Source organism: Corvus brachyrhynchos, unplaced genomic scaffold (assembly GCF_000691975.1).
Source record: "Corvus brachyrhynchos isolate BGI_N302 unplaced genomic scaffold, ASM69197v1 scaffold83, whole genome shotgun sequence".
Taxonomy (NCBI): Eukaryota; Metazoa; Chordata; class Aves; order Passeriformes; family Corvidae; genus Corvus; species Corvus brachyrhynchos.
In genome coordinates this window covers 3,406,787-3,478,875 of record NW_008238464.1, presented here as the reverse complement: position 1 = coordinate 3,478,875, position 72,089 = coordinate 3,406,787, and positions in this window count along the sequence as shown.

Here is a 72,089-nt window from a genome sequence, read left to right as displayed (position 1 = left end):
AAAATAAAATACAACAAAAATGTGCTGAGGATTGACCAAGCATTGGCTCAGGCTTAAGCACAATTTCTTAGGTAAAATAAACGAAATGAAGAAAAAGAATTATATGCATTGCAACACTTCAGCAGTTTTTCTGAAGCACTGTGACATGACACATGATGCTCTAAAGTGGTTTTTAACTCTTTCAGTGTAACTTTGCCTCAGGACAAAACATCCTTTTAACAGCATGTGTGAGGAAAACGTGAATGGCCTGTAGACGTGCCTGTAGGCTATGTGCTCTCTGTCACCTGCTGTATTGCCCTGACTTTGAGAAACCTTTACTTCCTCACACTTTAAGGAATAGAACATTCTCTTTCACTTTGTCCACTAAGGAAAACTGACTAGCCTTATTCTGATGTCCCAGGTTTTAAAAGGGCCTTTATTTTTTTGTCAGTTTCTTTGTTCTCAGATTATTGAGTAGATAAAAACTAAAAGGCAGTATCAATAAAAAATCCCACTATGTTTTGCATTGGTTGGATTAAATTGTGCTACCTTTTAGCACTGCCTTAGGTTTGAAACCAATACCAATAAAACTACCCTCACAGGCCTGTTCAGATGGTGTTATGATGGATCCCTGCCCGGCTGTCTATGTGTCAACTAAAATAAATGTAAAATTAGTGAGGCTTATCATTTCCAGAAAAAGGGATTTTCAGATGTTAATCTCTCCTAAAAGTTGTTATACTTATAGCTTCTAACTGACCTGATTAATCAAAATTAGGATGTCTTATTTATTAGTAGGTTTCTAAAGACAGCACTGTTTTGTCATAATATTCTTTCATTTATTCACTACTTAAGAAGCTGTTCCCAAAACACTTACCACTGGCTTAATTGTGATCCCAGAGAAGTAAGGAGAGCCTTGCCAATTGTTTTCAAGAAAACCTCACTGTATTATTAAAGACCGAATATGTTTCCCATTTGATATTGGCAATAAGCTAGTAAATATAATCTGCACAAATATGTGTGTTTATATACAAATAAATGCATATATATGTGTATATGTGTATATAGAGAAGGTCATTTTATATACAAAATGGAGAGGGAGGGAAGGAAGGAGAAAATTACTCTCTGTCCTTTAAAACTATCACGTTATGTGGCTTAGTTTACAACAAATCAAATACTAAAAAGAGAAATACAGGAATAAGCCCTACTCACTCTCACAAGGATTCCATACAAAAATCACCTTTCCCAGAGAATCAGGTTTGTAAAGTCTACTAATTAATTCCTTGTTTTTCTAGTGTCTAACATAACAAAGTATACGTTCCTACATTACCCTTTTAGTGCTGTTTTAGTACATAGACTATAATGTCTTTGTATACTAAGCTGCCGACTTTCCAGTTGTATACCCTTTTTCTTATTCACTTGTCCTCATGTATCTGTACAGAACCCTCCAGTTACATTATAAATTCTTTGGAATGTGAGATGCTTGCCTTTTACTGTCATCTCATGCTTGAAAAAGAATTGCTTCCAAAAAATTCTGTGAAATTTCTGGGTTTAGGCACAAAAACATTGCTAATTTCAGCTGGTAAAATTTCACTCAAACAAAACAGAAGTCACAGAAAGAAAAGTTTGTTTTCAAAACACACTTCTTCACAGAAATTCTGTGCTCTCTTCTCTAGATTTAATTTTTCTGTTAAAACCAGTAGATTGAAAATCTGCTTTCAAGACTCCTGTTTTTTCTTGAAGATAAAATCTCTTAAATCTTTATACTTAGTGATTAATGTCACACAAAAATTTTACTGAAATACCCCCCTCTACACTTTTAAAAAAAATCTATATAAATCTCCTATTGATGCATTTACTCCTCTGCAGAGCCCTAGCCCCTCGAGTGATGTAATTTGCTAGACGTTTCCTTCAAGCTATTAACATACCAGCATGCAAACGACCAGACAGGAAATGGAAGAGTGAAATTGCAGAGAAGAAAAAGAGGAAGAAATCTGAAGAGGGCTGAGCAATAAGTTTATTTCACATCTTCATTACTCAGGAATGACCTCAGCCAGAAAAATACAAAGGAATAAACTCCTGCAATGTCAGTTTGGTAGTCATCTGCACAATCCATTATTGTTAAAATCTCTCAAGCTGTAGTGCCATGTTTAATGTAACACAGACATTTTATCTAGGACTGCCAAGGCACCATGAGATATACGAGCAACATGCAATGAGCTTTGAAAACCAAAGGTTTGCCTGGTGAATTGACTTCTACACAATAATTGATGGAAAATTCTTTGAGGACAGATGGAAAGAATAAAGGACTTGAGTACAAGCTATCTCAACTTATAAAATCCATCTCTAAATCACCTCATTCAGAAAAGCTAGATTTTCAACAGCATGTTAAAGTTCAAAGATACATTGCATCTGAAACCCACAAAACAACCCAGTAATTTAGAAGTTCAATTTTGATTTTCATGATTGTCAGCCCTAAATACATCGGCTATAAACATGGGTCATAATGTGACTAAAATTAGCAGGAATCAAACCTGTCCAAAAGTGCTGTAGTTGCACATTAGTTCTAGATCTCAGCTCCCAAACATGTAAAAGAATTCCTGTCCAGGTTCTACCATTACCTTACTGGAGACATAAGAACGAGGCATGAAATTTGTCTATGGAATTTATAATTTTCAATGTTAGGACAGGTCTGTGTTCTAATCTAAGTTTTAAGTTGAAGTTCAGATTCTCTTGCATCCTTGCCAACATTAATAATGCTGCCTCTTCAGGAGCTCCTCACTCCAGGTAGTATTGTTTTACTCACAAAAATTATTCATACCTGCATATGTATTTCTCATATTGAAAGCATTTTACAAACACGTACTGAGTTAGAATCATAGACTGAGCCTTGTAAGGCTTATCATCCTCATTTTAAAGTAGTAGAGGTGAAACGACTTGCTCAAGGCCATAACATAATTTGGCGGGCAGAACTGGGATTAGAGCACAGGCTTTCATGCCTCACACCTCATTACTGCACATCGTTCTGTCTCTCAGGTTGAGAAACCAGGAAGGTTTTGGTAATAGATTTCCCGTGTACTTCATGTTTTCATGGTTTAGATGAGGTGTCAGAATGAAAGCTGGTCCACACTCTGTGAGCATTATTGATGCCTGTTCACTCTTCAGCAGAGTTTGAACTCAGCTCCCAATTTGCCCCCTCTTGGGCTATCTTTCCTGTCTCAGCAATAGCCGCACTTGTACTGACGCCACTATGCTAGGGCTTGATGAAGATCTTCATCATATGGACAAGATATGCTATGTAAATCTAAAAATAATGCCACTTCTAGTGCTGATCCCTTTTCATTCTGGACTCTTTGATATTACTGTGATTGTAATGATTATTACTATAGGTGTATCCATGGATATTTTCCATTGTTACCAGTTCTGTTCTCTGTCAAATAGATTGTTTACTCAAATAGATTGCTTACTAAATGAACCTATCCCTATAGAAAGACAAAACAGAAGTAAATCTATCCTGCTGCTGTTATTAATATGCTATTAAAAACCTATTTGAATCAATGTTACCTCTTTGCTGCAAATCTCCACACACAAACAAAAAATATTTGCAGAATCTTAAGGCGTGTGGGAGATGCACCTGTGTTGCTAATTCCCAAACAGTCAAATTGCTCAGTAATAAAGTGTTTCTGTAATGTAGCTTTTCTTTTTTTAATGGTGATTTTGAACAAATGCATTTTCATTATGTCTGAATTTCATTTAATGTGTTTTTACAATACATGTTTGTGGTGTATCATTCCAGAAAGAAAGTAAGCTCCATCTAAAATCGCATTTGATTATGAGTATGTACCCTCATACATATCTAATAAACAAATAAACAAATCAGTTTGATCTGTTATGCAGATAACACTGATATGTAAAATATGTTCAGGAACTAAAAATGCTTTTTCTGTGTGCAAGTTTTCCTTGTAGAATGCACAGTGAATTTATGTGAACTGTATACAGCACTGAGACTCTTTTATGTAGCCTGTTTCCCTGGCTGATAGCTAAAAGAGGTTAAGCTGAATCTCAGTGGATCAATTAACAGAGGGACCTGTCCTTCAACAGAAGAAGATCTATTTCAGGATTTGCATATCACTGAAAAAAATTACAAAGCTGAGATAAATACAAGCCCGATAATAACTCACTGCAGGCTTGGCTTCATTCCTAGATTTCCTTGGCTGTTTGTCCTAATAAAGTGTCTCCATGGCACTTAGGGCAGGAAGGTTATTAGTAGCTGTCAATCAAAAGAAGGAGTATGCATCGACAGGAGGAGAAAGGGAAGAGAGGTGACATTCATCCTCTTTTCTCACTTATACTGGGTATAAAAGTCATTCAGAGCAAGTGGTTAAAAAGGGACAGGTCCCTCTTCATCCCCCATGGAAAAGAAGAAGAAGGTAAAAAATCCTAACCAACATACCTGCCTTGGTTACCAACAATTTAATAATAATGTGGAATACATCAGTCACTTCTCTTTAGCTTATTAATGCTGGGATGTTTATTAATACCAAGGGATATGAAGGACATATACACAAAGAGCAGGATAAAGACTCCTGACAAAACACTTCATGTTGATGTTTTAGTATGAAAAAATGATAACTTTAAGCATCTCCAGTTTATGATAAAACTTAGGTACTGTATAGGGAAGTGGTACATTTATTTCATCTTTAAGCTAACGTGGTTGTGGCAACAAACACCTTTAAAAAGCTAGTAACAACACAGAATGCACATTTATTCCTTATCTCATTTAAATCAGATACAGTTATCTAACTTTACCAAGTTGAAACTCAGAACTGATCTATACACCAATTAATTAATACTTTAAAGGTCTTTAATTTACTGTACCACTTTCTTAATTAAAGTATATCTGCTGCTAGAGCACATCATCTCTATATATGCATATTTTCATAAGTAACAGAGTCCATAGAGTGCTAATTGATATCCTGGTCTCCAGACAATACTTTACTAAATGAAATGACAATTATAACCAATTAAAATTCACTTTACATACCACTTCACCTATTTTGTATGTATTATGCATGAAGACAGAGAGTACATTGCCTCGTTGCTCAGGATTTGTGTGCGTCTGTGCAACTGATGGACAGCTCGAAGGTATTCCTTTTAGCAAGCTCTTTACCAAGGGTCATTTTTGAGGCTCATCTAAAACCTATACTTTGCTTTTACATAGATACATCAGTTAATAAAAGCTATTAATTGCTTTGTGAGGATTTTATTATTATTATTATTATTTCCTTTGACAAATGTGTGTCAAATTTGCACTTACACCTTCAACTTGCTATGAAAAAAAGGTTTTTAAAATAGCACGGTGCCTAATTAGAAAAGCTAAACTTCTCTCAGACACATTGTATGCAACATATAAATGGCACAGCACTGCACACCTACTGAGGGGAGTGTGGGAGTAACGCAGAGGAATGAAGTCAGTGGGAGATGAGAGTGTTTGGAACAAGCACCTCAAGCTTGAGAGCACACGGCTAAAAAGAGACATTACACATTTCATGCAAGAAGGAGCTGATCCCAGTTTTCCACTGAAAGTCTACGTTTTGCAACCCACCGCTGCAGAGCAAGGACTGTCTCAGCTGGGGTTGTCACTCTCTGACCTCATTTCATGCCTGAGGTGGGGAGCAGACATTTCTCCACTAGCTGTGGTGGGACCTGCCCGTTGATGTGCACCTTCTGCAACAAGGGCAGGTCCCAGTAGCACTTAGATGTAACCTGCTGCACAGGGAGGTCTCGCAGACCTGCCCTCCAGGCAGTGCTTACAGCTTCAGTGCAGCCTCACTTTACCAAAACGATCCTGGAGCAGCATGTGGAACTCACTGCATTGGTGCCACTGCCAGGAAACCCAACTACTTTTGTAAGCAAGGAGTGAATTTACACTTTGGGACTTTCTTAACTAAAACCCACAATTCATATAAAAAGTGGTGAAAAACATCAAAGCTTATAAACTCCACAAGTCTCTTACCTCTCTATTCCCTTTATTCCATGTCTTCTTTTGCACAGATACATTCAGGAGAATCCAGGCTCTCAACAGGCTATCACACTCAGGTGTGATAAGGGGAAAAGCAAAATAAATGGAGACATGAGCCTTAAAAAAGCAAAAAAATTCTAAATAGAGTATGGGCATTTTTCTTGAGGTGGTTTTCAAAAAAACCACAGACCTTAATTTATCTTTCATCTCTCCAGATCAGTCGTGTGAGCCTATAGGGACTTCCCAGGCTGACTTGTGTTATCTCCCTCCATCCAACCAGCTGAGGAAACTTTCACATTTTCATGCAGTGCATACCAGCAAGTAAAGAAACCTTTATCCTACCTTTTAAATCTTCCGTGTTCACTCAATGAATCATTCTGAATGCTGGATGAGGTAAAAACCACAGAGCCAGATCACCTCCTCCTGTTATCACAAGCAGAGGAGAAGGCTTAAGGAATGGTGTGGGTCGTTCCCATGTTTTTTTGAAGACATATGTGATTGCTACCCTGTCAAAGGGATGGGGTTTGTTTTCTGAGGGGGAGGTCATGAAGCCTTTTAAGCGTGTTGTTTATTCATGTAAAAAGAGGCATTCAACCTGTAACTATCAACTTCAACCACAGACTCCCCGAAAGTGTTGATCTAGGAGCTGTACATCTGGGCTACATTTTCTAAGTCCCTTGGGACCAAGAGAGAGAAAATTACTTGCTCTTCTCCCTTTTTCTCTGTTCTGTTTACCCAATCCACCTCAATCCCCTTCAAATTACTATAACTCCCCATCAATTTTCTCCCATGGCAAATCACCCATGGGAAGCACCTCTAGACTCAGGACCAGTGCAGGACTGGTGGTGCAGGAGTTAGTGAGACATTGCTATCTGATAGCCAGGGCAAATTCATTTGTGGAGAAGGATCCTTCTGGATTCAAGGTCAAGATCTCTGAAGAAGAAACAAAATATGAGAGAAAAAAACTTGCAGCAAAGGGTCTTGGGGCGTTGGGACTTTTTTTTTTTTGAGGGGGTGGAAGATTGGGGGTCTTTGTTTACAGGTTTGTTTTTTTGCAGATCTTTTTTATGCTTATCTATGCAATTGCAAAAACTGAAATTAGGGTACTGACATTATCTTGAACTACCTACTTTTTCATTACAGGGAAGGCTAAAGTCAACAAAAGTGCAAAATACAACTCCAAGTGCTTTTTGTAAGAACAGTTTTGTGGCAGTAGGACAAATCTAAGTGTATCTGCAATAGGAGGCATTTAAAAGTTGAGGCACATTGTCTTCATACTGAACAGTCGATGAATTCCCTGACAGTATTTGTTTTCATTCTTGTCAGAGATTAAAATACAGTTACAAGCAATAATTAAGAGTTTCTCATTTTAATATATGACACTAATTTACAACAACTCTAACTTACAGTTGTACACAAAGTGGGGGAGATGGGATGTGCATCTACCACTATTTTTATTTTTATTTAATATGTTATAAAATGTTCTTACTTTTTTAGATGGACAAAGGATCATTGGTATTTCTGGAAGTTAAAGCAAAATATGCAGTTCACTGGAGTCTGAGTGCCTTAGACTAGTATCTCCCTACTGAAACTCTAGTATTCTTACGCCAGCTGGGGAGGCAGCCTATTGACTGAAGGGGCAGCACAGCAAAACTCAGTTTACTTTATCCACTAGTAGGCCCAACTTAGTTATGGTATTTGCAAATAAAATTTTTTCTTCTCTTTAGAACAGAGTTCAAAATTAGGCTTTAGAAAGATTCAGATTATAGATCTGAGTAGCTCAAATATGTTACTCAATATGGAGTACTGAAATATATGAAAGGTGCATTCAATTCACTGCATTGTGAATGTATGATTTTATGAAAACTGAAAGTGTCTTTGACTTTCTATTCTAAATGGAAGAAAGATATTCACGTAAAAATATATGAACTGTTAAGGGACAGTCAATCTACAGCTATTCATGGCAGAATTTTTTTCTCATCTATTTAAGCATAGTTTAGGGGAAGAACAATTTTTTAAAGTCTGTTTAATGTGATTCACTTGGAGACAGGAATCTTTCATTTAAAGGAGAGAGGAGGGGAAGACAGAAATGACAGCCAAGGGCTCAGGTTCTCATTTTAACATTGGCAATAATATGAATCATGTTACTGTTTCAGAATTACTTCAGACAGTGGCTTTACACCGATATATTATCTTTGAAGGCAACTCCTTTATGTTTTGCTATCAAACAATATAAATGTTATAATTTGTTTTGCTAATATTAAATGTAATGTTGATCTAGACTGAAACATTAAATAGGATGAGATTTGTGTTTCCTCATAGAAATAATTTCAAATCTTATTTCTGAATTTCAAGAGTATCTACTTTTTTCAATTTGTTTCACATGAACCATGGTGGACATTTCTCAGATGCAAAAATAATTCCTGTATAACTTTATTTTGCAATTACCAAGATTGATTTTTCATTAAGTGCTTTTTTGTTGTTGGGTTTTTTTATTTTTTCATTTACAAAAGTTGTTTTGTGCAGTAAATGAAGTGCCAACGCAGACAAATGTAACCAACATTAAGCTAGCCAATAGAGTTCAACAAACTGCTCAGGTCATTAATATAATTTGTTTTGGCACTGTTACATTTCCTAGTGCTACTCTGTGTAGTTTGCTGGGCACATCAATTTGTTTTCAGCTATTGTGAAATTGGATATCCTGGCTTTCATCCAAAGCACCCTCTCAATTTGCATATCTTTGTTATCATTTCAGGTTCTCAGAACATACTGTGGACTATCACACCATCTGCACCAAGATCCTCACATCCAAACACAAATTAAAAATGAAACTGTAAAATTTGCAAGGAAACAATACAGACCTTTTATCTCATTCTCCCTCTGTTCATTTTCAAAAGAGAAACTTGCTTGTAGCCAAGCATAGCAAAAAAGGCTTTTATTAATTGGACTGGCATCAAGCATGCATACATAAAATTGTTTATTTTTTCCCTATAAAGGGGTTGCCTGACATAAAAGGGTCTTTGAAGATGACATTCAGATTTTGACATTTGCATGATATTGTATAAATATCAGAGGTAGGAGACTTTTCTGACAAACCAGATGGGTCAAAAAAAGCACTTCCACAGATAGATATTAGTCTTTTACTTAAAGGATATTAGCTTCTCCTCAAAGCTGTGAATTATTAGGCAGCAAAAACAAACATATTTTTCTCAAACCATGGCTTATTTAATTCTTTTCAATCCAAGTAAACCGGGCTTGGGGAAAATTTAAAATAATGTCATTACTTTTGAGGGGGGTTTTGTAATTCAATTAAGATCACAGAATATAATTGAATCTTGTCTTTTGAGTGTCACAGAGATTAAATCTTATTGCTGAATTTACTGCTTCTTGACGGAGCTAATCTCAATTTTAAGCATGGACTCTGAGTGTTTTTTGAAATACAAAAAGGCATTTTAGGCCTTAATTCATCAATATTGGAATTATGCAGAGAAAGATTCTTCCTTTCAGCTACATTCCTTCATGAGCTTTGATAGAAATCCACAGTTTCTGTTTTTATCAAGGGTGGCAGAGGTGAGTGAGGAAAGAAAAAAATCTGCAAACCTGTAATAATTGTAGAGGCACTTAGTAGGGAGGTTTGCTGACTGTGTACTTCAGCAAAGATTTCAAATGAGGGAAGATGGAACCTCTTCCTTTTGATCATGGGAAGGAATAGCACAAATCTGATTGTATATGTTGACCCTTCTTTATCAACAAAGAATCAGCTACAATCAGCCAGCAGTGCACAGGAACTAGCTGGTTTCATGGAGCAGGTTGGGAGAATGACCTGAGCACTGTCTCTGAGCTTCCTGCTCTTGATGTGTTGCCATGCTGTTCAAAAACTCTACGGTGTGAACCTATAGTGAGAGGAAGAGAAAGAAAACAAGGAAGACAAGAAGGGAAGAGGGAGGAAGGGGGAGAAAGGGAAGAATGGAAATGAAGAGAGAGGAGAGGAAAAGGAAGCAGAAAGCAACCACTTAAACCCCAGCTTCCATTTGACATCTTCAGAGAGTCATCTTGCCCATATATTCTTAAAATTCTCATATATAGCTCGTGACTGACAGCTGAAAAAAACAAGCAGATCCTCAGAAAATAGATCCAATCCTCAGAAATTCCTTTTCTTTCTCCTTTGTCATTGATATAAAATCCTCCTTTGAAATGAATGCATTGCCTTCATTCAGACATTTGACTTGTGGCAAGAGAGGTCCACTCTCAGGTATTTTGCCATGAAATGTAAGAACGTGCTTGTTGGGGTCTCCTGCTGGTCTAAAGAATAAGTTATAGCTGACCTGTCTTTATGTGCCTTTTTCTTTTCATTCCATCAATCTTACATAACTCTAAACACATGGTTAGGAACTTCTTCCTTCTCTGATGGTTCCCCATGTCCCCTTTAATTATACAAATCAGTAGTGGCTTTTCTCTTCTTTGCAATTCTAAATTGGTCACTTGTACTTTCCATCTCCCAGTCTTCTGCATCCATCCTTCAGTTGCTGGCCTTAATGCCAGGGCAATACCTGTTTCTGCACACTCCTTTGGCCTCCAGACCCCTACAAATTCCAGTCATGCTCCGTATAATTCTTCCATTTCCACATTTTATTAGATACACTGCTCCAAATTCATGATAGGTACCTGGATAATCAGTGACTATGGTGAAGCTGTCTCTCAGTTCCTGCACTGATCTATATTCAACATTTGCTTTTGTGTCTGTCTTTCAGGTTGTTCAGATTTTTGCAGAGAAATTCATCTTGTGTTAGGCGGTTGCTTTCAGAAGATGCAAATAAAAAAGCAATAATTAGTTCAGAGCTAGATTAATCTGATCAATGATGAGGACTGGTGAGAATTCTACATTCGAATACCATCAGTAATGGCATGCAATAGCAGTAATACATGTACACTCAAGGAAATAATAAGGACTTTCATTCCCAATGATGAAACTTATTTGTATGTTCAGCTCCTGGGGACAGAGAAGTGGGGATGGAGCATTTGTGCATTCCTTAGCATTGGCTTTTTCAGTCATTCAGAAAGTTCATGAAAGTAAAAGCATCCCTGAGCTTTGAATTAGGTCCATGAAAAGCCAGAGGAAGGTAGGGTTCACCTGAGGCTGTTGAAACATTAGGGTTTAAAGTAGTAGTTGTAAAAACACAGGCATTGAGTTGTTTCTCCCCAAACTGGGTCCTTTAGAAGCCTAGAGAAGAGGTCAACTTCAGTCCAGCTCTAAGCTGCCAATTACACTCAAATACTTAAGGCATTCTGACTTAACTAGCCAGTGACACAGAAAGGAAGATAGAAAGGAAGTAGCAACACTTACTCCCAGCCTCAGTAAACTGCTACTCATTCGGCATCACTTGTCTGGTGGAGATTCCACACAAACCTAAAGCAAGGCTTAATCCTGGGTGCCTGAGCCCATGGGAAGACTAAGAGCTGCACCACAACACCATGAGAGCAGAAAGTTCACCATCACTCAATACAACTGAAGCACTCTATAATAATGGCTTATCCTAATGAAAACATGAGACTGGTTGGCGTCAGGTCATATTATTTGTCTTGTAAGCACCAGTTGCATGAGGTAAAACAGCCTGGGATTAATTGAAGCACTGCAGAACACTGTTTCAATACACTTTTAGGTGTTTTATTTCTGATTAGAATTCTTTACTGTTGCTCCCTGTTTTCACTTCCTCAACTCCTCTGAAAATACACTCGGTCTTTGATTGTGGCCTGCTACTTTAAATAAACAAATCTTCATTAGAAGGAGGTCAAACCACATGTACTGGACAAATGCCAATTCAGGAAATTACATTCTCCTTACCTAAATAAGCTTTATAGCTTCAACTGTGGGGAAAAAACCTGACAAAATGTGTTCTTCACTTCTGGTCAAGAGCTATAACATAGAAGCCGTATACCTAGTCACAGCTAAGCAAACTGGCTCAAAAGTTGAATCTCATTTATCTATATTCAAAATGTGTGGCTTCTGAATTGTTGTCAGAAGAACTGCAGTGAATATTTTAGAATAGTGAATATTCAATACAAAAACATAAAAATCCAAAGTTTTTCCAGTTTTGGTTTTTTGCTACAACTTATTCTCTGAGGAATGAGACATATACTTTCTAAGGCCCTCAGTCTAGGAAATTCTAAAAGAGAAGATTTATTCCATCCACTTGATATGAAGAATTTCATAGAACAACATCAAATACAGACTTGAAGTCTGAGATTAAAATGCAGCAAATATCATAGGATATGAAAAAAGCACACATATTCAGACTGAAAACCACTTTCCATTACATGTATTTTTCTGTCTGTTTTTGAAGATATTTCTAGACCATCCATAATACATTGAAGGGAGATTGTCCTATGTTGCTCTACATTTAATGGAACAACCTATTGCTCCACAAGAAGCAATCTGCTCAGATTTGAACCAGCTTGCAAGCTGCTAACAATTATTTTTCCCTGAGTAAGTTTTTGTTACTAGAGCTTACTTCTTACAAAGGCCTTGAATTTCTTGGAGTGGTGTCCTGCTATTAAAAAGGACTGTCTGGATAAGATAGAAGCTGAATTGGGATATAGGTCACACTCTGATCATTATTAAAATATTCTCTATTTTCCCCATAACATTCCTTCATCTAAGGGCTGGAAACCAGGGTAGCATTAATTTTAGACTTACTTCTGCTAAAGAACTAGTGCTAGAGATTAAGTAATTTTTAACATCATGATTAATAATCTGTTTTATAAACTCTGTTTTGTACTGCACTGGGAAATTATCCACTATGAATAAAACTAGGCCTTCAGTACAATAACCCAAAATCTGAGACAATTGAGACTATCTTCTAAAAAGGAATTGCAAATATAAGCATTTAGATATTTTATCCACAAAATGGATCCATTCATTATTTCAGGATTTTCTCCATCCTTCATAACAGATAAGACACACAACATAAAAGTCTACCAACATCATACATACCATTGGTAATGGTTGATGCTGTTGATAATTCATGAGTTGAGAGGCTTGGACATGTTCTGAACCCCTTGAAAACAAATTCCCACATGACAATATTTTTTTCATTAAAAACAATCTTTAAAAGGCACCAAAACCAAAATGTCAACATAGCTCCTTACATCCAGCTGTCTTTTACCATGTTTTCTTATGCAAAAATCTGATGGCAGAATCTGGTACACGGCTGTAAATTTTTCCAGGGAAAGTCTTCCCTCCAAATATTGCATGCCGCAAAGTTTCTCCTATTAGTATTAAAGACAAATTTTAGCTGCTTATAATAGTGAGGGACTGGTCTATAAGTCTGCAAAGTGGCATGCACACCTATGGTGCTATATAAGTACATAAATAATAATTGTAATTAATGTGTCTCAGCTTCCTGATCTGGAAAGGATTAATTAGTTGAGGAGGATTAATTAGATATTGTTAGCACAGTACTTTGAAGATGTAAAGTGCTATATATAAGTGCTAAGTACTACTGCATCGTGATTTTCATGTTCTTTGTGCTATACTTAGTAGATTACAAGTTCCAAGATTTCATTTGCTGGAATATTTGTGAAACTCGATGTGTCTGTCTTAGAGACTCTGAGTCCACATAGTTATGTTTGCATATAGTTTAACACTAAAGCCTTGTGTAAACAGACCTGCTTCAGTTTATAATTGTTGAAACCATCAGGGTCACATTGGCAACAAAATACTTTATAGGCTTCGTGGTTGCAGACATCTGGTATACAGTTTTATACAAATAAATACTACTTTGATGAAACTTGAACTTCTACAGACTAAACAAAATGGTGCTAAAGAGAATTCCCAAAGGGAGGAAAAAGTGTTTTTGAGTTGCACGAGGCTTCAGAGACTCACAGGTGTTTTCCCGATACATACTTGGTCACGTTTCCAGACCACCTTAATAAATGTCCATTTTCTTTTACTTGCATGGCATTTGCTTCATCAAAATGTATGGCAGCAAGACAGTTAATGGACAAGTGAAGAGAGATCTGAAATTCTAGAAGTAAAAGTAGGAAGTTCAGCTAAAAGTTCTGTGAAATATGAATTAGTTTTTGTAGCATGCTGTGAAGCAAGAAGACTCTTTTTAATCCTGTTTAACAAATTATGGATAAGGATAGAAGGTCATTATGTGACTTCCTACTTCTTCAAGTTAAATTAAGTCAAGTTAGGTCAGATACACAATTATAAAATCACTGAACGCTTCCTTCTACAGTTGCACGCAGTCCCACAAAGCAACACAGTCCCTCTTCTAAAGAATGTATTGAAGCAAGAGAGAACAGAAATAATTTTCACCAAGTCCTATATGTACAACCTAAAACTGGAAACTTGCTGTATTTCCCTTATCCTGCTACTTATGTTGATGTGGAAAGACAAAAGAATTGCTGAATGGTTTAATAAGTCAGTGGGAAACGATGCCAAAAGGTTTCCTTGGTACTATTGAAGCAGCAGAGAACTAGCAGAACTCTATTCATGCTGTATAGATCACATCGGTGAATGTTAAAGGTAAGGCCAGTGAAAAATAACATTTTACTTCCATTTTCCAGCCTAGAAGTATCATTCATATCTCAAATCAAGGCTATTAACATCCTTTATTAAAGCCTGAGTCCAGCTTCTTAAAGCATAGGTATAATGAGGTGTCTAGTCTCAAATACCTATCAAGAAGCCCTTTGTGACAAATAGGATGATTTTTAAGGCTTTCCATCCCTTGGCTGTACAGGTTGCTATAGACATTTGGTGTAGACCAACTCTGCTGTAACTACTGGATACCCTAGTTGGGTAAAGAATCATTCTGTTTCTTCAGTCATCACAACATAATTTTCTCGGTCCTCCTATGCCACAGCTTCTGCTTGAGCTATATCACTTCATGGATGGATTAACTGCTTCTATTATGAAAGCAGAATGAAGCATGGCTACATTCAAAATATATCAGCAAGTCCCTGTGGTTATCTGTGTAAAATGGTGCAATAAACCAATATATGAGCAATGTACAGTCTGCCTAAATGTGCAAAATGCTGGTCTAGTTGTCACTCGCCACTGCTAGCTGGTGCACTCCCTCTAACTGATTTTTTAATTTATTGTTGTAAATATGCTCCTTAGGGACTGAAAAGGATTCATGGAAAGAATGAAAAAGCAACTAATTGAAATGTCCAACTCAAGATCACAGTTAACAAAATAGTTATTCCTTCTCTTTCTTGCTCCATTGGACACCGAGAGTACTCTAATTACACAAAATCACACAATCACAGAACTGGTAAGGCTGGAAGAGACCACTGGAGATAATCTAGTCCAGCCTTTCTGCTCAACCAGGGTCCCCTGGAGCATGTTGCATAGGGTTGTGTCCAGACAGCTTTTGAATATCTCCAGCGAAGGAGACTCCAAAACCTCTCTGGTAAACTTGTCCCAGTTATTTCTTGAAGGCTAAAAAAATGTTTGTGGACTTCTCAGTACTATTCCCAGTTATCCATGAAATAAAAAAACCAACAAAGCTTTGATTTTTTCTAGTAGGAATTATGTCTTTTTTTTCATTAAGGATCTGGGAACAGGGAATTGAATTCTTTGGTGTCTGACAGGGTATGCCAAATATATTTTTCTGTGGATGAAATAGAGTAATTGTCTGTATATTTTTTCTATGTTCATTGAGAACTGAACTCAAACTCTAAGTAGTCTGATGATGTGCAAGGCAACACCTTTTGTACCCCTTCTAGTGGGTCATTTTGTGTCACTAGCTTTTGGCATACAATAGGAAGTGTGAGGAGACATGTATCATACTATCAATATTTTTATCTTAGAAAAATGTTAAGGGAGTTAAAATGAGACCTTCTCCTAGAAGCATAAATTAGCAGGTTTTTTCTCTTTGACAGTGTTTACCGTGAATTTAACAGGGTTTGGATATGTCTTTCCTTATTTCTTTTTACCTTACATGGGCAACAGTCTTTTCAGAGGATCTGGATGCTGCAGTTGTTGGCCTTGTGGCTGGGCTTTGGTTGATCTCAGTTGGTCAAGCAATGCAGGACACCAATGCCAGCTCTCTTGAAAGATTCAGTCTGCAAGTAAATTGCATTAAATAATAAGTAATTAAATAAAATGGCTCTTTTAAAACTTCCTGTATTGGGGAACATCCATTTAAATAATTACCTTCTTGCAAACATGATTTTATCATGTCTGTTATCTCAACAGTTATTTCACTATTTGATGGCTTGTTTTTATTTTGCTTTAGATAATTTCTAGGCCTCCTTCTGACAATGGAGCAGTATTACAAAAGACACCTCCCCAGTTAAGTTTAGGAGGTTTTCTTCGGCCTCTTTCTGGAGCTTTCCAGTTTCCACCTCAGTTTATTTGGTTTTAATATTTATAGTTCTTTCAACTACTCATGTGTGCTCATCCCTCATACAGCTGTGTTGACATGCTCTTTGCTTTGAAATATCAGTAAGTTAATTAGGGTGATGAAAATACTGTTCAGCCTGGTCTCAGTATGACACACTTAGGTTTCAAAGAGTCATGTGAAAATTATCTTGGCTTTCACTATATGATTATTGTGATTTATTTTGAGTTTTCCCTATTGGCTGATATATTTGTGGGTGGTGATGCAGCTCAGACTAACTTCTTGGGAAGATTTTTAGGTGCACAGAGCCTATTCATGTCCTGGAATTAGATGAAGAAGAACAGGACTCTAAGTAGCATGAAAAAGTTCTCTTTCTACATGGGTATGCTGCTGTATCCTTCATGTAGTCCAGCTCACACTGAAGCCTTCATTGATTGCTAGTCCGTAACTATAATAACAATAATTATCTAATTTGTAAGAGTATCATCTTCTCTTTAAAGATGTGCATAGCTTTTAAGTTCCTATGTGGGCAGTGTTTAAAAATCAGTCATGAAATATGCAAATTCTCAGGACATTTTCTTCAGTATGTTCTGAAGTGAATTTGCAAAGTTGTAAAACTCCATTCTCAAACAAATTCAGGGAAACAATAAAATCCAGCCTTTATTTAAATAGTGCTTGACATTTTCTTTGTCAGCAGATCCTACAGTTGTGGACCAGCTGCCTGCCTGAGGCCAGGGTCAAAGTGAATACTGGTCTAGCATGGGAGAGCGTGGTCACTTCATCAGTGTCAGCTTGTAACAAAATTTGGCTTGTGCAGTCAAGGGGGAAAATAGCTCTCATCATCTCAGACCAGATATTTATGTAGGCCCTTCCTGCAAACAATAGCCACCATGCTCAAGTCATATTTTCAACTTGATTTCCAATCAATTTTGAACCTGTGACAGATATAAACCAAATTTGAAAGATGGATAGGATCAAATGTCAACAAATGTCATGAACATAGGCAGCTGAACAGGAGGAGACCTTATAAATACTACCACTATAAAACAGACTTTAGCATGAATTCAACCTTTATGAAAACGAAACATTCTTTATAGGAGAGCAGTACTGTTGATGTCCTAACTGTCAAACATTTTATTTGGAGACATACAAAGCACAAATAAATGAGAAAATGGATTTTCTTTGTACCATGGCATGTGAAATGGCTTTTTACTCCTCCCTTTACAGCAACTGGTCATAACAAAGGTAACCAACTATCCTGTCCTGAGAAAGGCAAATCCCCTGTAAGAGAAACAAATATGGAAGAAGGGAGAGGAGTTTGTTTCCTAGGGACATAAAAAAAAAAAGATCTTGAACACTAGATTATGACTGAGATGATCTCCGGGTATTGGGCAAATTCCTTTTACTGGCAGTGCTAAAAAAGGTAGATTGCTATAAATTATCTGCTGTCTTCATTCCACACTCAGTATTACATCTGCAGCCATCTTGGGAAGACACTTTTCTTTCTGTACTGAGAAACTGAAGAACTGGGGAACTATTCAATGGTATCCAAAAAACCACTCAAAACCACTCATCTCCTTTTTGCACCTGAAGTCCTACAAACATTTCCAATATGATGTTTCCAATATGACCTTTATGACAGTAAGATAACTGAACTTATTGATTATGTTATCGTGGTTGAAAAACGCTATGGCATCATTGCAAGCCAACATTTGCTTGCCACTACATGGCCCTTATGGTGAGATCCATCCTCTCCAACCACAGGCCCTAAAGGCCTGTAGTCTGGACTAATCCTCTCTGCTGCCTGTATCATCAGTGCAAAGAGACAGACACTTTGAAAAGTAATTCAATCTCATCACCTTAGGAAGAGATGAGTTTTACTATCTCAGAAGTTACCACGCCTATTCACTGAGCAGAAAAAAACAGGCAGACTAGCTTAGATGGACACCTAATTCTTTTGTTGATTATGAAATATGCAGTGTTTTTAATTAAATCAGCAGTGGTCTTGCTATTTTTCTAAGCAGTTCTACAAGCAAAGGTAATTTTGCGCTAAGTGCCCCAGACCCCAGAACACAGAATGAGTAAGGGGTCTTTCTCTGGAGATAACCTCTGCTTGTAACCCAGTAGAAGAATGGTCTGAATTTCCCAGTCTTCCCAAAAGGGTAGGAAGGAGGTTCAGAAATAGTTACGCTGTCTTTATAGTGCAGGAAATAGAAACCAGTGCCTTCCCTTTGCCCACAGTATGGAAGCCATTCACACTTTTTGTCAGTTCTAATAATATCAGGTTTTCCCAAACACAAACATTTTCTTCAAAAATAATAAGGTCTCAAGAGATAACAAAAGAATATGTTGTTCCTTTTTTACTTTGCCACGTAGGTTCCAGAGTGAGTGTGTGAATTTCAGTATTTTCTCACACAATAAAATACTGTGTGTGCCCATATCCCCTTAGGATTTAGGACCCTATTTCAAATTGCTAAATTGCCCCAGAAGGTGATACCACATACAGAAACTTTAATTCTTTTTATAATGAAGAAAGGGAACTAGTGTATTTAATTTTGGAATCATATTTTAGTGAGAGCAACAAGGTTTCTATTGACCCAGTAGATTCTTGTCATATCTAATTTACTGATCCAGAGTTTTGTAAAAGCAAACACATATAAATGTATAAGCTTCATCTATAATTGGGAAGCATAGATAAAAATAATTTGACATTGAAATTTACACTTAAGAAGTAGTGCACTTCATTGCAATCAATTTTTCATTATGTTGTTGAGATCAATAGCTACAAATAAGATATAAAAACTGTATTATTGATGTGGCACATGTCAGTATAAAATGCGCAATTTTCTGTAGCATTTCAGTGGGGGAAAATTGTATTATACCATTTCCAACATTATACATATTGGTCTGTAGAGAATGCTTATTAAAATCAATGTACAGTAAACTACACTCAGGGATATTTTACAAAATAGAAAAAGGTCAGAGAATTTATGAAGGTTTCAAAAAAGACAAAATCACCTTGGTGTGTAAGTATTGTTCTAAAGGCCTCTTTGGTAAGGGGACCAGCCAACTTGTAGGATTAGGAAAGGAATGCATGGTCTTTGATTTCTTGGCCAGAGTACCAGCCTAGACTAAGCTGCTGGGGATTCAGGCTGTACTTGAGGGTACTACTTTTGCCTGAAGACAGTGACTCAGATCAGACAGAGCATGATAAACTGCTACCTCTGAATACCAGGAGGCATTGGTGAAACAGTGCAGCAGTATGCTCACCCACCTCAGACTGCAGCCCTGCTTTCACTCTTGGGCTAAAATGAGGGTCTGGAAAACGGTCTAGAGCTACAATGGAAAAGTGCATGTGATAGGGGAGTGCTGACTCAGATCAGGACAGGTAATCGTGGAACAACCCACATGAAATCAAAGTCAAGGACAGACAGAACACCTACTGCCTATGTCTCTCTAATCTAAACCTTAATCCATTTGTTTTGGAGAATGAAAAGAACTTTGGAAAAAGTTGGTGATTCTTTTCGAGTAAGACAGTTATGGAACAGGGGTTGGGAAATTCAGAATTATTATTGATAGATGAACCATAGAGGTTTTGAAAGGTAAGGTATAGAAGGAATAATAAAATATATAGAAGAACATTTGACTGCAGATAAAATTATGAAGAATCATTTCTGTGTAGGCAAATCATGTAAAGAACACAACTTTCATATGTACCTGGTTTCCAGTGAAATATTATTTAGGATTAAAATGTTTTGGAGAAGCAGTTATGTTCAGCTTTGTTATTTCTTTCCTGTCTTTCCCCTCTCTCAGTCATATTCCAGAGTACACAACAAATATTATCCTGAACAATTAATGAACAGCTTCAGCATTCACTGAATCAACAAATTTAGTAGTAAATAAGTAGACTGCTTTTCTCTGGCAGTTCACCATGTTATAACCATAATTGTGTTGACTTAACTGATATAATACTTGATGACATTGTAAATACAGTTTTGTTTCTTTTTCTAATAGACTGTTTTCTATAGACGTTGGAAAGAAAGATACTATAAAACAGAGCAATTGAGGTAAAAAAGAAATTCTGTTAAAAATGGATCATTCTGTTAGACCTCATACCTCATTTCCCCAACATATTCCTCAAGTGCAGATAAATTAATCACAAGATGCATGGGTTAAGACAACAGTTCTTTGTGGAGATGAAGATGCTATGATTTACAAAGATGTTGTCCATATGTCTATTTCCTTCCACTTCTAGTTCCTCGTGTCTGATACCGAATATCTCTCTTGCTTTCAATTCAGTGCCAATAAAGTGAAAGGACTAATTATTTGGTTGATTAGTATGAAGTCTTCTGTGCTGCCATCAAAATTGAGTACTACATGTCCTGTGAACCTTGCAGTTCATTATTTCTATAGAATTAACTGCATCTTCTTGTGAAATTCTGGTATAAAATGAGGCTGAACTGTTCAATAACAACACACTCTAGTAACCATTAAAAAAGCGTACCTCAGGTCAATTTGAGCAATAGCTGGGCCCCAGTTTAGGCTTAAAGGAAAGTCTGAAAGAGATGGCATACAATACGAGGCCCTATTAATAAAATTGCTACAAATTTTTTTAGAAATGTCACTGTAATGACCAATTTAGATAAACTGGATAAATGTTTGTTAGACCTTACAGAGTCATCATTATCGTAACAGTGGTAAGCAGCATCATTTTAATGCACTTGAAAATACTGTCTTGTACATTGATTGAGAAACTAACAAGAACATTTGAAACAAAGCACAGTTCGCCATCACAGTGATTTTCATTAAAAGTGCGATGATTTGTTTAGATGTGCCCCTGTGAATGTTAAAAAGCACTCAGAACTGTTGAACATAAACTTTACTATAATTTTGCAATAGCTTTACCTGCTGAAGTGGTACAATTTTTAAATGCTCAGCCTACACACAACATGAGAACTGAATGCTCAACTACCTCCTATCCTTCCCTGCCTGCTTGCAAGGGTTAGTTGGAGTCCCTTCCTTCTTCCAGGGTTCAAGCTTCTCTTTCCTGTTTTCACGACACCTCTCCTTTTCTTTATTGTCTTCTCACGCATCTTTTTGCCAAAGATTTTGGATTGTTTGTTCTCTCTCAAATCCTTTGTTTCCAATCATTTTCCATGCTTTCCTTCCCCTACTATTTGCCGCTGTCATTTCTTGGGGGTTTGCGGTGTTTATTCTTAACATAAGAACACCAAGTCTAGAAAAATAAGGAACTCCACATGCATGATTAGATGTGGGCTTGGCACTACCATAGTTCCAAAGGTTAAAATGCACAGCTGAAAACTGTGGGATCACAAGAGTCAATGGGAACTTTGCCATAGTTTTCAATAAGGCTGATTTCACTTGGTATGATAACCATTTTGACTTCAGTCAAGATCCTTGAAGTCTAGATCACAAATATATCTTTTTCTGTCATACCATATGCTAAACATCTGAATAACTCAGCATAATTAGACTTATGAAGTAGGAGCTTAACCTAAGGTTCCACCTCTTATACCTTTCAGGATACTTTCTTACTGATCTCTGACAAAAGACATACATGAAAATGTTTCCAAGTAACAGTTAATCAGATAAGTGTATCATTATTTTACTTAAGACAAAGAGGTGACTTTTTGTACTTAGCTGGGTACTCAATACACATTGTTTTGCCTTTTAAGGTAATTGGATCTGAATTTTTCTGCATTTCTTGGAAGCGTCTTGAGAAGTTTTCTTTACCTACATAAATTTAAGTTTCTTATAAAGAGATGACCTTACTGTAAGGATTCAAATGCATAAAGCACCAAGTCTCATGGAAAAGCCTTTAAAGAGATAATATTTTGTTTCCTTTCAGTTCTAGAAGTCTCTTCATATTCAAATGTTTCCAAAAAAGTATACAAAATAATAATATTGAGATTAGCCGCAAACCCCAAATTATCATTTTCTGTAAAGCCACTTTTTCAGCTCATTTCTCTTTTGTTACCACAAGATATTTGAAAAACTTCATTTGCTGCATCCAAAACTAAATGTTTTACAATTCCTATTTTTGAGGGAATTCCAAGAAACTTCTCTTTCAAGATAAGACTAAAGGGAAGGAGAGGTGCTGGATAGGAGTCATGATGTATAAGTAGATCTACATAAAGACTCAGTGCTTGCTGAATATTTTCCTTTCCTCGGAGTCAACATCTTTTGTCATAATCATGACAAACTTATGAACCATTGCAGATGACTTTGAATTTTGACTGATGATTTTTCAGTGCCTGCATGTACATAAAAGCTCCACCAGATCTGCCTAGCAATAAAAGCACAAAGTCATGATTATGTTTAATATACATCACACTACCTAGATGATACAATTGCAAATTCTAATACCCATAAGATATCACATATATTTTTCACTAAGTCCTTATTCACAATGTGTAACAAGAATTTCCTTCATGAAATGGATGCACCCCCTTTGTGGAACTTCTAGACTTACTTTTTCAGAAAGACTCTTTTCTGTTGGAGACAAAGGGAAAAAAAGGGGAAAAAAATTATTTTTCTTTGAAAATATGGGATTAATAATACAAAGTGACATGCAGATATAAGAAATAAAATTGAAGGTGTTTACAGTAGAGCCAAGTTCCATGAAAATGTGTATTTCATTGCAACAGAAGAAAACTAGCAAACAGAGTGGAATTTTTTTTCACAACTAGATCACACAGTCTTTAAAAAAGTTACGTGTTAAAACTACATTTTTAAAATGTCAATGACTTATTTTCCTTTGCCAGTTTGACATGATTAGTTATAATGCATTTGCAGATTGCCACTGAATGGCAGAAATCTGCTGACCCTTGGGATAAACAGAACAGCCATTACTCTAAGATGTAATGATCCAAACCATAACTAGTTTATTCTGTGATTTCTACTAGAGCAGACTGTGTATTTCGTTCCTTCTCAGCACACTAAAACTGCACCTGTTTAATTAATGCTATTGAATTGGATGACATTTCACTGTTTAACACTCTATTCTACTTAGTACAGAGTCTGCATGAGACATTCAGAGCCCTTTCAAGCCAGACTGACAATTGTTGTTCTGGACTTGATCAAAGGATGGTCACGCAGAGGAGCTGCATCAATTTCACTGAGATAGCTTTTAGCCAACATATGTCTAACATTATCACTCTTATGACTATACAAAATATAAATATACATATATCTTACTCCTCCCTTGCCTTCCTTCTGCCTTATATGGGTATGCTTCAGGCCGACTGAAAAACACCTATGCAGATGAACAGAGGTCATGTCCCATTTCATGATTTCAAAAGTCTTCCTGTTCATTCCTCCCCAAAACTAGGGGAGACCATCTCCTCTTTGCACTTCATTCTGATCTTTACTTCACTGGAGTAAAACAAGATTAATGCTATTAAAGCAAATGGAATTCAGTTAAAAGCTCACTTTATTTCAAATCTTTGGGACTTCATCAAGCTATGCCTGCCCCTTCATGTCAGGAGTTGAGAGCAAATGTTTAATTCTACCATAACTCCTTTCTGATTATCAGAAACAATTTCAAGTCTCGAGCTCAAGAGGAGGGTTAATTTAATTGCATGGCCATTAATGATCTCCAGTACTGGTACTTCTCTTGGTCATTTTAGTGTTTCTCTGGACAACATGGGAGAGACAGTCTATTTTATGACTGTAAGAAAATCCAGGCTGCAGGATCTGTGCCATGGTGTGAACACAGGGAGATTCATGCCAATGAATGCAAGTATAAATCCATTCCATTAAGCGGAAACATTCTGTTCAGCAGAAAAGGGCTTGTGAGCAAAAGCTTTACATCTCAGGACTTCTGCTCTATATTTGTCAACCACAGCCTAAGACTGGTCCCAAAATTCAACTTTAAGTACTAGGCACCAAACACTGTTTTTGTTTACACCAGTGTAAATGTGAGCACTTTGGTGGTCTCAGCTGCGTCACATAAGAATCAGTGCTGCAGTAAAGAGGAACAGTACTTACCAGAATGGAGCAACTTCCCCTAACATTTCAGCAGCAACTGCTTTAAAATCACATGTAGAGTTATACCAGTCTAAAGCCACAGAAGGAAAAGCATAATCATCCCCTTATTGCTCATAATAATTTTCAAATGCATTCCTAAACTTTGTGTAGGGTCTCTCAATGCCAGTATAGCTTGTCAACAACATTTTGGGACATATGTGACAACAAATGTTTAAACAGGTCTTTCCATTCAACAGAGGCATTAAAAAACAGTATGTCCTTTCAAAAATTCTCTCCTGTACTTTAAATCCAAGAATCTTAATTCTCCTTTCAAAGCAGGGTAAATCAGAACAACTCAGCTGATATCAAAGAAGTTATGTTGGGGGGTAAATCTCACATAATCTACCAAACAAGTCAAATTCAGACCATCTATGTACACTTTCCCATGTATTCTGTATTATTACTTGATATGTCTGTTAGAAAGAAAATGAAAATCCGTATAAACCCCAAGACAGAGTACATTCTCAGCTTCAAAATGCATTTCAAAAAGATATTTAACCTTTTTGTTTTGGAAAGCAATTAAAATATCTGGTGGAATATTTATGACTCAATTAAACATTTAAAATATTGAAAAAGCTTAGCAATTATATCTTTGGTTTAAACACTAAATATGGCTATGTCAGAAAATACCTGCAATCTCTATAGATTCCTGACAGGATTTGTTTTTCACTTTTGCTGAAAAAGCTATTCTTTGTAAAATATTCCCACACATGCCTAAGTTTATTTCTCAAAGCAATACCACAAAGGATATGACCTCTTTACTCCTAGTAACCTTTCATGGTGCTGAATTGACTTGGACATTGGTGCCAGTCAACACAGCTTGATTTGCTATGGTAAGAATAAGATTATATCTAACAGACTATGTCATTTCCAGGTTCAATAGGCACAGATTTAAAACTAGTCCTCTCTTTGACCCTCTGGATTCTCTTGAACTATTGCACCTTCTTTGACAATGTTTGTGAATGAATGAATTCATGACGACTCAAGGTTATTTTAATGATAATGGCAACGCGCTCACAAAGGAAAAAGGAAAAGGCTAGTAGTACTGGAACTAGTGCTTCTTCACCACAGCCGACTTCCTTTTTGACAGACTGACTGTGGAGTGAATTCCTGTTTATGGTCAAAGGCTGAAAGCTGTTGTGTGTCTGCAGCAGCGCCGCTGCTACTGATCTGTGAACATGACATGCCTGATAATATTGCATTGCCATGGCAACAACAAACACGGGGCAAAATTCTATTAGCTGGAGTGACTCACTGAGTCAAACAGATAATGTGATGGGCCTGGCCAACTGCCCAACAAAGGCTTATGTGAAAGTTGTGATGAATTAACTTTGCCTTGTTATGTCTGTTTTTTGTATAAATTCTCTTCTCGTTACTTATTAAGTCCTCATATTTCTGGTGGTTGCTCAAAATATATATATCACAGGGAAATACTTCAGCAGCAATTAGCCAGTCTGACGCCTAATATAGGGCTTACGCTGCTTTGTTTAAGAGATGCTTTTTCCTTTTCTTCCTTTTTCTTAATTTCTCTGCAGGTGATTTATGTGGAAAGACAAACGTGTTGTTTCTCAAAAAAACAAAAACCAACAGTCCCCTCCAAACTATTTGACAGTGTCTGAGAGGTGGGTGTGGCTTGGCACAGTGCAGCATTTGCTTATATATTCATGCAAGCTCCTCTTTTAAATAAATGTTCCATAGTGCTGCTCTTTAATCTGTACAAGCAAGTAAAAAACCTGTACCAGGCATCATCTGGACCTCACCTACCGTACTTTAGATCACTACTACCTGAAATGAGGGGTGCCAGATAACATTCACATTCATGACTGTAAAAGTCAAAAGCAATACTTCTGACTCACAATCATTTCAGAGGAAAAATTAATAACCAGCAGTAATCCAAGTATCTGCCTATGGACATTCACCATCACTTCCAATGTTCATATATCCAAACCAATAGAGTCAAGATATAGCTGCAAGTCACCAAAAAGGAAGCTTTAACCAGAAAATGAGTGACTGGCCTTGCCTTCTAATCACATTCCCGTCACAACCCTTTCTGCAGAGAAGTTCCCATATGAAAGGGTAAAAGGTCAAAGCAGACCCTAAGGTCACAAAGTAAAGAAAATCAATATATGAGACCAGAAGACAGCAGGGGGCACTAAGTACTTGCAGCCCTTCACTCCTGGAAGGGAAATCCCAAATAAAAGACTCAAAACTTTAGTGCTTCAGCACCAGGTCTGAGCATGAGAGCTTGCAATTGTGGTATATATGGAGTAGGATACTAACCCAAAACAAAAAATGTCCACTAAAATTAAGAATACATTAGCTTTCATGCTCAAGACCCATGTTTTCCTCTCCTGGGGGGCAAAAAAAATCCTGCAGAAAAAGAACAAAAGAAAAGAAAAGCAACAGTCTTTAAATCCTGAGTTTGGTGCATTTAGGGTTTGGGGCAATCTCACATCACTTCTATAGCACATGTAAATCACAAATACACCATCAAATCAGACTATAAAAGTTCCAACAACTGAAGGACATGGAAGATAATATTTTTGCCCAAATACTCATTCTCTCTCTTTTTGTTCTGCATTATAGAGATCATGTACTAGGTCACACTGACAGGGTTCTCGTGAGGCACAGTCAAGGATGCCACAAAGCCTCTCATGCAGAGAGACTCACAAGATCATACGGAGAGCTGTGAGAAAATTAATGCAGACATGGTCACAGTTACACCTATCATGAGCTTTCTGGAATCTAGCCTGGTCTGCTGGCTTATCCATTTTGTGCTTCTCCCCGCTTCTTGACAAGAGGAGAGTGTTTTACAAGGTGAAAAACAGCTTTGCTTTATTGACACAATGGTGAGATCTACACAGTCAAGGTTACATTCAGTATACAGATAGTATGGTATTTTCTGGTTTTAGGCTAAAGGGGTCTAAAAGGGTCTAAATTTTACCTGTGGGACTCTTAGCTGAAGTTTTCAGCTTCAGTTGTCGTTGTCTCCTGATCTATTTGGGAATTTTAAGGCAAAACCCAAAGAGACTACATCATTTTTTTCATCATCCTTACCAGAGACTCTTGGCACCAAGGGCATTATTGCTTGACCTAGAACCTGCCTTCAAGAAAAAATATTCAATGTTGATTTAAAAACTTTGCTTGATAGAAAGTGCATGACTACCCTAAGCAAGCTTTTTAATTACTCTCAAAATGAGCACTTCTCAGTACACTAAAGTTCCTTCTGTAGCAGTGCCACTCCTAAAGCAGTGCAATTTAAAATAGCCATTTTATCTGACCTGTTGAATAATTTGCTTGAAAGTGTCCTTTCTGCCTTTTGGCTCAGAGTCTGAGAAATACATCACAGTTATTTCACAAACATAGATTACATTAAATTATAACTATTTTTTCTTATAAAAACAACTCTATAGCCTCAACTTCACTCCAAGCTGCTAGATAATGATCTTATCTCGGTCACAAACGTGCTGAAATAAAATAGTCAGAGAAGAGTTTTTTGAACTGCTCCTTCTTCCTCTAGGCTGAGAGGCATGAAAAGGAAAGTTGTAGCAATTCTAATAGGGAGTCTCTCCCTTCTATACCCACCTTCAGACTCACCAGGGAATTTACAAGGCATCCTAAAATACGTCTTCCTGGGTTAAAAGCGCCCCAGCAGAAGTAAGTTAATAACTGAGACCTTGATCATTCTATTCAGAGACCTACAATGGCATCAGGCAGGGTTCTGAACTGTGCTAGGGTTTTCTTAAATATAATTAATACACTTTTCACACGTTTTAAATGTTGGTTTAGTTAGTCCCTTATTTTGCTTAGTCCTTCATTCACAGAAGCTGCAGCTCTACTGCAACCAGAGGCTAAGTGCTCAGTGCTTTTGGCAGATCCCATTAATTAACTGTGGAGACTGTTTTTAATCCAGAATTCTCTGCCTGCCTCTGCTGCCATCCTGGTCCTGATTTTGTGAAAGCATTGCCGACATTTAATTAAGTTGATACAGCAAAGACAGCTTCCATTGCTCTCCTAGGAAGCTACAGCTCCCAGACAGTAGTTTGGTTATTTGGATGGAAAACCTATTTGGTTACCTTAGTTAGATAAGCTATTGAGTATATTTAAAGGTACCTTTTTTCCTCTAAAAAACATCGTCCTAATTTTAAAACAACAAACAAGCAAACAGACTTTTTAGAAAATTTGAGCTATTTCCCTTTAAAAATAATCATCTAATGAAAACAAACCCATAGCCATATGGAGAGGTTTGCAACCACTGGGAGCTGGCAGAAGGGGGTTTTACCCCTCGCGTGCCGACACAAAGACGCCCGGAGGTCAACGCTGAAGCCCCTCTGGAAGGTGGCCCTCAGTGCCCAACACACAGTGAAAAAGGGGTAGAGCTCCTCACCCCAAAAGGGGCTGTATCTTCCTGTCAGGGCTGTATCTTTCTGTCGCTGTTTAGCAGGCACACAGGTGAAGGGAAAGAAGTAAAGAGAGGGGACTCTCCGTATGTGCTCCACACAGATTTATTCCCGTGAAGCCAATTGGTGGGAGGGTCCAGAGATCTTATAGTGGGTACAGAATAGGTGGGGAAAGGGCTCTCAGCCAATGGGATAGAGACAAGCAGGTGGGATTGACAGGAAGGGAACCAATGAGACCAACACATAGGAGGGACTCAGGGAAGGATCCAATGGGGGGTCGAGGAACAAGGAACTTTCTAGAACTAATACATATTAAAGAAGGAAAATGAATATACATAACTTTATACATAAAACAGGAAGACAAAATATTAACCAATCGGGGAAAACATGCAAAAGACAAAACAAGGGAATCATGGGTTCTCACCATGACTGTTACATGGTAAACTTGGGTTGCTGACCACCACAGCTGCTTGTCTGAGTTCTCCTCATGACAAAGAGTAGCTGCAGCCAGTTGCACCGCTACAGCCACAGTATCAGATTCTTTTCTAATCTGTACATGATTGTCAGATTTCAGTGTATAAGAGGAAAGTAGATGCAGGTTGTCTGCATTGACCAGATGTTACCAGAGAGAATGCTGTCACAGAATCACCACCACACCTCTTTTCACTGTTGAAATGAGCAAATTTCAATCCCCTGCATTAACACAGTGAATTTAGGGATTCTCCTTTCCAAAACCAGACTAGGAACAAGCCTGGTTGTTTTTCTTTATTATGACTGTTTTCATGTTTTTCATGTAGTTATTAGTTATTCAAACCTGCTGAATGTGAATTAGCTTCAGCCTTGAGCTGTTTTTGTTCTGTATTGTCATTTGGGTCTACTTAGAGAAGGCAGCTGGGACTGACTTTAGGAAAGGTAATAAAATGTGTCATGACACTCCTCCACAGAAAAGTTTGGTTTTTGCAGGAATAAGGTCACAGTGCATCATACCTGGAAGGACTGGAGCAGTTTTTTGGCAGATATTTTGTTTTGTGAGATATTCATGGTAAGGGGGAGAGAGGTAAAGTCGCAAATGTATCCCTTTTTTTCTCACATGATTGGAGATACTTCTTTGTTGAAGTGCACATATGTATAAGCAGGATGGATTGCAAAGTTACTATCAAACAAAGCTATAAGATACACAACTAAGCAGAATGGAATCATGGAATCATAGATTTAGAAAATAATTTAGGTTGGAAAAGACTTCTAAGACCTCAAGTACAGCTGTTAACCCACCACTAAGCCATGTTCCCTAAGCACCTCAGCTACTGGTCTAATGACGACCTTAAAAGGTCCCAGGCATGGTGACTCCACCACTTCCTTGGGAAGCCTGTTCCAGTGTTTGACAACCCTTTCAATGAAGATATGATTTCTAATACCCAATCTAAACCTCCCCTGATAAAACTTGAGGAAGAAGGGGGAGAGCATGCCTTCCTTACAGATCCTTTTCCAAGTATTTCACTAGACTTGTGATGCCAGGAAAAGGAGCAGCAACTGCCACTCTTGCTGATGGTGTTGTCACTGCATTGTCCAGTATCACCTGGGGATGCTCCAGCAAATTAATGTTTCCTGAAACAAAGCTGCAGTGACCTAGTGCTGGTTCAGATCTTGGTCCAGTTGTGGAGAAGCAGTATCACCCTCTCCATTTATTCACCACAGAGGAGTCACTCTGCCTGGCTGCTTCTTTCAGCCATGGTTAGTAAGTGCTAAGCTGAGCGCCTGCTATCTCCATGTGTTTGGCTGCATTTCGCCATGTGCTGCCAACACACCCAGGGGTGAAGGAAGCCAGAAGGTCAGCTCTGAATAACAGCCTCAAAGAGTTTAAATAAGCTAACTGACTTCAAATCTTTAGTGAGTATTTACCCCAATTTCAATTGAAACACCCTCATTTTTACATCTCAAATGGCTTTTTGTCCGTTTTTATAATTTTTCACCTTTGCTCTTGGAATCTAAATCAGATAGAAGAAGGCTCACAAAAAGAGATGAAAAAAGCTGTACTTCAATTGTCCAACCACACAAAAAATTACAGGAAATAAAATTTTCTTCTACAAAGTTTGCTGTCTTGCCTGAGTAGGAATGTTAAGGCAGTTTTGGAATAAGCTTCTGAATGCCTGAAACTTATCTGAACTCAATGTGAATGCTAAACTTCATTCAGTTTGCCCGTCAGTAGGTAAGAAGGATTTAATACAAAGCATAATTAAGAAACAAAAAGTTTCTGTTAATCAGTTTGCCTTCCCCTCATCCCAGGTTACATTTTCCCTAGCTGTTAATTAAGCTCTGCTAAAGTTACTAATCTTGATGAACTTTTGGTACTAGGGAAGCATAAGGTTATTGCTCATGGTTTTTCCTGTATACTCTCTGAATACACTCAGACAAGTTCATCCCTTCTGATCATTTTCTGCTTCTTGTTTGGATACACACACATCACTGGAAGTTAATTATGCTGGAAGATAGCAAAGTATTGGGCTGACATACCTTGGTTTGGTATGTTATATGGGATGTCAACAAATCAGATTTACATGCAGCAAAACATGCCTGGAGCAATATTTTAATATACTTCTTTTTTCTAAATTTCACAAATTGTATGTTTTCCATTTTTTAATTAATAAATTATCAGGGATGCTTATGAAAGTCAGAGAGTAATAGCATTGCCTAAAACTAGACACAGTGTTGATTAGACAGAGCTCCTATTTCTCATGCAAGTCTGTCAGACAAGGTACCTGTTCTGAAGGAGCCTGCCCTCATTAACCCATTTAGAAGTTGTGCTGGGGCACACACACAGCAGAGCCAAACTGCTATCGATTATGCAACCCTGCAGGGTATTTTAAACAGCTGGTGTGGGGCAGAAACTGTCCCTCTTCCTTAGGATCCTTATTTGTGCCTGAGACTTCTATGTGACACCAGCGCAAGATCAACAAAATGACTGCCTAAAAAGCAATTGAAGTTGTATAATTTAAGCTGTGTTCTGACCCAGTTCTCAGCGATAAGGTGTTATCACACTAAACCCCGGTGCCAGCCCAATTTCAGAAAATTCTCATCTTTATTTTTAGCTTAAATATAGTTAGAAAGATGAAGTTATTTTAAAATAAATACATTTGAAATATATAAATAGAGCAAAGAAGGCGCTGCACCAAGAATAACTTTACCATACTTGCAAAGTTACATTTTAATTTTAATGAAAAAAATAACATTACATAGATAGTAACATTTGCCTGTTGGGAGATGAGAACGGTATAACCACAACATTGTATTATTCAGTGGTAGTAAAGGGAGATTTCATCCTTAGCTGTCTAGTGTGATGTTTATTCTGACATCTCCAACAAATAAGAGAGGCCACTGTAGAAGATCGTGAGATGTTTACAGATGCAGTAGTCTGAAAAGTCGAGTCACTGCCATCTGTCCAATGCTAGACTTTCTTTTTGACACAAAAGATCATGAAGAGAACTCAATATTATACCTAGACAAGAAATAAGGCAGTAGTGCAATTTTTCATGTTCCCAGGATATCATGCTACAGAGATTAAAGAAATTCATCCAGTGTGGTACTAAACTCTCCAATCCAATGTAGTAAAACCACCTTTAAGTTACAAAGTGACCAAAATTCGTACCAATTATATACCCTTTTTTTTTTTTTTTGACCTTAAGGGAACCTGATTTTCATAAAAGATTGAACAATTCATTTTGGAATAACTGAAACTAAATAGGTAGTTTGTCTTAGAATGAGTTAATGGAATAGGTTTGAAGGTCAGTAGGGGCGTTCTGGTTTCTACCTGTTTTAGCAGAAGACTCAGCAGTGGTAGGTGACAGGAGGATCATTGCATGGAAAATAAACATTAAAATCAGAAAAATATTCTATTAATTAGAAACATGGAAACTATGCAAGCATTTTGCATAAAAGGGATCTGAAAAAGTGGACCTACATGGTGTTTTTGCCTGACAAGTACAATTTAATTTTTGTAGTAGTAACAGTATTAATTATGTATCCAGCTACACTGAGAAAAATATTTTTATATAGTGTACAAAAGTTGATTTATCTTAAAAATAAACAAAATGGAAATTTTGATCAAGATGTTGGATACATTAATTCAAGATGTCTCTTGTAACAGCTGATGATATTTTATGTACCTACTCATAAAAATGTTACAGATATCTAAAAAATAAATATATTAAATACAAGTAGAATTTATTATAGAAGGTAATTTTAAATATTTGATGATATAATTAAGGATTGTTAATGTTCTTTATTTTCTGATTAAAAATTCATAGGGATTTTCATCCTTTTCATCTTTATTAGACAATGTGTTAGTCATAATTATTTGTTTCATATATTGTAAACATTTCATGAATAAAAACTATTTAAAATAATAATAAAAAACATTTTCCTTAAATTGTAATGACTGCAGTGTATGATATTATATTGTATGCAGTTACAATGCACATTCAGCAATTATTTCTCCTGCATTTTCTTTACTTGAGAAAGACAGACAGACGCTTTCCATTTTTTAAAAGCTAATATTTACCAAAAAGCTAAATATTACTGAATTTTCTCAAAGTGAAAAAGGAAAGGAGTTCATGTTGAGTTCTTTGAATTCATATTTGGAAAAAAATCTGGTCTTCCCAGGGGTAATTTTATTTCTTTTGTATCAAGATACTTTGGAAAAGCACTCCAAGAGCACCTAGAAAGGGTTACCTGAGGAAATAATCTTCTACTCAAGGAACATGGTGATTGAGAGGGCCCTTGCTGCCCTGATGAGCCTTTGCTGTTCAAGGCTATACATGGCATCAATTCCATTTGCATCCTAGAATCTGTAGGGAGATGACTAGGAGCAATTTGGTTAGGTTGAAGAGAAAGCATGTCTGAAAAAAAGGCAGTGTTCTGCTATGTCCAGACCATCCTAGTATTGGATTTTCTGCCAGTGACATAAATTAATTCAAACCGGGGGCTGGGGGCAGAAGGTGACCTGCCTGTGTCCTCCCCTCCCACTGAACTGCAGTTGAAAAATTTAAAATGCACCGTGAGGTACCTTGTATCCCTAATTTTTCTCATTCTTTTTAAAAACATAATTTTTATGTTGTATTTATTTGAATTATATAAAATTAATTTATTCTGTTATGATTAAAAGCTACAACACACATATTCTCTAAGTTGAACACTGCCACACTCGGGTAAGAGCTGAAAGGCAGGAAAATTCTTTCTGTCCTTCATCAAAAATTCCTAAAGGTTTTCCTCCCTTCCCCAAACAGTGTATCAGCCTCTCCTGTTTCTCATTGGGCATCTATCTCAATTTAAATTTTTTTTTATACTAAAGATTCTTTGGAAGCTCTGAAGGCAGTCCTGCCATGCTTAATCTGGTAGCTCTGGTAAATGTTTAGGCAAAAACAATGGAAGAGCCCTGCATCATCATGAAAATTAGCTATTAGTTATAAGCTTTCACAGTTTATAACTAAAAAGGGGGCATTTTCCTCCTTGGATGACCCTAGAAGAAGCTGTACTTGAAGGACAATCACACTGACACAAACAGGAGGAGGTTGAATGAACCTTTCTTTCAGTCCCATGTTAGTGTATAGAAAAGGGAGGCAAAAGGGCTGTGGGCTTCCTTCCAGAGACATTGTAGCAAGTCTGCAATGAATGGGAACTTTGGAAGCAATTTTCAAGGCAATATCTAGTAGGGGTTAATATCTCCAAGGAAAGCAAAGCAGGAATAAGAGTTAAAGCAAGGGGAGAAAACAAAACAGTGTAGACCAACATATGAACTTTAATTACAAAGTCACTTTTAAAAAGACTTTTCTTGCTTTTTTTACTTTTTTTCCCTTTGGGTCTTTCTATTATTTTTCATTCATACTTTCACTTTTGGACTGTGTGTCAATGAAAGAAAGGTAAGGATAGGAAATTGAAAAAGACAAAAGTACATAAGAAATAAGAAAAGAGGGAGGGGGAATAGAACATGGTTTTGTTGTTCAGAAAAGCAGAAAAATCAAAAATAATATTTAACATTTTCAAGTAAAATTTTTTGAATTTTTGAACTTTTCCTCTCAAAAGAATTTCACCAATTGTAAAAAAAAATTTTCTCCATGATTAGAAACAGAGCCCTTTTAGATTTTTCTTGTTATAGCAGAAAGGCCATGGCCTCAACTATAAAAATATTCCTTCTAAATCTTTCAGTCTCCCTTCTTTGCCAAAATCAAAGCTCAAGCATGATATTCTCAGAACTTTGTTTGATTTGAGCAGTGCACATGTATTCTTCACTGACTTTGGACAGGTCATTTTGGATAGGCGTCATCTTCTCTAGCTTAGATTTTGAAGTACGCAGTGAGGCATCTAGACTTCATCCCTTGCCTCAAAAAAAACCTTCATAGGATAACTAGTCTCATCCTAAAATCAGTGTATGAAAGATGCTGGTTGAATTATTTCCTACAGCTTTAAGGAGAGCCTAGGGTGATTTTCCAAAGCTTAAGCATTTGTCTTTTAGTTGTCTAAAGTTAGGCAAGATGACTCCCACTCATAATTTCTCTCAGTTTCCTCCTCTGTACAAAAAAGAGATCATATTCCCCTGCTTCCTTAGGATGGTAGATACCTAACTTAATTAAAGTTTACAAAGCAAGGTGCATTTGCTGGACAAAGATGTTATATAAATGCAAAGTATGACAGACAGACTGATTGAATAAGATAAGAGTGATACTCTTTGGCATGCCGAAGTAGTATGGATGCCAGGTGATATTATCTGAAAAATTCCAAATACAGAGGTCAAAGAAGTCTGGGCTGAGTAGAGCCACATAAGGAGCTCCCACCAAAGGGGCAGTAGGTTTAGTTATACCATCATCACAACTCAAAGGAATTCCAAAAGTTTGCCCATTTTTGTTATCACCCTTAATTTTCTGGAGTTACAGGGGGAAACATTATGAAAAATATGTGTGTTTTACTGCTTATGCGTTCCTGAACTCATCGTTATCCAAAGCTGTAGAAAATGCACAGAATTTCTTTCTGTGGACAGAGTATATAATTGTTCTGATATTTTATCAGATTGGTTGTATGTAGGGAATGGCAATTTCAGCTGTGAAATGTAAATTTCACTTATGGTGCTGATGGTGCCTATAGGAAAATTAAATATGCATTGTACAATGCCATATGTAATTCACAATTGTATATATAAAATGATTGATGCAGTAAAAGGTCAGCAAATACAGACACATCCACAGGAAACAAAAAAGAAGAAATATCCATGAGAAGAAGTGAAACACAAGGCCTAAAAGTTTTGTAGCATGTATGTATATTTCTGGAGACAACACTGCTCAAACAGACTTAGCCAACAGTCATTTCCACATGGCAAAGGGACACAATGCAAGGAGACAAGCATTTATGCTGTTTCTTGTTACTGTTTTATGGCAAATATGAAATTATATCTGCACATGCCACCATTCTCCCCAGTGACCAGAACCACAAATTGTAGTTGGATCTATGTATTGGACAAAGTCATCTGACTTGAAATACATCTAGAGACCAATATACAGGCATAGGTGATTCTTCAAGCATACACTGGGCACAAAGAAGAAACTTATAAATAATATGCCTAAACTGAGGAAGCCTGCAAAAATGTTTAATTAAAGGTATAAATTCATTTTCCAGTACATTAGTATTTGTCTTGATTTTTTTTTTTATGGTTAACTTGAATTTCTCTTGATATATTTCCACATGCTTTCAGAAGGTGTGAGGCCAAAACTTAACTAATTTCTTCCTAGTTGCATCCACAAATGTACTTCTGTACCTGTATTTTTCAGTGTAAAGCTAGTACAAAAGCCTCTCTGTAGTTACAATCACAGGGTGGATTTCATCCTCCACTAACATCTAGGAGGGATTTTCAAGTCATCCTCTTCACTAAATCATGTGTTGGGAACACATTAGGTTTCCAAATATTTTTTCGGTCTCTGACTGGGGGAAATACCTTTTGGAAACAGAGAAAGGAGAATGATAAGCATTAAGTAGCTTGTGCAAAACAATGAATGACACACTTCTAGTCCATCTGCTTATGAGCACGGTGGAGGAATCTTGAGATCTGTAAAGTTTTTCTTGAATTAACTTTCTGTTGCCTGGATACTAATGTGAAATGTCTAGTATGAAACAGTAGATAAAGCGGAATCATTTCATGCATTTGCAAGTGTATACATAAGTTGTTTTTAATTATTATTGCCTGTTCTGCTCTGTTACAGATCCCTTGTTCTTTCTTTTGTTCTAGACAATGACAACACCACACTACTGTTTGGTTAAAGACATGAAAGAAGATTATTTTCATTAGGGCTCAAAAGCAAAGGTTAGATCAGGCTCCAACAGTGAAAACCTAGATGCATCGTAATGAAGGATAAAATGTTCTCTAGCATCCATGTGATAAAGGACACTCCTGACAGCACGAGGAGAGCCATGGAGGAACACATTTAGAATAAGCATAGGGATCAGTACAATAAAATGTTCATTTTCCACCAAAGATATTATGAAAAGTCCTTAGCCAGGCAATTCCAGTCAGAGAGCTAAGTGTAGAATCACAGAACCATAGTACGGTTTGGGTTGGAAGGGACCTTAAAGATCATCTCGTTCCAAACCCCTTGCCATGGACAAGGGACACCTTTCACTGGATCAGGCTGCTCTAAACCCCATCCAGCCTGGCTTGAAGACTTTCAGTGATGGAGCATCCACAACTTCTCTGGGCAGCCTGTTCCAGTGTTTCAGGATCCTTATAGTAAAGAATTTCTTTCTTACAACTAATCCAAATCTATACTCTTTCAGTTTAAATGTCAGATAGGACATTACCCCATGTCCTATCATTACATGCCCTTTTAAAAAGTTCTTCTCCAGCTTTCCTGTAAGTCCCCTTTAGGCACTGAAATGTTTCTGTAAGGTCTCTCCAGAGCCTTCTGCTCTCCAAAATGAACAACCCTAAGTCTCTCCACCTGTCTTCATGGTAGGAATGCTCCAGCCTTCTGAACATCTTCTCAATTCTCCTCTGGACTTCCTGGAGCATATCCACATGTTGGAAGCCCCAGAGCTGGACACAGTGCTCCAGGTGGGTTCTCATGAGAGCAGAGTAGAGGGAGAAGATCACCTCCCTCACCCTGCTGGCCACACTGCTTTGGATGCAGCCCAGGACACAGCTGGCTTTCTGGGCTGCACATTTCCAGGCCTTGTCAAGCTTCTTATCAACCACCACTCCCAAGTTTCTCCTTAGGGCTGCTCTCAATCCATTCTTCACCCAGCCTGTATTTTGTTTGGGATTGTCCCAACCCAGGTGCAGGCCCTTGCACTTGGCCTTGTTGAACTTCACGAGGTTTATAGGGGCCCACCCCACATCTGTATGGCATCCCTTCCCTCCAGCATGACAAACAGCACCACGCAGCTTGAATAATTGCCCAGTTTGCTGAAGGTGCACTCAGTCCCAATGTCCATGTTGCTGACAAAGATGTTAAACAGTTTTGGTCCCCATACTGATCCCTGAGGAATGTCATTCATCACTGGTGTCCACTTGGACACAGAGCTGTTGACTGCAACTGAGTGTAACCATCCAATCAATTCTTTACTGGGGTGCTTGTGCATATTCCAAATTACTTCAGACATGTCAGTAGTGAAAAAAAATGCTCTCTACAATTTCAACTATTCATTATTACTGCTACCAGTCATTGACAACTATATCCTCACAGAAAAAGAGGTATACAGCTTCCACTTCACTCTGTCAAAAAGAACTTCCACTTTCTCACAAATTCTTAAAAAGTACATTAAAAAAAAGAGGAAATGATGCTGGGAGGCAAGCACTTGATCAACTACAGAAACAATACTACAATGTTCATACCAGATTTCTTCAAACATACAAAATCCTCTGAAATGACAATATTTTTTATACTTTATAAAAGAACACCAGCTCTTTATAATTTGTATGGCTCACCACCACAATGAAATATGTATATTTAGTAGTAGTTGCATTGCACTAGTTCGGTCAGGAGATTTTGCTAAGCTCCTGAGGTCAAACTACAGGACCTTATGCAGAGGATTATTGCAACTGACTGCAGCTACCATGATTTATGTTAGCTGACTTTCTGTCCGTGTTGTTCTCCAGGCTCAAAAGTTTCTTACCCTGTATTAGCTTTGGAAGTTTCTTTCATTCCTTCATTTTCAGGACACATTTTTGTGCCAATTTTCCATGCCATTGCAGATTATATTTGCCTGAAAAGATCACTAAAATCTAGCACAGATTTTATATATGAGTTTTCAAATAACAGTCTTCTTAGGAAAAGCATTTGATAGAAAAAAGGAAAGACTTTGACTTTTTAATGAATTACACTTATTAATTTTAACCTCAAAGAAATGCTATCTGCTCTACAGAATTTTCCAAGACCTTCAAAAAAAGACTTATGTTCATTTTGATACCACCTAGCACAGTGGTGTTTGGTTTTAGTTAGAGCTTCTGGTTGTAATCACATTTGTAAAGTGATGATAAGAAGAGCTGTAGTGCACAAAAGGTCTAAAAACAGTTTACAGTAAAATATCTTGTGAATAGTATCTTAGCAGACATCTGAGTATAAAAAACTTTGCAGCTATCCAGACTCCATGGCCCTGTGACATTAAGGACTACTGTCATTTCTAGGTGGAAGAGTTTGTCATTTGTACGGTGAGCATTGTCAGTAAGCAGATTTTTCCACCCACCCATCTCCCTTGCTTACTTTGTAGTGTTAGCCCCCATAAGCTGTTGGTGGTGAATGAGACATGTTCATGTAGAGTTCCCTGCAGCAACCATTGCCAAAGAGCAGCTGAGAGACTTATAATGATTCACTGATGCACGATAGCTCTAATTTCCTCTTTCTGTTTTCAGTCTCTCAACATTTCCATTTTCTGATATTTCAGTGCCAGGACTGCTTTGTTCCTTTTTTCCTAAGGAAACAGTCTTTGTTGTTTAATTGAGATAGGAGAACAGGACAAAATTTATTCAGTATGTTTCTTTAGACCACTGTATGTGTATTTATATGTACAGAAAAATGTGTGTACACGTGTGTGTATATGTACACATGTATATAAATATATTTATGTGTGCATCTAGCTCTCTCACTCCATATAGAGTAGCAAATCCCAGCTTCTGCCACACACGCTACCCTCCAAGAGAGACAAGCTTTAAAAACAACTCAGCTATCCAAATTTGCCTGAGGAGATTTTCTTCCATCTCTCCCATTCTCTCTTTCCCCCAAATAACCCAAATATATGCCTTCTTGCACTACCTTCAAGTGCAGTAGCTCAGTGTCAAAGTAAAACCTTTATTTCCAGAGATTTCACTTAAAGGTTTTAGAAGTATTTAACTCCATTAAGTATAAGATACTTGAGGAAAGGATAGATTTACCTTAGAAGTCTCTCATTCTCTGGTTCTGCCTTTTCTGATTATGTTTCCCCAAAGCACAGTTTAAGGTGTAGTTTCAGATTATTTGAAGTATAATGTATACTTTATACAGTACATAAAATTTTACTTACTTTTTCTTAAACTATACTTTGTGAGGGATGTCAAGAGGGCAGAACTAAATCCCAAGACATTATAGAAGTGATTATCAACTGAGAAAGCTTCAAAAAGGTATTACTTCTTCTTATAATAAAAGGTGTTGGATCTTTGTCCCTGGGTATAACAGCAAGTCCTTGCTTGCATCAAAAGAAGCTTGTGTTGCTCTCTGCAAAATATTTTAAGTAACTCTTTCTAATATAATGGCAAGCTCTCTTGTTAACAACCCAACAAGCCTGCAGATCAGATTTTTTTAAGTAACACATGGTCACATGACCTTATTTCAGAAACTGGTCTGATCTTCCAGCTCTCCTTTTAAAATGAAATTTACATCTCTGAAAAAAGCAGGCTTGTTTAAGCCCAGTTCATGCAGAAAGTATGTAACAAGCTGATCCCAGTTTAGTATACACTCAGGCAGATCATCCTGGCTATGTAAGATACCACTCCTGCTTTCTCACGGAGTCTGAAGGATGAGAGGCTGTCATTTCCATCCAAAATGCATGAAAATATCTGCAAGAAACTGAAAGAAGGAGAAACTAGTGAAATTTATCTCAAACACATTACAAGTAACTCACATGGGCATAGCCCTTATAAAATAAAAAATTAAATCCATGTCATGCCACATGATATTTCATCCAATAATTTTGTGTTCTAATTATCAAACAAATCACAGATTTTGTGCTGGTCGCACCTAATTTATGAACTGTACAGTATAACAGTTAATGGACTCAGTAGTTAATTCCCCCTTGTATCTTCTCCAGTGATATCCAAGTATTTCAGCCAAGATTTTAATTGATTTTTGCAGTAGCCACTCGTTAATAGGATAATTTGTCAATACAATAATAAAACAATTGTTCCTTCAGTTTATCAGATAACAAAGTTAAGGCTTGTTTCATAAATTGCAGGCAGCTGTAGGGTTTTCAGGATGAAAGATATAAATCTCGATGGCACTGTGGAAAACTAGGTCAGAGGGCAGGGGAAAATTAGTTAAGCATGATGGACCAGCAGTGACCTGTACAGGTGTTTGAGCTCACTTTCTAGTCATCACTTCCTCTGTTCTTACTTGGGTCTGGCAATGCCCATAGGTCAACACATGCATTCTTATGCCTGGTTTGAATTAAAAGCCAGTCTAGAGCTGCTCGCTCCCAAACTCCAGATAATGTTACCTATTAGAAGTAAAACATTTCACAGTGTCTTTATGTTGTCATATATTTCCCAAGGAGCTTTGTTTACATCAGTAAGTGGCTCTTGATTCTTAAAATAGGAAACTTAGAATAACATGCAAATTATTTAGAAAAGTGGAAAAAGAGTATTACAAAGGAATAAGTATTATTCATGGAGTCTGGAAAACTGCAGTGAAATAAAATATCTATTGAAAATCAGCCCAATTGATCAAATGTGTTCATCAGTCACATGCAGCCACGTCCTCCCTTCCCCTCCCAACACTAACAATATAAGCATTTTTCCCTCTATCAAACTTTGAAAGCAGAATTTCCCATCTCCCTTGTTTTCAGCCTTGGATATTTTTCTCTGTACTGTACAACCTTCTGTCTTGTTGTTATTCTTCATTAAGTAAAAACTTAAAAGAGCACAAAAGCTAGCTAAAAAATATTACTTTTTATTGTAACTAATTAGATTCAAATTCAAGTTTCCTGAAGAGAGAAAAGACTCTGGTCTGACACCATGCATTCTGTGTTATGTGAGCTTACTATATTAATATGTCAGGCTGAAAATGCCAAAAACTGTTGTTTGATCTTGATTGAAATCTTTCAGCTGTATGAGACACAGCTCCAACAAGTACCTTGGCCTCCTACATAAGTAAAATAAAATAGTCACACTGCAGCAAGTAGACAAGGGCAGTCTTAGTAAAATGGGTGTTTCTGCAGCATAAGTAGTGGAGGGTTTACTTACAGAAATGGTGCAGAAAGGAATAAGATCACTTGTCTGCAGTGCTTCTCATATAGAGCTTTAAGAGATCAGTCATCACAATTATGTTCTGAAGTGTACTTTGGTGCCCTTTGATGCACCTCAGCTCACTGAGCTGTTTTGGAAACCCTACAAGCTGTGGTATTTATGAGTGTAAGCAAGTGTGTATGTTCACCTATGCAGGTCTCCTGATCTGCAGGTACAGGTGAGCCTGACCATGGCTTTGCCTGCTAAGTGTAAACTACTGACTGATGGATGTCTCTGTGCCTGCATTTGCAGAGGCTTGGGAGCAGCCATTTTTGCAATATGATTTTTCTTGTTTACCATGGTACCTTTCCCTGTCTCCCTCCCACTGCTGACTTTTAGGCTTTATAGTCCAATTTTTACATATCTCATTTTGGGGCTTTCAAGTAATGGATGACACTTTTTGTTGGCTGTATTTCTAATTTTCTCCTTATCAAGATCGGAATTCAAGAGTCAAATCTCCCATCTCATTTTCTAAACATAGAGATAATCACAGGCCATGAAAACCTGAAATAATTTCAAAACAATTTGAAAAAATTGCTTTGTTTCAAATTCTCAGAATAAAGGCACAAGAATGTCTCAGAATGGGACAAGCAAATCATTAAAAATAAAAACAATTTATGTGATGCTTAATGGTTCACGTTTTAAGCAAGCAGGCTCATCTCAAAGAAAGCCTTCTTTGTTCAAGAAATATAAAGTAGTTTAAAACCAAAATTCTGCTTCACATTTTTGAGAGAGGTTTGGTTGCTTTGCTGATTCATGGCAATGAAGTCAAGTGCTCAATTGTTGGCTGGTGGGAGTTTCATTTTAACTTCTTCAGTTGCAACATTGTTCATTCGTAACCTACCATAGACAGCAGTTAATTCCAAACACCACTGAACAATGTCCCCTTAAAGTTAATTTGTCAATTCAATCTCATTACTCTCCTTACATAAAAGACATTGGGAAAATATAGTAATGTTCTTTGTTTGCTTGTTTGTACATCTAAATGCTATAGATATTCATTAACTCCTCCTTGCAAGGAGTGAAATATCTTTTTCAACTGGGCACTGGTGATACCTTTTTCTCACCATGGAAATGAACATGCTATTTTCCCATCAAACACTAACAGCAGCACCACTGAATTAAATCTTACCTTGGTCCTCTATAAAGGAAGGACAGAGTAAAAAAATAAATAAATAAAAAGGATATCCCTTTCATAATATAATTTAATGAAGATGTGCTTATGTCACACAATACACAAAGAAAATCTTATTTGCCAAAATTTAAAAATCAAATTTTAGACACTTTTGCACAGTAAGTACAATAATAATTCAATGTAATAATTATTTAAAATGTGTGCATATCTAGAAGAAGGTGTGTCTAATATTGAGTCAGACCTCCCAACTGCTTTAAACCAACACAGGCATTTTTTCATGTCAAATTAACAGCTGAACATTGAGAACAGATATATTGATAATAGGAAATAACTTTTAACTTCTGTTCTACTAAGAACAGAAAATTTCTAACAGCTGAATTAAATAAGTGTTTTCACGTGCCTTTAAATCTATCTGTCTATAAATGTGAAAAATATTTATGCTGGTTGAAATAAATATTTTCTGAAGCCTTGGAAATCAGGAAATTTCTTTTGTTTAATTTCTGATTAAATCACATGTACTAAAGGTAAAATACAAATACTGCTTATATCTTTTATAATTAAAATTATAATTGACTCTGGCATTTCTAGTAATGTGCTTTTGTGAAATTGTATCTATGGTGTTAGAAAAGCTCCTGAAAAGCTTTTTTCTATCACCCAGGAAAAACTGAAGCAAAAATTCAAAACATTTCTTGCAGGATCGCATGGTCTGAAAGTTTGTGCCTAGACTGTATGAAGGAGAAAAAAAGTATATATTCAGAGAGACGGTGCACAGAAGTGAAAGCAGCTGAACTTCTTGCAAACCACCCTCAGTTGTGAAAAGAGAGAGAACAGCGGCTACCATGTGGCACAAAACCTAAATATATATTATTTTGTTCCTTTTCGCTAAGACTGCATAGGGCATAAGTTGTTTTCAAGCATGCCTCGGACTCCTACAGCTCCAGCTGTCATGTGTAATTAAACATTTGGCCTCCACAATTACTCTACAGTGTACATATGCCAGTATTTCAAGCCTGGAATATGCATTTCAAAGAAGAATAATTCCCTGGAAATCCTAAATTGACAGGAGCAAAGACAGCCTGAAGGAAAGTAGTCAGAGAAAACTGTAAGGTCGGGATCTAATGATTAAAAAAGAAACTTCAAGAAGAACTTCAACCCTTAACTAAACCAATGGGAAAAAGAACGACAGTTGGCAAGCAGATTTCTGCATAGGGATCCTGATTAGGGAGCCTCTTGGGTTAATTTAATATTATCAGTGTTGTTCACCTTGCTGTAGTATGCCTTACCATTAATACCATTTAAACAGATTTCTTTTTTCTTAAAGCATATTTGGCATCATTTTTTTTCCATGAATACTGATCATGGTAATATTAAATTTGATGATTCATATTCAATCTGAGGTTGATTTATAGCAAAGGGAGTTGGTTTTTTGACTGGTTTGTTTTTTCCTTTTTTTTTCCTTTTTTTCCTCCCCTGCTTCACATGCTTGCCTTTACTGCTGGTGCTGTTGTCCTAAGTAATGCTGAGTTCACATTTCAGTTAGGGACGTGGGTTTTTTAGAATTTTTTATGAGGACCATTTGTAAAGAAATAGCTACTTACCCTATTTCTAACGTATTTCTAATGTAAAGAACAATGGTTTTAGGGAAATCAAGATGCTTTTAAACAGGAAAAAAATTTGGGTTGCAATAAAAATTGAGTGAATAAATTTCTTGTGTACAAAAACATTTTCCTTTAGAGTGTGTCTGGGGTCTAAGAATCTGTTTTCCATCCTAGATCATCTGCTTAGTTAAATGTAAAGGACTATGAATCCAAGAGCTCAAGGCATGGAGAGGAAAAAAATGGTGAAAAAAATGAGCATTCTTCTATTAAAACATGTAAAAAAGCACTCATCTATTTAGTTTTCTGAAAGTTAGACATTTAAGCCTGAATTGGTTCAACATAGGTTCCCTTTTATACTGAACAGAGAAAAATAAGCATTTCCAGTGTGCAATGTACTCAATTCATTCCACACTAAAATTATAATGCATATTTGTAATTATAATGTATTATTCTTCAATAGTAATTCAGAAAGACATTATAAAAGACAGACGCAGACCTAGATAAAGAGCAGACCTAGATATCTGAATTTGAAACATCTGCATTAATCTGGGTTGAATTTCTGCTTTATAATGAACATTTTTTTTCTTGATTCATAATATCCTTAATATCACTTAGCTTTAGATAAAGTAACAGGAAGGACAAGAGCACTTCCGCCAGTGAAACTGTATCAGTGACAGTGGAGAATTATCCCAAAAAGCTCTTATCAACCCTGCTAACCTATTAGTACTGCAGGCATCCCAGCCTTTATTCCACTTCTGACTAAGCTAAGGCATTTATCTTTAACTGACTGTAACTTACTATCTTAATAAAAAATTAAAGTTCACATCATTGTAAGGTGCCATGGCATGACAGCAAGTTACAATGCCTGTCACTGTGAATGATGGAATGACAATAAATTCATGTGAACCCTCATGCACAAACACACATACAAGGAAACAATTTTTAAATGCAGCTTGGTATTAGGCTCTAGCCTGTCAGTGTTTTATACTGAAAAAGCATCTTTGGGAAAGAAGAGGACCACAATATGACTGAATCATCAAGTTATTTTCAGCCCTATTCAGGTTAAAGTACGAGTAAAGTCACACTAAACTATGTGTCACTTTTCTCATGATTTTTGGTTTCACTTCAAAATCCAGCTCTGCCAAGTCTGAAGCTGTTGATAAGGAGTTGAGTACAGCTTTTCCTCGTTAGAGCTGATCACTGAGGCACCAACTTGGTAAGTAGGAGCTATCAACTCCATTGACTTTAACTGCTAATTTCCATATTTCTTTTAATAGCTGCTAGTGTTGCAGACTATTCAGGAGAAGCGGCAGCCTACCTGCTAATTCTGGCAGTGGAAGTAGCTTTGGAGCACTGGCATGAGACTGGTCCTTCTGGTTAAAATCACAGAGGGGTAACTCAGAGACAACTGATCTGTGTGGCACTTCCCACCGCTCCTCCCAGTTCTGCACCAATCAAGCCTGGAAAGGTCCTTGCTCCTGCACTGCAGCTTTGTCCTCTGCATTTCAAATATGCAAGCTAAATCCACAGCTTGAGAGAAATTCACAGTATTCAAGTACTGGAAAAATGAGCCACAATATAACTGTAAAATTCCAGTACAAAGTCACTCCTTCTTAAAAGTCCCTGCCTGACTTTTTATTCCTTCATCCTGGGACAGAAGATTTCTGCTGTTTCAAAGCAATCTTTTGTTGATTTAAGTTGATCTAGATGTCTCAGAGGATAGGAGCTTCAAAATCAAAGCTGAAACATCCACTTATTGACTACATGCTGCGCATTAAGGGTGTGGTGTTAATGCAGGAAAATAACTACCTCAGCTCACCCCCACTTTCCCTTCCACTCATTTTTCTTTTGTTTTCAAAAGCTACCTGACCTTGTCCTTTCATTCTGAGAAGATAACTGTTAGAAGGAGGAAGGATGCTGAGAGGGAGAAGATAGAAGAGAGGAAGAATGGGAAGAGAGAGGGTTTCACAGGGTTTAGGAAACTGACAGCATGACAGAAAGTCAGTGACCATTATAATTCTAGTAAAGTTCCTGCAGTAGAAAAAAGCCTCGTGCTACTTTGAGGCTGTGGATCAGGAAGTAAAATCTTATCTCTCCTCAAGTCAAATGAAAAAAAAGTCATTGACTTTGGTGCACACAGGATATCTAATGAACCTTAAGAGGGTTCTTTAATAGTTAGACATGTAGAATTCTGAAAAATAAGGGCAAGTCTGGAAGTTTCACTCCATATTCAGATTTCAATGATTTTTTTAATGAAATGTGATGATCTAGAATATTGTCTTTCCCATTACTACCTCCTATTGTTGTTCTTTTTGCCTAGTTTTTTATTATTAGGCTCATTGCCTCTGTTATCAGCCAATGCTCTTATCTTCCAAGCTGCATGTCCAGATGAGCTCTGGAATAGTGCGCTGCGATTTTGATCCATACCCAAAAAAATGAAAAACAGTATGAAGTGGAAGACTCCATTTTTAGTCTCTTAATGGATGCTCCATTAATTATTTAAATTTACTGTCCCTAAGGTGGTCAAATGATCCCATTCTCTCCCATCTTTTCTTTCCAGAACTAATTATAAGTCTGAAAGTAGTTTAGCATGCTGAAAAATTTTATATGATGAAAAATAGGAGTGAAAAACTTTTTTTTTTTAATGAAAACTTGCAAATTTTGCACCCTGTGGGGATGTCTGCCCACTCATTTCTGAAATCAGTTGAAGTCTGAAGATTTGGAAGGACTTTTTTCTTTTTAATCTAAAATTTTATGTGCACTTATAAAGTGAGGAATGACTGCCCATGCAGAAGTAGGACAGAAATGCGGGGCTCATAGTGAGTTGAAAATTACATGTAAATTGATAACACAATTTTCTTACCCCAAATATTCTTATTTTGTGGGGGATTAGCAGGGTTGTCACACATAAAATACAGAACACAACTCTGCCCAGCCTACCCTGGTGACGCTAGAGTTCTGTGTCCGCTTTTGAACATCACACTTTAAGAAAGATAAATGGGAGAAACCCAGAGGAGAGCATGAAAAATGAGATAAAGTTTAGAAGACATGACCTATGAGAAAAGGTTGAGAGAACTAATTTAGTCTAGAAAAAAAAGAGACTGAGGCAGAACATGACAGCCATAATCTACCACGTAAAAGGTTGTTATAAAGTTACTTTCTTCCTTATTGTGGGAAAAACTTAGAGAAAAAAGGCTTAATTTTAAAAAAATATCAGCCTAGATATTAGGGAAAAGCTTGTTATTGTGACAAAGTCCTAGAGAAGGCTGCCCATGAAGTTTCATTAATGTCTCCTTTTAGAGGTTTTTAAATCAAGCTAGACAAACACAAATTAGGAATGTCCAAGGAAAACTTGATCCACTTTAAGGTGAACTAGATAACCCCTTGAACTTCTTTCCATATCTAAATTTCACAGATTCAACACCTTCTTCAGACTGACCTAGACAATCACAAAATGGGATCACAGTGCCAGTTGTTGACAAGGCTCCCTCTTGTTAGTCACACCTAGACCTTTGAAGCCCCTGTGTATGATGCATTGGCTGGGTCACAATACTGTCAAACTTGTTGTCATTTCAGAAGAAACAGCACAGCCTCTCTGCTTTTGGTGGAGGGGGTTTGGATCTAAATGATCTTTAAGATCCCTTCCAACCCGAACCTTTCCATGATTCTATGATTTTGAAAACAAATTCCTTTATTGAATCCAATGTTATTGATGCAGTGTTGTCCTCCTGGTCTGGAGAAGACTGAATCAATTGTTCTGAAAGATGTGAATATCCCTACCTTTCATGCATCTCCCTGGACTCCATTGCTGGTCATGATGGAGCAGGGTGTGATTTATCTTACCTGGCTGAAATCACTTAAAGTCAACCGTGGGATTCAGTTAAGTGTAATGCTGGACTAGTCCTCTGTATTGCAAATGAGCAATTTCAAATGCCTAAATGTAGCAAATTGAAGTCAGATTATAGTTATCTTCAGTCTAGTTAATTCATCCTGAAGAGTTTCTGGAGTGATTTAGCTGAGCAAGTGTACATGCCTACTTGAAGGTGAGCTGGCTAGCTCCCCATAGCGTTCTGAATGGATTGACTTAGGTTTCAATGGAGTGCAAAAGTATCCTGGGCAATTAACTCATGCACAGGCATTTGGGTGGGATACCTGGGGCACAATGTACCTGTCTCATTTTGGATGTTTACTGTGGGATGAACTGAATTGGGCTAATTCAGATGCCTAGGCATAATTTTTCATGCTCTATGTTGTGCCTACAGAAGGATGCAGGTCTCAGTATTTCAATCAGTCTGGCAACAGGCACCTATGTTCAGGCAACTGAACTGTACCTGTAATTCCCTAAAAGTGCCTGATTCTGTCCATTGATTATAATGGGAATTTTCTGAGTTGAAAGGGACAATCCTACTCTTTTATAAATTTCTTTACACCAACTTATGGGAATTTAGACAAAATGAACCCTCTCTACTATGTTTACATTGACGATATAAATAAGGTATGTTTAGGTAAGTGGTTAGGAATTAGGAAAATATGAAAATATTTTGGGAAATGCCAAAGAAATGAAAGGGAGACATATAAGTCCAAGAAGAAGTAGAAAAGTTGGAAAATGGAAAATGAGGGAAGAAAATAAAAAGGCCAGAAATGTGGTTGTCATACAGAGAAACTCTTCCTTGTTGCTTTTTACTAAGAGTAACAACACTGTACTAAGCAAATATATGATGAAAATAACTTAATTGTAGCTACAAATAAAATATTTTATCCTAAATTTAACATCAATACAAATAGCATATAAAGCATATCTGTTTCAAAGCCTATGTTCCTAATATAAAAATGGCATTAATGTCTCTCTCTCACACATGAGTGTGGCGTCCCAGGTTTAAGTGTGGGTTTGAAGGTACAGTTCTGAATAGGCATGGTGCAGAGCATTAGTCAATAGAGAAACACATCTTTCTTAGTATCACTCACAGGTGCATCCAATCTGCTTGAGCATTGTTAGGTAGTGTGTGCTATTTTTTCCCGTTTGCTTCAAAGCTGAAGAGTTTGGGATTTTCTTTCTTTGATTTCTGGGAAATCACTTTAACTTGTTTCACTTTAACTCTTTACCCTTTGCCACCATCAGCTTCCTTCTTATCAGAATGAGTCTCTAATTGAATCACACATATGTAATAAAAAGTCCCATTTTAAAACTTAAAAACTTACTGCAGCGATGAAAACACTTTATTTATATAAGAATCTGTAGGACTAAATGTTTTCACTTACATAGTGTATGAACATTAACTAATAATTATGTTCAGCTGAAAATTGTCAGTCTTTCACAATAATAGTACAAATAATACAAGAGCTATGAAAGAATAGCAAGCAAAGCAACAATTTTGAAATTCCAGCATAAAGTTGTAAGTTAAAATATGTGTCATTACAATCTTTATATACTAAGGTATCACTGAAAATTAGTCATGTTTCTTGTTAACAATAAAGAGTTGAGACAGAGGTAAGATGGGAATAAAAAATAAGAATACTCATTAATTTGGCAGGCACAGAGTGTGTATCAAAGGATGGCTATGAGGACAGTATAAAAACTCAGTCAATGGTTGGTTCAGAGGTGAGCTTATGAAATAGGTCACCAGAATTTCCCAGATGCCCATGCAGCTTTCCTCAGCACTGACCAGGAGGATAAAGCACCTTTTGATTAAAAATAAATAAATAAAAAGAAAGCCAACATATTGAATTTACATTCCCTCTTCCATCTTTCATCTCTCTGAAGTGACTGCCAAGAAGTAGCGTGGTGTCAACAGAGCAACATTACTAGTAGTTCCTGTAATGTAACATTTTCTGTTAGGAACTGATTTGGAGCTGCCAAAATTGTTTTACATATCATAACAGCTGTAGTATGGCCAAGTAATAACAATGGCTTTCAGCCCATAAACTCACCTGTGTTTCAGCTGTTTGTGTGCAGATTAAAGTCTCTAAATTCAGTCACCTTCTAAAATGTTCTTTCTGCTAAATCGTACTCATCTGCTTGGCAGCTGTTTCCTCACCTAGGAAGCAATTCCCAGCCATCATGGGCTCCTACGACACACACATCTTCTGCTCAGTTTGGAGCAGATAGTGTTTACAGATCACACCTCAGTTTTTAGAGTGAACTGTGCTCTCCAGTTCTAGGAGATCTTAATAAAAATCCTACTGGAAGAGATTTTCTTCCTAAAAAGAGATTTTTTTTTTATTGAAGTGGCAAAAGGCCAGCTCAGCCTACTAGTGAATCTATTAAGTATTTTTCAGTTTGTGATTAGGTGGGTATCTGGGCTCAAATGAAGAACTGTCTGAAATATTTTGTAGCAAGGATTGAAAAGAGGTTTGCAAAACCTTTTCCTGTAAGAGTTTGATGTATAAAGAAAATAACTAAGTCACTAAAATTTAAAATTTGTTTTGAAATTGGTTGGTTTCACTATTTATACAGAGATTGTTATCATCTATCTCCAGTCATGAATTACTGCAGCTGATATCAGACTGCCCTGTTGTTCCAGAACTGCTAAAGATAATTGGTGTTCATTACATCTTGCAATGACCTGAAAATGAAAAATACATATAAATATAGTAGCTTCTAAAGAACTTTTGTAAGTCCTTTACTTATTTATGTCTTTAATTGCAGAAGAGAGACCCAAAGCCCAATGTGCACCTGTACATTTTAACAGTCAAATTTATAAATAGTAAGATTTGACAGGGTCACAGCAAAAGTGGCCCAGCTGCCAGAATATTTAGGCTGCAGATTTACCAAGTGACTTAGAGCCACTGACTGGCAGATCTAGTTTGGGCTGCAATATTTTCCACATTTGAAAAGAGCAGAATCTGTGTGCCATCTTTACTCCCTTCATTTAAACTGTTTATCACTTGTTTGCAACACCTTAAGTTCACAATTCATGTATATAATTCCATATCTCAAAGTGTAGAAGCAAGGTTACTGACAGCACAGTATTCACAGGAAACCTTAAGCCACGATAAGCTTTTCAAGACACTTTGTTGTGGCAGTTGAATAAACTGAACTGAAACTTCTTCTATTTTTTTTAACTTTTTTTTCCTTCTTTCCAACTACACAGCAGACAAGATCACAAAAATATAATGTCAAAATAAACACATGTCTGCACAGGTGACAGCCTCCGAAAGATTCTGTGACCGAAGTAGCATGAAAGTATAATTATACTTTTGCTTTTGTGGAGGATGGTCTTTGCAGGTCAGGGCTGAGGTCCCTGGCTACGTGGGGGAAGTAAATCACACTTAGGTAGCCACTTTATCTTCACTTGGGAACATCAGATAATTTAGTCATTTGAGACAAACATTTTTTTCTTGTTTAATTATTTTTACTTGTTTTTTATCCTTCAAGAGAAATAGAGGAAGATTGGTAGAAGAGGGATGTAGAGCTGCACATTTTCTGCATGTTTGTCCCACCTCCACCTGTACATCCCCAGACAGGAATGTCAGATTACACCTTGGAAGCACAGACAAACACAGAGGGCTGTACTCAAGTGTCAGCCATGGCTGTGGCTGACTGTCAAGTCCATCAAACCTCTTCCAGAAATAAAACACAAAGGATCCTGACAAGGAGAACTTCCCACAGTTTTTTCTCTTTGGTCATTCTTCTGTCTGGTTGCCTTTCCTTCATCAGCCTCCTTTGAGGGGCTCATGTTACAGGTAGCATCAGCTAAAAGCCATGCACACTGTGAAGGGAGAGGATCATGGTTGTGGGTTAGGTAATTTTGTGGGAGTCCAAGGGTCTCATTATCCCTGTCCCTACCTTGTCCTTGTAGTGCCATCTACAAGCACTCTGACATGCACCATGCAAGGGTGCTTGTCAGCCACTTGCCCTTGCACCATGTAATGGCAGCAGAGAACTGTAAGCCACAAAGGTTTGTTACTCAGACCTGTATAGCTGAGTCAAAATAGTGCTGTCTGACAGAAAGATTAATTACCTTGAGAGATGCAACTACATCTGACTGTTGTCAGACCTTGTAGGACCCAAACTGAGCACAGAGCTGTGCTGAGTGGGTGCATTACTTTGGAGGTGCAGCACTGTGTCTACAGCATTGAGAAGGTACCTTCTTCATCTCCGCTCATTGTCCATTTCATGATAAATAGAATATATTGCTGTGTTTGACAGAGTTGCTTCTGAGCGTTTTTGGTAGTGTTGGTAAATTGTGATAACACAAGGATAAAGAGGTGGTCTGGAGCTGGAGTGAAGTTGCCTCTGCCATGAGAAGGAGCAAGGAAGAGGAAAAAGAGTGATATGCATAGAAGGGGAAGAGAAGGACTGGTGAGCCATGAAAGTTTGGGTCTGTTGCTTCTACTGCTTCTGCTGGTCAGATCCAGACTTCCCTCCACAGTGACAGCAGCCTGATTCTGCTACTATCTGAAATGGCCATGGGACCATTATATAACCATGATAATATCCTGTACCTTGATCGAAACAAAATATATCCAGATTCAGGACCCAGGAAAGTGCAGAATACCTCCCTCTGTTCCAGAAATGAGGTGGAAATATAAAGAAAACTCAAACAACCAAAACCAAACGGAAGACAAGGATTCCTCTTTATTTTAGCATAATCTGTATTACTAAATGACAACAGGTTCCCTAAAATTTAAGTGAGTATAATCATAGAATCATAGAATACTCTGAGTGGGAAAGGAACCACAAGGATAATTGCATCCAACTCCTGGTCCTGCACAGGACCATCCCCAAGAGTCACACCATGTGCCTGAGAGCACTGTACAAACACTTCTTGAACTCTGTCAGGCTTGGTGCTGTGACCAGTTTCCTGGGGAGCCTGTTCCAGTGCCTAAACACCCTCCAGTGAAGAACTTTTTCCTAATATCCAACCTAAACCTCCCCTGACACAGTCTTCCTGCCATTCCCTTGAGTCCTGTCACTGGTCACCAGAGAGAAGAAATCAGTGTCTGCACCTCCTCTTCCCCTCATGAGGAAGTTGTAGACAGCAACGGGGTTTCCCCTCAGTCTCCTCCAGGCTGAACAGACCAAGTGACCTCAGACACTCATCATAAAGCTTCCCTTCCAGCCTCTTCACCATTTTCGTGTCCCTCCTTTGGACACTCTCTAACAGCTTTATATCTTTTTTATATTGTGGCACCCAAAGCTGCCCCCAGCACTCGAGGTGAGGCCGCCCCAGTGCAGAGCAGAGCAGGACAATCCCCTCCCTTGCCCGGCTGGCGATGCTGTGCCTGATGCCCCCCAGGACACGCTTGGCCCTCCTGGCTGCCAGGGCACTGTTGACTCATGTTCAGCTTTCCAGCAAAACCATGTACAGATAAACGCATCACAGGTATTTTGTGATCTGCATGTAAAAATAAACATGTGAGGTGATTAAGCTTGCTTATTGGAAAATATACATTTAACCAAAATACTGCTAATTTGAGTACACCAGCAAATACTGGTGTACTGAAGACAACAGAAACCATAATACTCAAGAAAGAAAGCAATGATGAGGTGAAAAAGAAGGATAGAGTACATATTCGATACATCAAAATTCTCTACTGTTTTAAAAGTATAAAGCAATTTGTCCAACTTATTAAAGTAAGAGTTTATAAAATACCCTCGGACTCTGGTTTGTGCACTTATCAAATTCAAAACTTCACGTATAAAAATGACTAGAACTTGATTTCTCGTCTCATATAAAAAAAGGTGATTTATATTTGGGCTAACAATAAGTCTCAAGACCCACAACTATCTCTTACTGAGGTAGTTTTTTCTCCCTGGGGGAAGAGAAAAGCTATTGGAGCACACATAAAATTTAGGTGCTTTAAGAATTTCTCCAGGACTTCTATTAGATTTGCTATCAGAAGAGACAATAAAATGGGAATTTATGTTTTTTCCTTAACAAATCTTATGCTTTCTGATGTGGTATTTTGTCACTGCAATTAGGGCTGTTCCTTGAAGTAGCAAACTGAAAGGTGGTGCCACAGTGTTTATTTTAGGTTTGAACATTTAAAGAATATGAGGAATGTTTGGAAAATAAAGTTCATATATGTTATTCACTTTTTTTTTTTTCTGACAGATTGCCTCTTCACAGAGTAAGGGTATGGCTTGATCATGACTTACAGGAAGACATACTGATTTAAGCTGCTTTCCTCAGTAAAGATTGCAGCCATGTAGAAAATAAATTTATGGTTGCAGTAAGATTTCAGGCTGTACCTCTTCTAGGTGAGAATATCTTCTTAATATCTCCCCAAAAAGAACTGGCAACAAAGGAGTAGAACAATTGTGAAATTTAATAATTTCTACTGTCAGTGCTGGATCAATTCTACAGTATGATAATGCTTTGTAAAGCATCTTTAAATAGCTTGTGTAGGGTTTATCTCATCCATGCACCTCTTGCATAAAGCCTACTGTGATACTTATAGGACTTAGCTGGATTCACTCACTTAGTGAGCTCTCACATATGACAGTGTGCAAATCAGGGCCAGATACAGGAAATATGTTCAGGTACCCAAGGCAAATGTGGCAAACCCTGAAGCACAGACTGCTGGCATCAGCTGGAGCACAAGTGAAAAGGAGTCTCTTTTGGTTGTCCTTAAGCTCAAAGAGAGATATTTATGGTTATTGGACTGCTTCTACTTTCATCCAATTACTGTCTGTATTAGTCCATAGAATATATTAACACTTCTATGACAAAGACCAGGCCCTCAAAGAAAAGTCTCCCAGCTGTGGATACTCACTCTTAGGCTAGAATAGAAGTTTCATCTTATTCTCTCATTCTCTGGCCCTGTGATACTTTACATTTAGGGCAATGGAGAAACACATTGATTATTACTCTTGTGTGTCTTGGTTAGTTGGGCTCTCTCCCAGGGAGCGAGCGATGGGTCTGCACAAAGTTTAGTCTTCTCCTACATCCCACCACAAGTTTCATGCCATGCTTTTCATCTCTAACTCATTTAAAACATGAATCCAATGTTTGATCTGTGATTTGCTAGAGGCAGGAGGTCAATAATCACATAAGAGCTCTACATATCATTCTAGACAGACACAAGTCAGGAGTTAAACTCCAGGCAGAAACCCCATCCTGCCATTTGTTTTTCAAGTGAGCATGAAAGAAACAATGTCTGCTGACATTTCATTTTTCATACATGATTACTTGAGTTATAAGTAGTAGTTTCTGTCATCCTGCTCCAGAGCCAAGGATCTTCAAGCTCAAAGAGTTCGCAGATAACATTTCCTCCTCACTCCACTACATTGCTATTTCTGTAAAACTCCATGAAGTCTAAGTCTCACATAAGCGACTTGGATATTGTATCCAGAAGGTTTTGTAAACATTGAGTTTATTCTGAGTTTCTTCATTTTCCCCGCTTCTATAGAACCATCTAGAAAACATCTGTTATTTAACGTGGAGACAATGAAGAAAGGGATGGCATGATTGACCTTGACTAGAAACCAGGTGCTCATCAAGCCAATCACTCCCCTCCTCGACAGGACAAGGAGAGGAAATGCTACACAAACACCTAGGTCAAGATAAGGACAGTGAGTTTGTTTACTCCCTTCTTTCCAGGCTCAGCTTCACTCCCAACTCTTCTACCTCCTCATTCCCCTGAGTGGTGCAGAAGAGTGGAGAAGAAGGGTCGTGATCAGTTCATGTTTCGTGTCTGCTGCTCTTTTCTCCTCATGCTCTTCTGCTCCAGCATGGGATCCCTCCCATGGCAGACAGTCCTTTGCAGACCTCTCCAACATGGGTCATTCCTGTGGGCTGCATTTCCTGAGGAACTGCTACAGTGTGAGTCCTCTCCACAGGGTGCAATCCTTCAGGAACAGACTGCTGCAATGTGGGTTTCTCTTCGGGTCACAGGTTCTGTCAGAAAAACTGCTCCTGCATGGGCTCCTCTCCACAGACTGCATCTTCCCTCAGGTCACATCTGTCTGCTCTGGCATGGGGCCCTCCAGAGCCTGCAGGATATCTGCTCTATGGCTGCAAGTGAACCTCAGCTCTAGTTCATGAAGGAGTCCTCCCTCTCCTTCTTCACTGACCTTGGTGTCTGTGGGGTTGTTTCTCTCACAGTGTCAGCCCTCTCTCACAGCTGCTGTGCAGCAGTTTTCAATCTTTTGTATATTTGTTACCACAAAGGTGCTACCAGTGCTGCTGACAGCCTCAGCTTCGGCCAGTGGCAGGATTTTTAATTTAGCATGGTACAGCAGGATCCTTTCAGGTGAAAGACAAAAGATAATTTAAAGATATGACATTATTAGCAATTGAATAGACCCAATTGTGGCCCTGGGAGTTGTTTTAGCTGCAAATTTTTGGAAGTTGGAACATTCTTGGGAAGACACAATACATGCTTTCTCTGATCTTGTATTTCACACATTACATCCATATTGACAGTCATGAGACGTGTTAGGTCTGTCAGTCAGAAAGTATGCCCAGAAGGCCAGCTATGTTATGGCCAGCACACAGGTAGCACAGTTAAAGAACAGGCCTAGCAAGTAAAAAACTTGTCTTGGACTCAGCTGTCTACATGCTCGTCTCACACAGGGATCACCTTCTTATATTGTTACCAGATAACGGTGTGAGGTTTTCACATTTTTTTTTAGAAGTGGCTGAGAATGAGTGAACCCTTCTTTGATAGCTCTGTCACATTGAAAATCAATCTTTTCAATGTTGGTGATGCAGCTTTTGTTTCAGGAAAATGGGGTATGAAATACAGAGTAGTCTCACAAGGTTCTGGGGAAATTAACTGATTCTTTAACATATCTACAGTGCTTTAAAAAGAAAAAAGAGTTATCCTTGATATTAGGTAATCTCATGATCCTAATGAGACTTGTCTTACATGTCACCACTTGAAGCCATCGCTCTATTCCATAGAGTTGATTATAAAACATGCCCCAAAAATGCAGATTATTTTTTAGGATATCAGTCAACAACTCTTCACTTCTTATGAACAAACCAAACTCTTCAGATTTCTTTGATTTCTTACAGTCAATTCAGTATGAAAACATGTGCAGTAAAGCTGTAATAAACTATCTCTTAAAGGAAAACAATCACAAATCTGGTTTATGTGCCCTAGTGGTCCAAATGTAAATAAGTACTCAGAAGGGAAAATTATCATAATAGGCATGAATTAACTGACTGAGATAAACTAAAAAGTGTTTCAGCTTCAAAATGGATCAAAATAATTCTGCATAAATAGAAAAATATCTTTAAATTTTGTATGTCTTTTTTAACCTTCTTAACTTAATATTAACTGAAAATGCCACAATGCTTCATGAAAGGTTATTTCTCTCATATATATCCCTTTGGCTGTAATCTGGAAAAACCAATAAGCTACTATAAAGAGTCTGTTCTGAAAGCCATACTGTACATTAACTAACACATGGCAATAAAGGAAAGCTAAATGAATTATTTTTCTTTTGAGGTCATTAAATTGTTAGGAAGTAGGGATATGCTGCCAACATTACAATATGCAATGGATGTGGGTCTTTTTCCCCCTGCAGATATACATTTGACAAGCTCTGCCTTTGGGCTTGTTACATGTTTTGTTTGGTTTGTTGGGCTTTTTTTAATGTTGCCTCTCCAAACATTTCTGAACAGACTTAACATTGAGGATTCTATATACAACACTTGAAAACATTCAGAGGTGATTCTAAATAATAGGAACCTATTAAATATTTCTAGAGTTCCCAATATTTGTGTGGAACACTCAGCTTTCAAAACTTATCACTCATAATCTTTCACGGAAATCATGCATGACATATAGTTTGAAGTTTTGCAGAATCACATGCGTCAAACTCTTTGTCTGCTCCCCATGGACCGTTGCAAAATGCCAGTTCATATTTTTGGCTTCGGAAACAAAAGAAAAGTGTATCTAAAAGACTTGTCGGAGTGTGTAAGAATTATATAAATAATAATGCCAGGTATTACAGTTTCACATAAATGGTATATGAAGACAACTTTGCATCTTTGCCCTATTAAGAATATGTCTGGAATTTTTTTAATTGCAGCACACCAGTTTTGATCTTTGCATCTATTACAGTAGGGTTTTGAATAGTTTAACCACACATACTTTCAGCATTGATTTGTCATTTTTTTCTAAATGAATTTGAAATTTTATGTAAATTAATGACACAGTGATTCTTTGAAAATTTTTTGTCCACAAATCATTTTTTTGAATCTTTTATTCCATTTTTCCGGCTGATCAAAGAGATTTCCTTAGACAGGAGAATTTTATAAATAAAACAAACAAGCATACTGCAAATTTTAAGCAGTTTGGTAGATATGTAGGTAGAATCTAAATTAGCACATTGTCTACACTGACCTATTTAGCTTTAAAGCAGAGCTGTGAGAGAGTAATAATGAACTATAACTGCTTTCTCTACATCGCACTTCACACATATAATTTAAAATGTATTTGTTTAGTATTATCAGTGGACACGATGCAAAGTATCTGGCTTGTAAAATCCAACTATAGGGTTAGAAATAACAATACCTTAAAGTCTGAAGCCCCAAAGCAGCTCAGCATTTTTAGAGATTCAAGCTAGGTATTTTGAGTGTCAAGCAGACATAAAAAACCATAAAAAAATGGTTGTCTTTGGAGCAGGAATTAACATTTGGAAATCTGTTTGCATGTACCTCTTGGGCATTATAATTCCCTAGGCATTTTCTTTAAGAAAGAGGGCTTGTCTTATAATTTTGAATCTGAGTCTTACTGTTCTCCCTTTGCTAACCTAAATACCCAGCTTTTCTTCTGTGGCATATGTGTTTATTCAGAGCATGTGATCATCTGCCTAACTGGTAAATATCACTCACATGGAGAAAGAGGGCTTATTGATACTTTTACCAAACCTGCCTCAGGAAACACAGAACGTACTCTTGGAATCAACTCTATTTTCTTCTACACAAAAGACTAACACACTTGGAGAAAACACAGTTTCTCATCTGAAAAACTTCTAGGATAATCAGAAAGTGATAAAGTTGGAAACATCAGTGAGATTTAAGGAGAGGTGGGATTTTGGGATTTTTTTGATGCTTTTGATGGGAAAAGGAGAGGAAAACCAATGAAACAAACAAATTTGGAGTAGTTTATACACGCCAGACTGTGCAACAGAAACACAGCTTAGGAAGACAGTAAAGTGGAAAACCGGAAATCACCTGCAAGCATGAAAAGATGGTATCTCATAAAAAGTGCTGCCACCAAAATGTCGTAGTAACTAAATCCTGCTTTATATTATCTTTCTTTGGTCTAAAGATCATAAAAGAGTGAACAGAAAGATGTTCATATTTTTCCCTGATAACTTTTGCAGTCTTGTAAACCTTTATATTTCTGCATGCTGTATTCATTCTTTTCTCAATTAGGACAAGAGGAATCATTTACTGAACCATATCTTCACATTCTTCTACTGCTGATAGCTGTCATTCAAAGTCCAGCCAGTTTTTTGTTGCCATTTCTTTGTTTCTTCAGTAATTCCTTTATTGGTAACAAAGGATATACAGGAAATAATAAGTAAATTTCTGAATAGGTTAATGTTTTTAACATCAGCAGTTATGTTGATGTTATCTGAAAACGAGTTAAAATCAAGAGTTCAGGCACATAGTGTACTTGTATTTTAATGAGGTGATTTGTGTAGACCTGTCATTGAGTGTTAACATTTACAAATGCAATTAATTCAGTCATATAAAACAAATATTAGATAGTTATATTTTAATGAATTTAAACCTATGTATAAATGCCAGCAGAAAGTTCCAATCATACTTAGTCAGGAATATGCATTAATCTTCCTTAGTTTTGCTCTATATGGTGCACTAGACAAGATCTTCTGGCAAAATTAAAAATAAATGCCTACATTTGACCTCTGACTCATGCAGTGTGGAAACATACAATATTTAGGTTTTAATTGTGCTATTTTTCAGCTGCACCAAATCGGACCATCTGTCCAAAGTATAAACTAGATTTCTTTTTCTACATATATTGAAATGCATTTTTTTAAATTAGGTTTTATTATTATTTCTCTGTAAAAAGTTCAGAAATATTTGCATATTTCCAAACAGGAACAGCCCAACATCCAATTAACAATAAAATATGCATTGAATAAGAAAAATAAATATTGATCTGCAAAATGCCATGCCAATTTGTTCTCACGGTAGGCATCCTTTCCCTCCAATCAACTGATTTTCTTTGACGAAGGGAATGGGAAGAGGAAAGTGCTCAAATGAAATATAAGTGAATGTTGTTTATAAAGAAGAAATGTATATACCGATGGCAAATATTTCAGGCCAGATTTCACTACAACTTTCAGTTTTTGTGCTTCACTGAAAACAAAAAAATGAAACAGATCCTAAAAATCACATTTGAAAAAACTATCACAGATGGTGATGCTTATTTGTATACTCACTAGATAATGCTCACAGTATCATATATTTGCATTTTATTTTCACTCACAAGTTGCCTCACCATAATTTCCATTCCAATAGAGAGGTCTTTTCTACAGCAAGGAGGGAGATGGTGGCAAGAGGACTTTAGCAGTGTTAAGATGTGGCCAGAGGCGTCGAATGCTATCATTACAGCAGATCCTCTGGAAAGATATTTGCAGAGCAGACAGGTTTTCAAGAAGGACCTGAAGGCTGATATTCTGTGACTTAAGGATGGTTGTTCGGGAGACCGGTGAAGAATGGACTCTTCTGTGCCAACTTTTACAAAGGGTGGCCTCTTACCTCGAGGAGCTTGGCCTTGCCAGGAAGAGCTAGGCTCCTGTATCCTTGCTTGCTTACTCTCATCTTGCGCTCAAAATGGCAAACCCCAGTCAAGCAGCAGTGCATTTGCACTACCACATGCAAATGTAACAGACGGTCTTCACATCCATAAGAACAAATGTCAGCATTTCAGAAAACACTTGAAATTACTTTAGCCAAATAAATGCCCCCAAAAATTTTGAGTCGTGCCACTGTTCAGATTGTTCTGCTGTTTTTCTTCCTTATGTCAGCACTGCTTCACACTCCAGACATGCTAATCCCAAAATATCTACACAGGAGCTTTAGAATTTCTTATATCTCCACAAGACACGGAGATGAAATGTAGATGTTTTCAAATCCGACATCCGCATGTGAGTTAATCACCTTAGCCTTTATAATCAGTGAGTGAGTAGGATAGGAATTTTTTGGGCATGGTTCATCTCCTCCCAAAGTAGAATTTTGTTAAGTGATTGATGATCTAAATGTGTTTATTAGTCTCCAGAAGACCATGGCATGAGTAGATGACTAGAAGTTAGGTGAGATGAATCCCACCCACGGTGATGTATTAGATAAACAAATGGTATCGAAATATCCCAAAACACATTAAGTTGATGACTGCTATAATTTAATATCAAACAACCCCCCTGAAGTGCCCTTTATTTTATGTGTTATTGTCAAAATGAAGTCAGGAAGACCAATAATGAACAGCTGGAAAAGTGAATGTTACATAAAGGTGAAGAACATCTGGAGTGTTCTACAGAGGATTTGATGGAGGTTTGATAGAGCTGAATGTAATTCAACCAGCTAGAATTGCTAACAGCAAAATAAAAAAGATGGAAAAAAGTAAAGAGGGAAAGTAAAAGAAAGCTGCCAAATTCCAGGCTATTAATTCTGTAGTTGAGAAACCCTGAAAATGTAGCTATTTTTGTTAAAGTTCCAATAATATCTGATATTTCTGTGACAACAGACTTTATGATTAGCAATATTGAAGACCCAATGCCTGAAATACTGATAAAAATTTTTAACTCAAACATGTGCTTAAAATAACATGCTGAAAAGAATATAGGACCAAAATTTTTTTTCAGAACATGAAAGGGTATGTTTCAGAATAAACATTTGCAAGGATAGAACTAATGTCATACAAATTTTCTGGTTTGCTGAAAGATGTCTTTCTGGAAGAAAAACGGTAAAATGGTAACAATAGTTAGTCATCAACACTGAAGTGAGCAAAACTGAAGTTATGTGTGTAAGCAATACCTGTTTGCTGTAGTTTTGTCTGTGACTTGGGATTGAGTACTGAACTGCAGCTAAAAATTCTTCATGTACAATATCTGGGGTTCAAAGTCACACTTTTTTAGAAAATACTTGCTGCAAGATCTGTATTTATTAATAGTGTTCCTATCACTTTAATACTTTAAGATGAGCCAGTAGGGTTATTATGGTATTGTAAAATTTTAATACTAATAAATGTGCCTATGGAAATAAAATACTTGTAAGTTAGTGCTTTTATGAGTTTGAAGTTGATTTATGTTATGCTGTAACCCCTTTCTGAGGAAGTTGTCTTGCTGTACCTTAGAAATGTGTATATTGCAGACTACTGTATTTCCTTTCACCATTCTAAACATAATAAACAGTTGAATGGTTATGTAGAACTCTATGGAGAACTAGAATTTAAATAGAATGCCATACCAAGTGATAGATGTATTTACCTTTTAACAGACTAGTTGTTCGCTTTTAATTTATGAACCACCACTTATTTCAAAAATTTTCAGATTGTTGACAGTCTATCAAAATTTTCTACTGCATAATACAAAGAAAAATACACCTTTCTATGATATTTTCTCTCTAAGATATCTTTCTAAGATATTTTCCTCTCAATGTCTGTTTAATATAGTGCACACTAATTGATTGTGTCTGGTGTGGTCCAGCATGAGACCTCAGAGACCACGTATAGATTGCTGAACTAGGAATACTTTTTTATTATTTCCAGTATTGTATCTAGTTAGTTTTAAATGACATGTACTCCTTTCATTATTTTATGCTGGTGTCCATCGTGCAGTCTTCCACAGCAAACCATTGGAACACTTGTTTTCACATAGACTGTCTTTGTTCTTGGGTGTTTTTTGTGCATTACTTTTAGTGATAACTTATAATTCTTTAAATACAAAAAATTGCTGAGGGCTCCTCAGCAGTTCTAGAAACACACTCAGTTGGCTCCAAACTTTTTTCCTCTTCAATGTCTTGAACATTGTGTACAAACAATACCTGTGAGACTGAAAAATCTAATCATGAAGTTTATACATGTTTTTCCAGAACAAATTTTTCCCAACTAAGGTAAGTACAGGCACCTACAACCTGAGCATTTGTTGTGTGCTGCAGCTTTGCCATCCTCACTGGACTAAACCAAGTAAATTTACTCTACCACTTGCATGTGTCATTGTGTGTCATCAAATTTTATGTGTCATATGTGTCATCAGACACAATGAGTATCATTGAACCTAGAAAGATTCTCCGGACCAGAGTAACCTAGATCTAAACAGCTATGTAGGCAATTTGCTTTTCTAGAGTGAACTCTTAATACTGTACATGTTTAAACAACATTGCCACTGAATTAAGTGTCACAGACCTCACCAGCTTCTCCCATATTCCTTATGTTTCTTCCTAAATGGAGTTATGTAGATAAGTGGTATTATCACTTCTACTCAGCTTATTGCCTTCTTTTAGGTCAGAGGGATGAGTAAAGCCAAGGTGTGTAAGGCAAACACCCAACAGCACAGTGTAAGGTTGATACCTTACAGCCAGAGAAAATCCTAGCAGTAAATCCTAGAAATATATAGGCACAGTAACGAAGCAAAACATCACAACAGCAATTAGGTAGAGTAAACTCTTTAATCTCTGGCTCATACCATTTGCTTTCCCTATTTTAAGGGTCTTGTAGGTTCCTGCTTTGATTTATTTACTACCCTTCTACTAGTGGGTCAATAAATGTGCCTTTATAAACATTGAACACTTCTACTCTCAGCAGTCTTAGTTGTCAGCATCAGTTGCCTACACCATGTACAATAAAACATTTTTGCCTAGGGAACTTCAAAGTTGTGTGGTTTTCAGTGCATTTTTCTCCATGGCTTGGTGTTGGGGTCCCTCCCCTGCCGTGTAGCCCTGGGAGAGGGGCCCTGAGGGCACAGACACGGGGCTTCCCTGCCCCTGCTCAGCCTCGTTCCCATGGGTTGGTTTGTGTTCCCTGCGCGGGCAGAAGGACCCTTGGTCCCGTGACTAGAACAGTTCCTCGGCAGAGCTCCGGCCATGCGGCTGGAGAAATAAACATCTCTGAAACAGCTATCAAGAATCTGTCTGTCCATATATATTTCCTTTCCACGGGACTCCTGGTTTGATATATGCGTGTTGCAGGATCCCCACTGCAACAGCTTTGTAAATAATTGCAACACAAGTACCTCTTCTCTAGCTGTTTTATCTTTTTTTTCCCTAGAAAATCAGTATTTATAGTCCAGATCTGTGAAGAATCCCCCCCAGATATCAGGTGTACGTATTGTTTCAGATTTAAGTAATGAACTTCCCTTTTTTAAGATCAGTTATATATACTGTCCAACAAGTACTTTAGTTCTACAGTCACAGTACAAATATTTCTCAGAGGGATATGTTAGCTATACCTTGAAAGAAAGTCACTACCACCTTCCCACATGCTCAACATATATTCATGTGCTGTTATGATTTTAAAAAATGAGATATACAAGCTATTCAAATAGTAGAAAAGAGACAAAAGTCATTGTGTGATGTTAAACAAAGTGTTGAATCTTACTACTGGAGTAAACAGAAGCACATGTATATGCAGCACTGCTTGTGCTGTATATATACTCCACTATACACCAATAGCATAGACCTCTCCATCACCAAGGAAATTAGAGAAATTTTAAGGGCTATTGAACTTTCGTATGTCATCACATTTATATCCCACATAGGTGCTTCTCTAGTTACCACACACTGATAACATTCCCAATATTAAGTGATCACCATCCAAATTTCTAGTCCAGTTGTGGTGATGATGCAGTATTTTTACAATGGGTGACAATAAGAAAACAAGCCAGGTCAGAACCTCATTTGTCAGATCCTCTTAGTTACTTCACCTTTTCCCTCCCATTCAGCTAGCTACATTGTGTGTTTTTCTGTATGCATCATCTCTGTTCTCTCTCCCACTCTTCAGATATCTATCCTGAGCCAGATGACCTCTATCGGTATATTTTATCTTCATTAATACATCATGGTTTGGTTAATTTGATCCAAACTGAAGATTTTTATTTAGTCAGACTGAAGAATTTGGACCAGGCAAGTACAAAAACACACACACTTACCCTGCTGAGCATCCCAGTGAGAACTCTGTATCCTGCTGAGTGAAGTCCTGGTACTTCCTGCTTTTGGCTTTTCTGAGTGGTTCACATCATGAGCCATGGGGGCCTCAACAGGAGAGGGGAGCAGAGTTCAACTCTTTTTACACTAAAAGTTGTTGCTCCCTTCATGTATGACCATCCTCTGGAATTCTGTAAGACACCAGTCAGTTTAAATAAAGACACTGGAATCCCATACTATGCTACTAGTGAGCTTGCTTTCAAGGGGCTGGAAAGCAGAACATGGCAAGTAGTTACACCACTAAATAGAATAACTCAGCTTTAACTATAGTTGAATTACTAGAACATTTTTTTAATGTATTGTTCTAAGAACTTTCACTCATGTATCCATTTCTTCCCTCCTTCTTGTCTCAAAAAGGACTTATACAGGCTTTCTAAGTTTAAAATTTTATTTGCCCTCTGCAAAAGCTCAGAAAAGCTTCAATCATTACTGTCACAGGTTTATTGCTCCTGTAGTCTCTGAACTCAGTTTTGCTGTCCAAGTCCAAGGGACAACAAATGAACGGAGGGACACCTTCCACCTGATAGCATGACTCTAACTAGCTTTTACTCTCAGTTCTGTGTATAGTCCTCAGATAGCAGGATGCCTGATGAAGTCCCACTTATTTGCCCATCTATATGCCCACAGGCATCACATACATGTATTTCAGAGACCTTTCAACAAGCCTACTCAATAAAATTTCTGTCCATTCCAAGTTTATAAGGGTTCAATCAGGCAGATGTTAATCAGTGAACTATGCATAAAAAAAGGAGCAGCCATTTCCATCGTCTCCAAGATACTTGCCATAGAATCTATTATTCCAGCACCACAATTGAAAAAGGGCTTAGGTTTCAATTGAATCTCTTTTGCAGTCTCAAAGAAATTAGGGCTCCTCTAGGCTGATACTTACTCTAATGAGCCTGAACACTGTGAAACTCTCCCTTTCCACCCCCAAAAAGGCTTCTCTGACCATAAACAAGACTGTATCTCTGGAGGATTTCCTATGCTCTATTGATCTAAAGGTATGCTTTATAGTCTCTCAAGAATGGTATTTGTCTTTATATCAAGTTCAGAACCAGTAAAATTGCCCCAGACAATTTTATTAAGCTGATAAAGAACTGCTCATTTTAGGAAGAGAGAAGGACCTTTGCTTTGTTGGTCAGTTAATCAGAAGCTTTTTATTTATTTCCTGTGAAAATGGGTTTTTTTTCAGAAATCAGAAAGAATTTCAGACAATCTGAGAGTTACTTTGCTTTCTGGCATGTCTAAAACATGAGGACTCAAGGAGTCCTTTCCATATAAGCTTTTGTATTTTATTTTTAAAAATCCGTTATCTTTGATACCTAGTTTAACTCACATAAATGTCATGGGAAAACTTGTTATTAACTTTACTGGAACTCAAGAAAGCCACATTTCTGGGTTTCCAAAGAACTTTGATGTCTGAACACTTGCATGCTTCAATTCTTTGGAAGCAGGCAGGTATATTCTGGAGTTACATGCCACCTGTATGTATATACATAGGAATCCAAGTTGGTTGGAACTTATCTATGTATGCTAAGCAGAACCCATAAAATGACAGAAGTGATGCTTCAACAAGCATACAATCTAAATTAGTCAGGTAAAGAGCAGAGAGAGAAGGAGTAGGACATGAAGAAGAGTACACAAGGACAATAGAAGCCAGGGGAGCACTCAATTCTCTTGTAAGTGTAACTAAAGATTATCTCTCACTTTTTCAGTGGAGCTGATAGAGGTACTGACAGATATTAGTTACTAAGATATTCAAAACAAGTGGCACACACCTGTAAGTGAAGTCTTAGTTTGCCTAAAGTTTGCTGTAGTTTCTTGTTTGCTGCAGTTTCTTGTTTGCTGCAACGTTGAAAGTGCCCTCAAGATGTTGCTCGATTGAATAATGTAATATATGGAGCAGAACTCCAAAAACACCATGAAAAGATTCATGTCTGTCAATGTATATAAAACCATGTATATGAAATCTAAGAAACTGATAGGTTTGATAGATATTGTCACTAATTGAACAATAAAACAGATATTCTATTAAGGATGAACTGATATAATTCCACTAGGACCTAAGTTACTGAAGAATAAAGTATAGACGTAAACATATTTGTACATAAGAGAAGGAAAGAAAGAAAATTTCATTGGGAATAGGAGAAATTGAACAAAGAAAGTACAGAACAGTCCTAATTGCATCTGTATTTATGAGCATATTGTAATTACCATTATAAAAATTAAGGAAAAAAGAAAGTTCATTACAACATAGAAATTGTCCTTTCCCTTAATTTCTTCACTGTTCTCTCCCTGTGGCTGACAGGACTTCCTTTAGGGATGGAGAAGAGTAGATGGTGTTAAATTCATGACTCCTAACTTATGATCTATGGTTCATTTAAAATATGATCTTTTTCTGGCATGTCTAAACTGAAATGCTTCTTTCTTATAGGTTTTTAGGGGGTTTTGGTGCTTTTAAAAAAAAAACCAAATAAAACCTTTTTTTTCTTAAAATCATTTGGTTCATTCAAAAAATTTGGAAAATACTTGGATATGATTTTGATTTCTGTGTTAACTTTTCTTTAAATAAAGCTGCTTTTAAATGATGTTCCAGGTATGACTAGTGCTTACCTTTGGGTATCAAACTGGTTTTCACGTTTATTTATTGGGTTACCAAATGTGTCAGTTCTCTTAGTTCTCTTCACAGTCCCTTCAGCAGCCAGTCTTTTGAGGAAAAGCTCAGGATCCAACCAGTGGGGCACGAACATTACTGCATCCCAGTGCTAGCAAACATTCAGAGAGTTGGTGCATGAATGAAATTGCTTACTGCAGGTGGTTTGATCATGCTTCATTACGAGTTTAAATCACTAAAGGGCAAAACACAATGTATATAACCTTTCTCTGAGTGTCTGTGAAGGCAACAGAACTGTCAAATACTGAGTAAAGAGAGCAGTGTTATATTTTAATGACCATCTGAGGTCTCAGTTAATTCCCTGAGTTTTTAGAGATCCATGAGATCTTTGACAGTACACTGAAAAAAAATATTGGTTTTGAATTAGTTTATAAGACTTTCTTTGGTCATGGGCTGGAAAATGCAGATTTTCTTTGTTTTCTAGGTCTCATTTTTCCCTTGTTTTTTCTCCATGAGTTGATGAATTTTGCTGGTGATATTCCTTTTTTCTCTTGTGAGAAAAGGACCTGTAAACTGTTTTTGTTTGCTTTGATTCAAGAAACACCTTTGTCTTCCTCTTGATGTGATATAGCATTGCCATCTATTTGACCCAACTAAATAAAAATACCCCATTAACTTATGAAGGAAATTTAGCACAGTTTCAGGCTTGGCACAGAAGGGGATTGAGTTGCACTTTAAATCTGGAGTTTTACAGATACACTATTCAAAACACAATTAAAAACATAACATAAACTCAGGCGGAATAAAGTAGTGGTCTCAGCTCTAGGTTTCTGAAGCCAGAGCACCAGAGCAGTGGTGGCTGACAATAGCTACAAGAATTAAAGCATTCCAACACTTTTGTTGTATCTTACCAGACAGAAACCAGGAAAGCTTTATACCACAAGAGTTTTAGGACTTCTGCTTGAAGAGTACAAGCAGAAACACTACAAATTAGATAGCAAAGCTTGACTAAAGATGACTTCTGGTTGAAGGATGCTGCAGGCCATGGTTGGTTAGCTTTGTTCTTGGGCCATGTTTGATGTTACTTGTCAAGTCTCAGACACAGAAAACTGGGGAGGGGAAGGAGACAGAGGGAGAAAGAGAGAGCTGCAATTAAAATAGGTTTTTTCTAAACTGCAGACTTTTATTTTTATAGAGGGTATATTCCTCAGTTCAGACCTTTCCCAGGGTGAAAGGAGTTGGTTATTTCTTATACAATTTAGCCTATGTCAGGAGGGCTATTTTAACTGCAAAGAGAAATATGTGAAACTGTCAGCCACAGACCTTTAATTCCCAGGCTTATTTTTGTAAACAATGATGCCATTTTTTCACGGCACACTCCCTTTCACAGAGATATAAAGATCAAACATGAATGTTTCATTTTCCATAACTCTTCCAGACAAACATAGCTCTTCCAGAAAAATAATAATAAAAACCCCAAAGAGGTAAACAACGTTCACAGAGGGAATATAGTTTAAGTAATTCACACAGTATACAAACGTGTAATGGTACAAAACCTGCAACATGAGTTTTTTGTTACATTTTAACAGTGTTTCCTCAAATCTTCAAAGCTTGCTTGATGGTTTGCTGAAGTAATTGAACCACTCTTGAGTTGTTTTATATAGGACATCTTATCTTTCTTTCATTACCCAGTCCGTGGCTTCTTTTCTATTCCCATGAAATCCATGTACACACTTTAGAAGCCCTCCTGAACAAGCTTGCTTCTAACTTTCACAGAGCCCTTAGCACAATTTGAATACGAAAGAGATACTGAATAAAAAGCTTTAATCTCTTGTCTGCTATTCTTCTTTCTTGCCTCTTCATCTCCCCCCACCTCCTCTGCCCCCCTCCCCCTTCTTCCAAGAGCTTTTCTGTGTTAGTAAAGTGTACACTTTCTGTTTTAAGTAAGTGTAATGCTGCAGAAGATGAACTGGGAGAGTGAAACCGAAAGCCTGGCCTGTGAAGCCGCTTTGCCACAATTTAGCATTAATTGTGCTGCATTTACTTGCTCTTGAGCTTTTTGCAGGTAAAAGATTAGTAAAGAGCTCTCCTTAACAAAATCACTCAATCAGTAGCAAGCATAGGTAGTATCAAATGTGCCCTCTACCTCAAATACTGTGGGGCTCTTTCTTCTGGTACCTCTTCCCTCAGTTAACTGGAACTGCTTTGAAAGGGCTTTCTGTTCTCTGCTCTCTTGTCAATTTGAATGCCAGGAAATGAGCCCCCTTTGTGAGATTAATTAATAGCAGGAGCTGATCGGCCCAAGCCCAATTGCCACGCAACAGAGCTGTAATTGCTACTTTGTGGAAAGGAAAGAAAAAGTTTTGGTTGCAGTTTAAGAAGAGGGTTTAAGGAAAGTTCTTTGAACTAGAGGTCTCAGTGCACTGGATTAAGGCAAGAAGCAAGGAGGCCTTTGAAGTTTGTTAAGAGGTTTTGGAGGAGAAAAAAGTTGGGTGGCAAATGGGAGCTGGCAACATCAAAAGCATTTAGCACCATTCCTCACCTGCTTGTATTCAGAGCAGGGACCACAGGCTGGAAGCATCATTTGCTTGCAGTTTAAATGGTCACTTTGGGGATCTATTTGTTCTGATCGGAAACTGTACCGTGTATGCGCATCATTATGTATGTAAGAAGGATTGTTACACCTGGACATACAAGAGCTGCATGTACCCTGTTACATGCACATGCATTACATGTACAGATATCCACAGTCACTGAGTTCAGTGTAGTAACTGACATCTGTCAGTTTCCTTCCTACCACGTGTCACTGATTGCTACTTTGTTGATTATTTGTCCTCTGCCATACTAGTAGTCACTGATTACTGATATTGCTGATCCCTTATTTGATTAAAAGACTTAGTAGATGTAGGCTTTTCTAAATGACTCCAAGTATTACATATATATATATATATATATATATATATATTTGGCAATACTTCAAAAGCTAAGGTCATCTTTGGGCAAAATTTGATCAAAAGAGAGTGGACAGAAGTACCTTGCAAATGCCAAGGTGAAAAGCAGGCATGGCAAAAATCTTTTAATGAGCTGGCAATACAAATTGTGTGACAAATTAACATCCCTTCATCTTTTTAACATGCAGTGGCAAAGGTGAGACTTTACAAGCAGAACACAGCTCTGAGTCCAGTGATGCAAAGATCCTGGAAAACTGCCCTAATGGAGGTTGGGGGATTAGCTTGGAGCCAGGGGATCCTCAAGTCCAGCAGAGCCAAAGATTTCTTTCTACTCCACCCCACTGCACGGCCTAT